The following is a 72,089-nucleotide window of genomic DNA, read 5'->3' as shown; positions in this document are numbered from 1 at the left end:
GTCCTGTACTTGTACACTCTTAGGTGAGTGTAATTGATTTGCTTCCTCACCAGGCAAAGATGAGGCCTGCCACTTCTATCATGATCCCTACACCTACGTCGAAGCTTCAAAATGTCAAGGATTTTAAGAAGCCAAGGTACAAGCGTAATTCCTCAACGGAGGTGAAACATGACTACAGATTTTGGATCTGCACTGGATTCTGCAATACTCGTCAGTGAGATAAGAACATAAGAACATAAGAACTAGGAGCAGGAGTAGGCCATCTGGCCCCTCGAGCCTGCTCCGCCATTCAATTAGATCATGGCTGATCTTTTGTGGACTCAGCTCCACTTTCCGGCCCGAACACCATAACCCTTAATCCCTTCATTCTTCAAAAAACTATCTATCTTTACCTTAAAAACATGTAATGAAGGAGCCTCAACTGCTTCACTGGGCAAGGAATTCCATAGATTCACAACCCTTTGGGTGAAGAAGTTCCTCCTAAACTCAGTTCTAAATCTACTTCCCCTTATTTCGAGGCTATGTCCCCTAGTTCTGCTGTCACCCACCAGTGGAAACAACCTGCCCGCATCTATCCTATCTATTCCCTTCATAATTTTAAATGTTTCTATAAGATCCCCCCTCATCCTTCTAAATTCCAACGAGTACAGTAAAGAGATAGTTAACATTAGCTTAGAGAAGGCTTGCATATAAGGCATTAAAATTTGTTGAAGCATTTGAAGTAATCACTGAGGCTTGTAAGGCTGAACATTGCATCAAGGAGACTCTTAACAACACAGCTTAAAATAAATTGCAAAATCCAAATGTACTTTAGCTCTGAATCAGCTGGGAGGATAGGCATGCTAACATTAGTGTCATTGAAGGAGTTAATAGCGCCATTATTGAGGCCATAATCATTCAAAACCAAATCCGCTGGGCGGCCCATATGCTTGGGATGTCAGAGCCCCGACAGCCAAAAAAAATCTTTCTCAACCAGCTCAAGGAAGGATCCCAAAGAAGAGGACAAATGAAGCTCTCAAAGACACCTTGAAGGCTAACTTCAAGAAATGGAACATAAGGGCAGTACGGTGGCGCAGTGGTTAGCACTGGGACTTGGTGCTGAGGACCCGGGTACAATCCCAGCCCTGGGTTACTGTCCGTGTGGAGTTTTCACATTCTCCCCGTGCCTGCATGGGTTTCACCCCCACAACCCAAAGATGTGCAGATTAGGTGGGTTGGCTATTATAAATTGCCCCTTAATTGGAAAAAATAATAATTGGGTACTCAAAATTTATTTTAAAAAAAGAAATGGAACATAGACATCACTGCCTAGGAGGCTCTTGCTCAGAAGACCTTGGAGGACCTCCTGATTGAAGGGACACAATTCTTTGAGAACGTCCAACTGCAAGTAGAGGCCTGGAAAAGAAACCTGACAAAGGAATACCCCTAGAGTCCAAGCATTGATGATCCCACCTTTTGGAAACTCCCGCCAAGTGAGTGATTGAAGATGTGGCTCCAAAATCGGGTGAATCAGCCACCCAAGTCCCCACAGAACTTGTGACCAGTAACACAGAGTATCTTCAGTGAACAATCATACTAGTTAGCAAGTGATTCCCCATTCTATCGATTATAGTTTCTTTAATAGAATTCACAGCCTTATGACAAGCAAAAGTTGAAAAAGAAAAAATATATATTTTTTCAATTTATTTGCATTTTAGACATATTTATAAATGCTGAACACAAAAATTTAAACATTAAACCACCAAAGTAATGGTTCCCGATGTCTCCTGCCTCTGCTCGATGACTGTGGAATAAAAGTGCAAATAAGTGTAAAACCTTACGTAACATCGGGGAAGCCAACCAAGTTAGTGCTGTCCAAGGAGTTTTAATACAGCAGGTTCAGCGCAGCGCATCGGGACAAGCAGGGCAAAAAAAGCAGGCAAGAAGTGTAAACACAATTCGCTTCCAGCACTGCCGGCTGGTCACGCTTCACATGGGTGGCAGACCATCAACTTTAGTCCGAGAACAGACAGGAAGTCACGGGCCATTGTGTGGCTCGTCGGTGGGGGGGGGGGGGGGGGGGGGGGGGGGGGAATGATATGATAATCGTGGAGGAGTGGGAATTTGGAGGATAATGGGGGTTGTGAACAGGAGAGGAAACAGTGGGTGCAGGGACTTTATGGGGGGGGGTGGGGGACGCAGAGTCAGGTGCGGGATATAGTGAAGGGTGGGTGGGAATGGTTGTGGGAGGACAAATGTGAGGGTAGTCAGGTGGGGTACAGTCGGGGGTAGTTGGGTAGTCAGGAGGGTGGTGGGATGGTTTTCATGGGATTTTAGCAGGGTTCCAGAGGGGTTCTAGGGTCAGCACTGCTATAACTTAGAAGTTAAAAGTGGGTTTAATTCTAACTTTTCCTGTGCAATTGCTATGCAATCTATTTGTGGGGATTGTGATGTTCTTGTCAGATGGCCTGATTTATATTACAAAAACACTTGTAACTAAAGATATAATCGATTTATTAACATTAACCACCGATCAAATATATACAAAACAACAGATGAATAACAGTGCGATCATGCACAAACCACTATCTCCCAGCTCCCAAGTCAGTATTAGGTCACCTGACTCGAACATTCACTTATATACTAATGAGGCTCCTGGTGGTCAGCCAGTGAACTGCAGCACAACCACACTATCACCACATCCCCTTTCCTTTGAAGGAATAAATTAATACATTATCATCAGTATATTTACATGTGCTATCATTAGCTTGTGAGTCTAACAGTATTAATCTTTTTCTTTAAAATTAAAAAAAAAACTGGTTTAACAAACATATATATTACATTTGGAGCGGAACTGCTGAACTATCTGACACTGCAGCCAACGTTGATTCTGACGTAGTTTTGTCATCCATCATGTTGCTGTGAAAGTCTTCTCTGGTTTTCAATAACGCACAACAATTTCTTCTTCAAACCAACCCTTTCTCTGTCGGTACATTTTAGGAACGAGGTGCTACTTCTTCAAGTACAATGGCTCTTCTCGACAAATTGCCTGAATCTTCTATTATCACAATGTCATCACTACTCAAAAGTGGTAAAGTTCCAGCCATTCTATGATATAACTGCTTTTGTTTTGCTTTAATGTTTTGCACTTCCTGCAGTACCACTGCATTCTGCTCCCTCTTTTCCACGTATGGAAGTGTTGTATGCAACCTTCTATTCATGAGTAACTCTGCTGGCGATCTACCATGTGGCAATGGTGATGCTCTGTAACTCAATATTGCGAGATATGGATCAGATTGGCTGTCCATTGCTTTCTTCAATAATTGCTTGACAATATGTACATCTTTTTCGGCTTTGCCATTGGCTTGTGAGGACAATGGACTTGACGTGATGTGATTAAAATCATACGTGACTGCGAAGTTTTGCCACACTTTACAGCTAAAACAAGGACCTTTGTCACTCACGATGACTTGAGGAATTCCATGTCTGGCAAAAAATTGACTTGTTATGCAATATTACACTGCTTGCCATTATGCGTGACAGTAAAGGCATTTTGGGATAGTTTGAAAAATAGTTATGATAATTGAATAATCTTTCCCTCGTAGGTGAAAGATTCATAGCTACTTTCTGCCATGGTGCCATAGGCAAATCAGATTTTGCATAGGTTATTTTGTTTGCTTGCAACGATGCGTCTGGTATGTGTCACAACAACTGACCATCTTGTCAATATCCAGGTTTATATTCATGTATCCTCTCAAGTACATCCTTGCGAAGAGATTGAGGTATGACTATAGTGTTCAAATGAAAAGTACCACTCCATTAATGATACTGAGTTCAGATCTTATATTGTAGAACTTCATACATTGGCCTCTGGGCCAGTGTGAGTTGATGTTCCTCATCACCTCTTGAAGAGTTTGATCATTCCTGGTCACTTCTTGGATCTCATGTAGTTTCTGATAGATAGTACTGTGGAAATAAAATTGACATGCAGATCTACATCTTCAGCAATTTCCCTACTAATATTTTGTATTGGCGGTCTCGATAATGCATCTGCCAAGAACAAATATTTGCCTGGTGTGTAGATGAGATTGCAGTCATAGCGCTGTAACTGCATCACGAACCTCCGAATGCAAGGGGACATCTGGTTGAGATTCTTCTTGACGATGTTAACCAAAGCACGATGATCGGTCTCAACTGTGAAAGCTGGAAGACCACACAGATAGCTGTGGAATTTCTTCAAAACCTACAACTAAACCTAGGCATTCCTTTTCGATTTGAGCGTATCTGCTCTGTGGTGGATCATATATATATAGAAAACAACAGATGAATAACAATATGAACACACGCAAACCACTACCTCTCTCCCAGCTCCCTAGTCAGTCTGAGGTCACCTGACTCTAACATGCGTTTATATACTAATGAGACTCCTAGTGGTCAGTCAATGAATTACAATACAACTATGATATCACGACAGGGACTTCGTTGGAAGGGCCTGGGGCATCTTTGTGGTACCTCTCAATTACCACACTCCAGGTATCGGAAGTTTTAGACCAGGAAGTGCATGCATTTATGCTCCAAATGAGCCTCCCTACTGTCCTATATTAGCATTACTTTCTGTTTTTTATTCCTTCAGATGCTCATCTAGCTTCACCTAATATTCCCCTCCAGTGTACACACTGGTTGAATACGTTTCTCTTGCATGTTAGATTTATTAATAACTGTTTTATATTTATGCACGCTCATTTATGTCTCCTGACAAGTAGCTATGTTTGTTTTACATCTACCCTATCAAACACATTAACAGCCACAATCGAGTCATCCTCAGCCTACTCAAAAGCCTCAGAACTGTTCAATGTCTTCCTGATTAATAAAACCTCTCAGTTCTTACTGTTTGGTGCAAGATCAAAAATAGCTTGCATAATCAATAATCAGAAAAATTGGGAAGTAACTTCAGTTGGTCGGAAGATAAATAACTATAATGGACTAAACCGAGGTGGGAGTGGCTCAGCCGGCAAAGGTATGCTGTCATCGGGCAGGTCGGTGGCCCATGTCGGAGCCATCACCGTTGTTGTCGGCTTCCCGATGTTTGCCAGGTGGCGGCGATGTCGAGCGGTGCTCTGGCCATGGCAGTGCCTCGGGGGTCTTCCTAGGCTGTAAAGGGAATAGCACCCTGGCCCTGGTCGGGGTACCCTAACTTAGCTCCAGTGGTTCTTGCATGCATCAGCGAATGTGGTCACGGTGGTGGTTGGCATAATTCCCTTGCATCTGGACTACATAGGAGACCAGACCAGTTGCTTGGAGGACCACGCCAGGGATCCATGTGGCTCCGGCACTGAACTTTCAGACTTGGACCGTGTCACCCAGCTTGAAAGTGTGTAGTGGGTGAGCACTAATGTGAGTCCGCTTTGGAGTAATCCTGCCGTTGGCAGATCCATGCACAGTGTTGGGGAATACGATGCTGAGCTGAGTTATGAGCCGTTGTCCCATGAGCAATTCTGTCAGTGCAACCCCAGTGGTGTCGTGCGGTGTCGTATGGTAGCTGAAGAGAAAACGGGCCAGCCGTACCTCGCAAGGTCTGGCAGTCATCTTCTTCATGGCTCACTTAAAGGTCTGGACTGCACGCTCGGCCAATCCATTGGAGGCCGGGTGGTACGGGGCAGTCCTCACATGCCGTATTCCATTCGTGGCCATGAACGATGCAAAGTCTTGGCTGGTGAACGCTGTCCCACAATCGATCACCAGGACATCAGGTATTTAGCGGATGCTAAAAATGTGTCGTAGCCTGTCTACAGTCGTCCGTGTAGTCACAGTTTCTACCGAGTGGACTTTGAGCCATTTGGAATGGGCATCTACCAGGTTAAGGAAAGTGGTCCCCAGTGGGGCTTTCTGGTGCTCCTGATAAGGGCCGTAATGTTGGGCCACTGTCTCAATCACTGAGTCTATCCCGGGCCACCAAATGTAGCTGCGAGCCAGCATCTTCGTTTTGGCCACCCCTGGATGCCCATTGTGGAGGGTCTTCAACAAGGACGTGCGACCCTGCTCGGGAATGACCACTTGTGTCCCCCACAAAAGGTCACAACCGCCTTCTCAACTCTGCTCTGGTAGCTTTGTGGTGTAGGCCCTCAGATCGTCTGACAGTGCTCTATGCTGGGCCCCATATTAAACCATGTGCCGGACCGTGACAATTGTGGGTCTGTCTGAGTCCACTCCTTGTTTTGAGCCGCTGTGACTGGCATGATGTCCATGAAGTGGAGGGAAGTGGAGCATGAAGCTGGCGCTGGTGGAGAGGGACAGGTGGCTCAATGCATCGGCATGTGGTATTTTGTGCCCAGGTGGTGCTCCAGAGTGCATTCATAGGTGGCGAGAAGCAAAGCCCATGGTTGGGCCCAGACAGGTGTAATTAGTGGGATCAAATTAACCCAATAGTTTCTTATGAAGGCGCGGCCGTAAACGCACTCATGGAACCTCCGTACTGCAAATATTTTTATTTTTTTATAAATTTAGATGACCCAATTATTCTTTCCAATTAAGGGGCAATTTAGCGTGGCCAACCCACCTACTCTGCACATTTTTGGGTTGTGGGGGCGAAACCCACGCAGGCACAGGGAGAATGTGCAAACTCCACACGGACAGTGACCCAGAGCCAGGATCGAACCTGGGACCTCAGCGCCGTGAGGCGGTTGTGCTAACCACTAGGCCACCGTGCTGCCATGTACTGCAAATATGACGGCCAAACCTTCGTTCTCAACCTGTGCATAGTTTTGCTCAGCTTTGACTATTGGCTATCCTAAGCCTTCGTGCATCCGGTGCACCAGGACTGCGCCGATGCGCTAAGATGAGGCGTCGCACGTGAGGAGCACCGGCTTCGATGGGTCGAAGTGTGTCAGTAGTATGTTTGATGATAGGCGCCGCTTGACCTCCTGGAAGGTCTTTTGATGCGAGGGACCCCAGTCTCATCACTGCCCTTTCTTTAAGAGCTGAAGGAGCGGGGTTGAACAACGTGGCCATTCTGGGTATACATTTTCTGTAGTACTTGACCAGTCCGAGAAAGGAGCGGAGTTCCATCAGGTCATGAGGGATGAGAGCCTATCAGATTGCCCATACCTTGTCCTCCACCAGGTGGAGGCCCCAACTGTCCACCCGGTAACTCAAGTAAGTGACCTCAGGGGAATGAAAAACACATTTCTCCCTTCGGAGGCAGATGCCGGCCTGTTCAAACTACTGAAAGACTTCAGCGAGATTCTCCACATGTTCCTTTTCGGAGGTGGCAGTAATTAGGATGTCGTCGAGGTATACGGTAACCCTTGGCAGATCCTGTAAGATGTTTGCCATGATCCGCTGGAAAATCGCGCAGGCTGAGGAAATCCCAAATGGCAACCGGGTATATTTGTATAGCCCCTCTGTGTGTTAATTGTTACAAATTACCAGGAGCCCGGATCCAGCACCAGCTGCAGGTATGAGTGGCTCAGATTGAGCTTCGTGAACATCTTGCCCCTGCTGAGCTTCGCGTATAGTTCCATAGGTCCTTGATATGTGGGACCAGGCAATTGTTAAGGCAGGATACCCAGTTCACTGTCATTTTGTAGTCGCCACAGAGTCGTACAGATCCGTCAGGCTTCAGTACCGGGATCACTGGTGCAGCCGCATCTGCGAAGTGGACAGGGCAGATGATGCCCAAATGCTCTAACCGGTCCAGCTCATGGTCGACCTTGGGGCGAAGTGCATAAGGTCTACACTGATCATGACCATTGCTCCCTTTATGGTATCAAAGCCCTCAGCGAAGATACCCGGGAGCTCTGCCAGCACTCCTTCCAGCCCGCAGAGGTACATCCGACATATGCGCAGCCAATCCAATCACAGGTGGCGTAGCCAATTGCCGTGGACCCCCACAATTCGCAAGCACGATGATTGGTCCCTGCATACTACGGGCACATGGGCAGTGACCTCAATCACCCGGGACTCCCCAGTGTAAGTGGCCAGCCTGGCTCCAGTATCTCGAAGTTCAAGGGTCCGCGGGCCAGTCTGGATTGTGGTGAATGTTTGATGTCTGAGCACTGAGACTGCTGCCACAGTGTCGATGGGGTGGGGTGGCCATTTTCTATAGCATGAACCGAATTGGTGTGGTCCTGGGGCACGTACAGTACAGCAGCATGGGAGAATTCTTTGCTTCTGGGTCATCCACGTAGTACATCTGGCTTCTTGGGGGGGTGCCACGGAGTGGGATAGCAACTGGTCTGTTGGCGGGAACAGAGTCCCCACGTAATCTCCAAGAGCATTTGCCCTGGTTGCAGCATCCTGCTCGATTTTGGTGGCTGCCATCCTGGAGAGTTGGGTTGAGGGAAATTCCAGTTTCTCCGGGGTGAGTTGCAGCAATGGGCGCGAAACCTGCAGTTGCATCCGCCTCACGAAAACTCCGACTGATCACTTCCGATCGCGGCCAGCCAGCGGTCCTGTTGATGGCCGATAGTTGTGTTGTTCCTCGTGTCTTAATAAAGCTCGTAGTCTCAAATGTGGAGAAGATGCTTTATTGTGAATTCATTCTCTCTTCAAAGCTTAACTTACGGCTACCTCAAATGCTGCCTGCTTGTGCTGTGTCCTGCTACCAGTTCTGCCTTCCGTGAAGTGTGTCCTCACTTCCTGTCCCGGTGTATTTATAGCTCCCCCATGCTCCCTCTAGTGCTTGCTCAGTTGTATTGCATCTAGTCAGATCTACGATCACCACAATAGTGAGGGCTTCTAGGCCTTGGAATTCCTGGAGGCCATGCTCAGCACTCTTCCTGGAGAGTGCGCTGTCTACGGCTCTCTTTGGGTCAGGAGAGTCTCCATCAGTAATTTACATTGTGTCGCTCGGTCCCGCAGGGATTCGGCTAAGGCGGCCCCAAATTCGCTGGGGACGGTGAGCATCCACAGGCATGCCAAAAACTCCCCATTGGATTTGGTTGGGGCCTGCAAGGCCGTGTGGAAATTATATCTCCGGATCATGATTGGGAGTTGTGGGTTTAAGTGTCTTTCGATCAAGTCGATCAAGTCTGCATTGCGAACGGTCGTGTGTCCGGCCTCTCCGGGAAGACGAGGTTTTTAAGAAAAGCATAGGTTGGACTGCTGACAGCGGTTAGAGGTGTGACTGTTTATCTTTCATCACCCACGATGGCATTTGTACAAAAAAAACAGTTGTACCCACTCAACATATTGGGCTCAATTGTTGGTATCGGCATCAATTATTAAAAATAAGTTGCGCTGCTCCTATCTAACCCAACTTGAGTGAGGAGGTTGGGTGATACAAGGGCTCAGGTCAGTCTGGCGAGTGACTAGAGAGGGTGCGGGGGGGGGGGGGCAAAATCCCCGGGAGGGCAAACCCCCCCCCCCCCCATCCATCCATCCATAAAAAGAACACAGCGGAAGCCGGCAGAGGGAGAAGAAAAGGGGGGGTGGAAGAAGGGGAAAGAGGAGCACCCTGCCACCCTCCCCCCTCCCCCCCCCCACCCCCCGCATCAACCAGGGAGGACATCAGGGGGGTGGACGGGGGAGGGGTTAGGGAAAGGGGGGCTGAGGGGAGGACACACCGAACTAGACGGCAACAATATGTAAATAAAGAAAAGTAAGACAAAGCCTTTTTTTAACATTGTATAATAAATGAAAACGAACGGCAAATGCCGTTTTTTGAAACTTTGAAAATGCCAATAAAAGGATTTTTTTTTTTAAAAAGTCTGGCAGGAGTGGCAATCCTCTGGAGATACCACTCTGTGGATGTTATGGGCCATTGTCAACTAATCTAGCAAATGCATCATTGCAAAGGAAGGGATTGCAACAAGCATCCTGGGTCAAGCAACTTATTTTTTCTGCAGCAAGGTTCGATGCAGAGAATCTATTGAGTTCCCAATCTGCATTCCAGAATAGTAGTTCCTTTTGCTTATATTTACTTCTATTGTCCACACCGGTCTTCTTTCCTGTTCTCGGAGTGTGACCATCAATTTCATATTAATAAAAGCCTAATACTGTATGTTGAACAAATTAGAGCAGTTCTGAATCATAGACTCAGAGAATCCCTACAGTGGAGATGGAGGCCATTTGGCCCAACCAGTCTGCACCGACCCTCCGAAAGAGCACCATATCAAAGCCCAATACCCAGTAACGCTACCTAACTCTTGGACACATGGGAGCAATTTAGCATGACCAATCCACCTACCCTGCACATCTTTGGACATCAAATATGTTTAAATTTAAATATATATTTGACAGGTCTTATAGATCTTATGTGCATTTTCTGAACACACGTTTGACACCGAACTGGAGTTACACCCAATTGTTTAACCAAGTCCAATGAGGCTGCTCCGCTTGGTGAAACTCACACCACTTCACTCCAAAGTCAAATCAGCACCAGACCCCACTGCAACCTTAGCAACAGTCTGAAGCTTCTCAGCAACTCTAAAGTCAATACGTAAATGCACCAGAAATGTTGAGTGTGCATGTAGTAAACTTTAAAGCTTTCACTGGAAAAAGCCTTCAGTTGTGAAGGCACCACTAACCTCCAAAGCAGGTCATGATGGGCAACACCATCTTTCCTAACTGCTGGTTTCCTGTCCAGCAACCAACTTTGTGTCCACGTTGTTAGATGTTGAAGCACAACTACATTATTTTGGGTCAAACACCTAATGTTTGTCCACAAGATTCTTTTGTAAGACAACTTATCAAATGGCTTCTGAAAATCCATACATATATCATATTGTATTTAATTAGCTATCTAGTCATCTCTGCAAAGTAAAATCCAATTAAGTTTGTTAAACATGACATTCCTTTCGTAATTAACCCACATATTTCTAAACTCTGCTTTTCAATTATACCTTGGATTATTATGCACTTTAAAATGTTGCTTGTTTATACAAAAGACCTTCACAGCACAATCATTGTTGCCTCAGCAACATAAATACCTCTCAGCAGCCTACCTCCGGGTAAAATTGCAGACTAGCAATAGGTCACCTGCCAACATTTCAACTGAGCACTCATACATACCAGAAATTCTGAGATAGAGAGAAAAAAAAGATAAACTTGAGGGAACGCCAACAGAAAAATACCCTCAAAAAAATCATAAGATTACATAATCAGGAAAGTAAACACATTAAAAGCATGGTGGCATATGGTTACTGTTCAATTCCGACCTCAGGTGACTGTGGAGTTGGCACATTCTCCCCATACCTGTGTGGGTTTCCTCCGGTTTCCTCCCACATTACAAAGATGTACAGGTTAGGTGGATTGGCCATGCTAAATTGCCCTTTAGGTGGGGCTGGAGGAATACAGGGGGCAGATTGGGTCTCGTTTGGGTGGTCTTTCAAAGGATCGGTGCAGACTCAATGGGCTGAATGGCCACCTTCTGCACTGTAAGGATTCCATAATTCGAAAAGGAGCATCAGTACACCTGCAATAGTCTTGCTGTCAAATTCAGTCTATGGAATATTTGACATTTAGAGCAGGATTTTTCAAACTCAGGGTCACGGTGGGTGTCTGGAGGATCGCGGAGCAATCGGACATGGCGTTCCGATCGCGGGAGAAGTGCCCAACAGACGCGACTGGGTATTCAGAATGCCGGCCGTGACTGGCTTTAAAATCAAGAATGCCGGTTGCACCTGGCCTTTAAATGCAAACGTTGGAGTCTTCCTGCTAGAAGTGGCGGCAGGGAGCAGTTCACACGCCCGGCACGCTATCTGACGTCACTGACTAGGTCCGTGCTTTGTGCGTGAAATCATGGAGGAGAGATTCCTCCATTTTGTAGCTGCCAGCAAGCAAGCAACAGGACTGTGTGAAGACCTGGAGATAGATTATTTTATGATAAGGGAGAGAGGGCCAGAGACATAAACAGGTCAGGTTTTCACCATTGAATCTACCAGAGAGTGCTTCTCAGGAGAGGCAGTGCTGATGTGAGCTGTATCCAGAGCTCCAGTACCTCTGGTGAACAAACAATTAACAAGAAACTGAAATCAGGAAAAAAGCAGGATAAAAATGTTTTCTTGAGGTATGGCATTGTTAATTTTGCCAATGCAAATCAGGATGCAAAGCCCATGCGTGTTTTATGCAAGAAAGTAAGTTTAAAACCCTCAAAACTTCAATGGCATGGCAAGTTCAAGGACAAACCTCTTGATTTTTTTCAAAGGATGCAGTGACAACTTGAATCGTCAGCTGAAGGCCTTAGCAGAAAGGTAACATTGAATGACAAAGCATGTGAGATCGTGAGGACCAAGGAGACTCACCTGTCACATTAAAGGTAAGTAATAATGGTGTGTTGCGATGGTCAGCTGGCGCGCATCATAAACGTCGGCCAGCATGGGTCGCAAAGGTTGGCATGGGTCACAAAGGTCAACTAGTTGGTAAAAGTGAGTCCCGGGGAAATAGTTTGAAAAACACTGATTTTGAGGGCATTACCAGGCAAAACGTATAGCATGCAAGCTGAAGACAGATGATTGTGAAGAGCGACCAAATACAAAGAGACAAGGAAAATTAAAGGTTTGATTCACAATTATTACAAAAATGTTTTTAATTTAAAAACATTTTGCCAAAAATATTTTAATTAGTATCACAGCAGAGTTCATGTCAATTACAAATTTAACACCAACCTCTCCCAAACCAAAAAGGTCCTTCTTCAAATGTACAAACATTTGGCAAAGCCAAAAGCAGCCCAGGCGAAGTGCAATAATGATCCAACTGTCACCATCGTATATCAGATCTTCGATGTGCACATACCACAAAAGCCTCTTTTATCTGTGAGAATACATCATTCAGCATTTTGATGATTTATCCCACATCAGATACAAAGATTTAGTTACGCAAGGCAGATGTGCTATCACTCATAATACACAAAGGAAAAGTCCCAGAACCCCTTTTTCTCATGTGTCTTCTTACACTGACTGATGCTTCGCTGGTTAATGTGTTTCACAAACTTCAGTGTTTCTTTATCTCGGTAGATCAAAGCTAAGGAGTTGTCTTCTGGGCAAAGAGTAAGTAACTGGAAAAAACACAAACCGTAAAAAATGTTTTCATTATAGTGAGTTAAACAGGTCTATTTTTCATTTCCTCAACTCCCTACATACACTTTACCTTCGGTCAAGTGGGAGGCACACATCTCCCAGACATTTTCTAAGAGTTAATAGTGAGGCCATCCGAGGTGATTCATTACAAATATTTTTCCTCTTTTCCCTCATTAGAATACTACATTTTCATTTAGTATTTCCTCAGGATGACATAGCTCCTTCTCAGTGAGTTGGCTGAAACTAGCAAGTCAATGTAAGGAATCTTTTTAATCTTTCCACACTACTGCAGACACCAGTTAGGGATTTGGTGCACTTAAGGGCACCACTCTTCCACCCTAAAAGGTATTGCACCATTAATATTGTAAATATTTTTCTTTCAGGATCTTCATGCAAGTCCAAATTCTCCACTTGGGAAGAATGGGTATGTTGCCAGTGGTCACTGTCAGTGCTATTCGCTGACTGGCTGCCTGACAGCCTCCCAACTCAAATGCAGAACTGTCCAGTGTCAATCTCCCAATATGCAGAATGGCATGGCTGCACATGAGTTGCTTTTGGAATGCCTGCAGTTATTGGAGGAGATTCTGGCTTGGGTCACTGTCTGTGCGGAGTCTGCACATCCTCCCCCTGTGTGCGTGGGTTTCCTCCAGGTGCTCCGGTTTCCTCCCACAGTCACAAAGATGTGCAGGTTAGATGGATTGGCCATGATAAATTGCCCTTAGTGTCTAAAATTGCCTTTAGTGTTGGGTGGGGTTACTGGGTTATGGGGATAGGGTGGAGGTGTTGACCTTGGGTAGGGTGCTCTTTCCAAGAGCCGGTGCAGACTCAATGGGCCGAATGGCCTCCTTCTGCAAGTAAATTCTATGAAAAAAAATTATTATTGAATAAATAATGTTGGGCATTTCTGCACATCAAATCACCCAATTGGGTGACCAGGCTGCTCGAGATTATTAATTTCCTGTCTATTACAATCGTAACACAAGTACAGAGAAAAGACCCATGGCCCTTACAGCTCATGCTTCTGGCCCTCCAAATCACCCGTTCTAGCATTCAACTATATTTTAAATGTTCTAAACTCTTTATAGCCATTGCATGGCAATACAATCTAAATATTCATCATTTTTTGATCAATACTTTTTCTTCCTACTTGCTTTAAATTAAAAATGTACCCATTTAAATTTACGCTGTTTGATCCTACTGCTCTGGCTGACAACTGATTTCTTTATCATTTGACACTTCAAATATCCTCATTGAGGTCACCATTTAATCTTCTTCAAGTCACACCTGAAACCAGAGTTACCCCAGGCAGACACATGTGTGCAATGCTGAGGGACTGCTGCATCATCAGATGAGCTCTCTTTCCACTGAGTCCATCTACCTTCTTAGGTGGGCATAAAAGCTCGCATTGCATGATTCTGAAAAATATCAACAAACTTTTCCCTGGTGCACTGGCCCATGTTTATCTCTCAACCAAAATAGCTAAATCTGATATCCGGCTATTATCCCTTCTGTTTGTAGGAGTTTTTGTGCCCAAAAGTTTCCTACATTACAATGGTGACTACTTGAAAAAGTCCTTGATGAATTGTAATTAAGTGCGTTAAGAGTGTCCTGAGATAATGAAAGGTGCTATATAAATGCAAGTTCTACATTTCTTTCTTCGCTGAACTGAGCTTTAATAAGCATACCTCTTCATCTTCCCCCTTTGCGATATATGAAGTAATGCCACCAAATTCATCATTCCAGTCTGAAACAGAGGAAAAGATAAATGTTGACTTTCCTAATCAGCTTCCTTTCTGATATCTTATTTTCCTCTTCAACCTGCAACAATGTTTTCAAACCATGGCATCCTATGATTATTAAACAGGACACTAGGGAGGCAAGGCAGGCCCATGAGAATTATTAATTTCTTCTTGTTCTCCACTACTAAGTGCAGCACATCATAGAACATAGAACGATACAGCGCAGTACAGGCCCTTCAGCCCTCAATGTTGCACCGACATGGAAAAACTAAAGGCCATCTAACCTACACTATGCCCTTATCATCCATATGCTTATATAATAAACTTTTAAATGCCCTCAATGTTGGCGAGTTCACTACTGTTGCAGGTAGGGCATTCCACGGCCTCACCACTCTTTGCGTAAAAAACCCACCTCTGACTTCTGTCCTATATCTATTACCCCTCAATTTAAGGCTATGTCCCCTCGTGCTAGCCACCTCCATCCGCGGGAGAAGGCTCTCGCTGTCCACCCTATCTAACCCTCTGATCATTTTGTATGCCTCTATTAGGTCACCTCTTAACCTTCTTCTCTCTAACGAAAACAACCTCAAGTCCATCAGCCTTTCCTCATAAGATTTTCCCTCCATACCAGGCAACATCCTGGTAAATCTCCTCTGCACCCGTTCCAAAGCTTCCACGTCCTTCCTATAATGAGGCGACCAGAACTGTACGCAATACTCCAAATGCGGCCGTACTAGAGTTTTGTACAACTGCAACATGACCTCATGGCTCCGGAACTCAATCCCTCTACCAATAAAGGCCAATACACCATAGGCCTCCTTCACAACCCTATCAACCTGGGTGGCAACTTTCAGGGATCTATGTACATGGACACCGAGATCCCTCTGCTCATCCACACTACCAAGAATTTTACCATTAGCCAAATATTCCGCATTCCTGTTATTCTTTCCAAAGTGAATCACCTCACACTTCGCCACATTAAACTCCATTTGCCACCTCTCAGCCCAGCTCTGCAGCTTATCTATGTCCCTCTGTAACCTGCAACATCCTTCCGCACTGTCTACAACTCCACCGACTTTAGTGTCGTCTGCAAATTTACTCACCCATCCTTCTGCGCCCTCCTCTAGGTCATTTATAAAAATGACAAACAGCAACGGCCCCAGAACAGATCCTTGTGGTACTCCACTCGTAACTGAACTCCATTCTGAACATTTCCCATCAACCACCACTCTGTCTTCTTTCAACTAGCCAATTTCTGATCCACATCTCTAAATCACCCTCAATCCCCAGCCTCCGTATTTTCTGCAATAGCCGACCGTGGGGAACCTTATCAAACGCTTTACTGAAATCCATATACACCACATCAACTGCTCTACCCTCGTCCACCTGTTCAGTCACCTTCTCAAAGAACTCGATAAGGTTTGTGAGGCATGACCTACCCTTCACAAAACCATGCTGACTATCCCTAATCATATTATTCCTATCTAGATGATTATAAATCATATCTTTTATAATCCTCTCCAAGACTTTACCCACCACAGACGTTAGGCTCACCGGCCTATAGTTACCGGGGTTATCTCTACTCCCCTTCTTGAACAAAGGGACCACATTTGCTATCCTCCAGTCCTCTGGCACTATTCCTGTAGCCAATGATGACCTAAAAATCAAAGCCAAAGGCTCAGCAATCTCTTCCCTGGCTTCCCAGAGAATCCTAGGATAAATCCCATCAGGCCCCGGGGACTTATCTATTTTCACCTTGTCCAGAATTGCCAACACTTCTTCCCTACGCACCTCAATGCCATCTATTCTAATAGCCTGGGTCTCAGCATTCTCCTCCACAATATTATCTTTTTCCTGAGTGAATACTGACGAAAAGTATTCATTTAGTATCTCGCTTATCTCCTCAGCCTCCACACACAACTTCCCACCACTGTCCTTGACTGGCCCATTCTTTTATTCCTGACATACCTATAGAAAGCTTTTGGCTTTTCCTTGATCCTACCTGCCAAAGACTTCTCATGTCCCCTCCTTGCTCGTCTTAGCTCTCTCTTTAGATCCTTCCTCGCTTCCCTGTAACTATCAAGCGCCCCAACTGAAACTTCACGCCTCATCTTCACATAGGCCTCCTTTTTCTTCTTAACAAGAGATTCCACTTCTTTGGTAAACCACGGTTCCCTCGCTCTACCCTATCAATGTAAACCATCCTCTGAATGCGGTGGCAGTCAATTTAATTTAGTTTCCCAGAACAATATATTGCAGTACCAAGTAGGGATAAAGTTATTTTAAACCTAGTATTGTGCAATAAGGCATGTTTAATCAGCAATCCCATAGCGAAAGATAATCTGGGAAAAAAGTGATCACAACAAAACTGAATTCCAGATTAAGTTTGAAAGTGACATTCTCCAGCCCCAAACAAAAATCTTAAATTTAAAGAAAATCAAATTCATAAAAATGCAGGGGAAGAAGTTGATTGAGTAAATAGATTAAAAGGTATGAGGATAAATAAAAGTGGGAAACATTCAAAGGATCAAATCTAAATGTTCAAAAAAAATATGTTCCATTAAAAGACAAAAACACATCAAGAAAGATCCATGCATAACATACAAGAAAGTGAAGGAACGTATCAGGTTAAAAGGTAATAACATTGCAAACAATAATAACAAGCACGAGGATTGATATTGTTTTATAAAACAGGAAACGCCGACCAGAATGTTGATAAGACGTGAAAAAATAAGAGAGTGAACTTGCCAGGAATATAAATGCACACTGCAAGAACTTTTACAAAGTATACAAAAAGGTAAGTAACAAAAGTAAATGTCGGTTCCTTGGAGGCAGAATCAGGAAAAATTATCATGGGAATGAGAAAATGGTTGGAGGTGTTGAAAAGATATTTTGGGCACGATTTTTCATCGGCAACCTGACATTGAAAACGTTTTTGAGTCCAGACGCACTCTGACATCGAAGCAGTCTTGAGTCCCACCATTCCCTGATGTTGGTTCTAATTGACTGGGAGATTAGTGCTGGAAGCCAGAAGGAGACCAGAATCCAAAATGGAGGCCCAAATTAAAGGCATAAAAGCCGCCATTACTGTAGCAACACAATGAAAAGAAAAAGTCAGCAGGTATCTGTGGCAAGGTCACCCCAAGGTTTTGCAATGACGCCCCAGAGATCTTGTAGGAGGTTGTGCATGAAAGGCGGGGAGTCGTCTTCCCTGAGGATATCTGGTGAAGGCCACTCAGCCAAACTAAGCATACCTGCTGGAACTGGCAGAAGATGCGAGAAGCTGTGGTGTCATCAGGAAGAGCTGGGTGCAGTGTCACAATAGGTTTAATGTCCTTCTTTGTTCTGGCCAGGTGAGTGTAGCACAATACCCAGACGACAGATCTCCAGGTTGGCAACCAGCAGCAAACATTCTGGCAGAGCATCCTAAGGAAATGTGCTGCTCCTGAACATGGGAGAAATGTACCCCCATGGTAATCTCCTACACCCGTTGTGGTTCCTTTTACTTAGCAGGTTTTGGTTTTACTCTAATGTTTCATTTGCTGATAGACAGCAACTGCTTTCAGCATTCTGCCACCCATACCTCCTCTAGACACATCTTTTGTTTACTTTTTTCTTTATAAATTTAGAGTACCAATTCATTTTTTTCGATTAAGGGCAATTTAGTCTGGCCAATCCACCTACTCTGAACATCTTTGGATTGTGGGGCAAAACCCACACAAACACGGGAAGAAATGTGCAAACTCTACACAGACAGTGACCCAGAGCTGGGATCGAACCTGGGACCTCGGCGTGTGAGGCAGCAGTGCTAACCACTGTGCTGCCCACATCGTTTTTTTACTTGACCCATTATCACTCTCTACAACTGGGTCGTTCTGACCACACCGTGGTCCCTCAAGTGGTCAGACACCTCCCACCAGGCCTGCTTGCTTTGGCCAAGTCGCCTTGCGCTACCAACTCTTTTGTTATCTAATCTCTTCCATCTCCCAGTCTTATCACAGACTTTCCCTTTTGCTATTTTTCTACCCTCTCCTCTTTCACTCATGTAAAACCCATTATATCAGCAATGCTTTCCAGTTCAGGTGATAGGTCTTTGAACTGAAACATTAACGTCATCTCTCTCCACAGATGTAACTGACTTGCTGAATATTTCTGCATCTTTTTTTTGGTTTCAGATCATCAGCCTCTGCAGTATTTAACTTTTGATGCTCTTTCTTAATGAGTTGTACTTCCACCAATTACAGAAATCATGCAGATGATGAAAGCCACTTGACCCATCTTAATTCATTGAACCCGTGATGTTACATTCCTCCCAGTTCAGCATTCAATGCTTTCTTAAAGATTCCAGAGTTTTCAATTCCACTTCTCTGTAACATACATTGATCACTTGTAAGAAGAAGCCGTTCCTGAAGTCAGTTCTAAATTGGTGTCATGTTTGTTGCTTTGACATTGAAAACATTGAGAAAATTTCCATTTTGGCTCCGGCCTTGAGTGACTGTGTGGAGTTTGCACGTTCTTGAGTGACTGTGTGTGGAGTTTGCACGTTCTCACTTTGTCAATATTGGTTTCCTCCCACGATTCAAAGATGTGCAGGTTAGGTGGAGTTACAGGGATAGGGCGGGGAGGTTGCTCTAGGTAGGGTGCTCGCAGACTTAATAGGCCGAATGACATCCTTCTGCACTGTGCAAATCTTATGATTTTTCTCAGATTATACCTCCATTAATTATATTGCAAGACTGAGTACTGTTCACTTTCTTCTTAATGGTAATATTTTAAAGCCTGAGCCACAATTTGCTACATTCTCCAACCCAGTAATCGATGAGCTCATGTGGCATGATTTATATGGAGTACATTTATGAGGGTTTTTGGTTCAGACTGGGTTTCACTATGTTCATTTACATATTGAAATTGTATAGACATATCTGATTCATAAGGATGGAAATTTTGCAAATGATAACTCCCAGTCACACTAAATCTAAGGCAAATAAATAAGCAGGTAAACCAAAATAAAATACAAATCTGAAGAATGGGTCCACTGAAATATAATAAAATCCATATGTATCAGCAATACCTCAAGTGAAGTGGAATGGATTATCAATTACTCTTTAAAATTAAATTTTTCTCCACTTTTGCCAATTTTATTCCACTGCTCACATAAAATAGCTTTCTTTGCAACTCCACAAGTGGGTTAAGAATTCACTTCTGTCAGAAAAAAGCCAAGAACTCCTACCTTCACATCCACAGCACAACAGCAGATCCAGAGCAAACTCAGAATTTTCCACATTGGTATCATGAATAAGTGTATAGTATCCATTTTTCCAGTGTCGCAACTCACCACGGCAGACAGGAACACTAGGATCTGAGATGAACAAACATAATGGAAGTATATTGATAATCTTTAACCTATTGCTTTTGAGTTTGAGAACCAAACATTGACTTGACCTGCTATTTTTAATTATATTATCTTGTCTCCTTTTTTATTTAGCTTCCCTGGAACATTCACCAATTGACACGCAGATGACTTGGTCTCAGTGGTACTCACACATAAATGTCTACAGCAACACATTCCTGATCTTTGGGGAAGCTCTGGGTTTCTTGACTCATTCCTCATCTGCATGAAACCCCCTAAGTGGAAATATGGGCATTGTTTATAAATTTTCCAACAATACATAACTACTTACCACCAGGACCAAATCACAAGATGCTACTGTGCTTGTCGAAGCAAGTCAGAGAGACATTTCCAGCAGCTCAACGTCAAGAGAGATGTTACCTTGTTCGGTTATTGCCGCAATCTGCCTACTTCTGACTGCATCAACCACCCTGGCTGCAAATTGAGACCAAACCCAGTGGTGCACAATCTCAGTGGGCTTTGTTCAATTTTAGCTCAGTTTTCCTCAATGTCCACAACAGTCTCACCAACTTCGCAAATATCACCCAATCAGGACTAACGTTAATGGCTCAGTAAAATACCGAGACGAGCCATTATTTGTTTAGGTTACTCAACAGCTGATCTACGTAATTGAAAATATCCATTGAAACTCAAAGTACTCAATACAGTGCGTGCAGGCATCTATGCGGATAATTACGTCCCCACCAGGGGACAGGTATCTGTCAGCCTGACTATTTTATAAAATGATACTTTTTGTGTTTCTGAAAATGGACAATTGCTGGGCTGATATAATAGCTACAGCTGATCGCCTGCTGGCTTCTGGATGTTTCTGAGCAGTTTGAAAGCAATCACGCCCAGGAATGTAACACTCCTTGCATCATAAAAGAATTCCAACCAAGCCAACACAATGGATTAGCAGACGAGATGTCTGCCCCAGCCAGCTATGGACAAAAGTAGCTGTTTGTGACTTTTAATCTCCAATGTTGTGTGGATGGTGCCAACATTGCCTGCTCCAAAGAACTATGAGTTTCAACCAGGGGCTTCATTAGCTAAATAACTCAACCTGAATCCACCGTGTCACATGACCAAAACTTGAGCTGTCTTAACTCCTTTAGTTATAGAGTTTTTGAATTTTATCTCGAGTAATTGTTTCACCTCAGAAGAGAAGCAGGACCCCAGGCAAGCAGCTTGTCTTGTCTACCGTTTACCATCTAACGAGTTGCAGCAGAAAGAGCTCTGTACAGATCTAAAATTACCTGCCCACATTTACACGGAGAACTACTGGAATGTTGGAACTTCTGTCCCTTCAAGACTATAATATAATCTTTATTATTGTCACAAGTAGGCTTACATTAACACTAATATTAAGTTACTGTGAAATTCCCCTAGTCGCCACATTCCAGCGCATGTTCGGGTACACAGAGGGAGAATTCTCCCAAAAATACAACCTTTTGGTTTCCTGGCAGGTATTGCGATGAGAAATCAGGACTGCTTAAATTAATTCCCCTCCTGTCTGTAATAATTAATATGATTATTTTACTGGTCTAATTTCCAAAGTAATTCAAATATCAGTTCTGAACTCCTAATAACAACAAACATTCACCTGAGAATTTTAAATGGTTAAAAGCTTACTTTGGGGACTCTCTCCTGGCATCTCAACTTTGTTTGGTCCAATGTTATCTCCCTTTTTTCTCTGGTCATCTTCTGTTGAATCAGATTTGTTTCCTTTTTCAGTGCTAGAACATGCATGCTCATGGCCATCGGACTCCTCCAATTCATCCTCCTGCTCATCCTCCTCATCATTATTATCTGAGGATGCGAGGAAATGGAGTTTTAAGCCAGTAAAATTGGATAGAAGTAGGAATAAGGCCTCAGAACAAAATAGTCCCATACACTTGGCAAGAATGTCAGGGAGGCCATCTTCCTCTGCTTGATCATAGCACCTATAAAACAAAGAAGTAATATTACAGTACCAGTCACATAACACTTATTAATAAAAATGGATCAGATACTGGTGCCTCAATACTAACAAGGATTGTCATTAATTTCAGTGGTACAGTGGGAACTTCAGGGCCGGGATTCTCCCCTACCCGGCAGGGCGGGGGGTCCCGGCGTGATGGAGTGGAGTGACACTCCGGCGTTGGGCCGCCCCAAAGGTGCGGAAGTCTCCGTACCTTTAGGGGCCAAGCCCTAACATTGAGGGGCTAGGCCCGTGCCGGAGTGGTTGGTGTCCTGCCGGCTGGCGGGAAAGGCTTTTGGTGCCACGCCAGCCGGGGCCGAAGGGTCTTCGCCGGCCGCCGGACGTCCGCGCATGCGCCGGAGCGTTAGCGGCTGCTGACGTCATCCCCGCGCATGCGCAGGGGAGGGGGTGACTTCCGCCTCCGGCATGGTGAAGACTATGGCGAAGGCGGAAGTAAAAGAGTGCCCCCACGGCACAGGCCCGCCCGCCGATCGGTGGGCCCCGATCGCGGGCCAGGCCACCGTGGGGCCAGATCGGCCCGCGCTCCCCCCCAGGACCTCGGAGCCCGCCCACGCTGCCTGGTCCCGCCGATAAGGTAGGTGGTTTGATCCACGCCGGCGGGAGAGGCATGATAGCGGCGGGACTTCAGCCCATCGCGGGCCGGAGAATCGCCGGGGGTGGGGCCCGGCACGGCGCGATTCCCGTCCCCGCCAAATCTCTGGTACCGGAGACTTCAGGACACGGCTGGGGCGGGATTGACGCCGGCCCCCGGCGATTCTCCGACCCGGCGGGGGGGTAGGAGAATCCCGCCCAAGATCTCTAAAATCTGCTACATACTTCAACATCAACTGGGTTTCTCACATATCTCAGTACTAAAAGAACCAGTTATATAACTCAACATGAGCAGGATATGTAAAGTAAACTGTGGCCGAGGATGCAGCGAGAGGCTGGACCTCCAATTGAGGTATAATCAGGGTATAAGGCACCAGTCAGACCAGGAGCATGGCAAATTATAGTATGGAGGAAGGCAGAATCAGGTTGGAGGGGAAGGCTGCCTGGAGATTTAGGGTGGAGCAGGGATGCTGGTGTAAGATCAAAAATGGGTTCATGGCTGTAAATGTGATTGGACCCTGTTAATCACATAACCTACAATACCACATGACTATCACAGGACAAATGAAAAGCCCAAAGGACTCTCAAACATGATCTGATGCAGCCACATGTCACAAAGTGAGAGGATTTAAAGTATAGATATAACCTTCCCCACCATAACACAACTGCTTTAAGTAGAGGCTTGAGCTTGCTTCCCACAGGATATGATAAAGGAACAAAATGTTTCTGGAGACAAGCAGTGTGCTGTAGCAAGAATACATGTTGCCACTGACCAAAAATAAAGATGCTCAACTGTACAGAGCTCCATCATCCATATTGTTTTGGGAATCAAAAAATAGAAAGAGACTAAGAGGCAGGCCCAACTTTAGAAACCTGCTGGCAGGGCCGGCAATGCCATCTACTTCGCATGTGGAAGAAAAGGTTTTTGATAGAGAAATTGGAAAAAAATTCAAAATTTTTGTATTTATATATTGTAGTGCAAATAATAGGTTTGTTTCCTTAAAACAAGGAGATATTCTGACATTGGCATCCTTTATTGTTCCAGATTTCCTGGATTTTTTTTAAGCATAATGTGTGGTTATTGAAATTCCCTGCCGCATCTCCTCTGCAGGTGCTGCTTCACAATGCATACTGCTGGTTAACTATATAGCTCTAATATCTATAGGTTCAAACTTCTAAGAGTTCTGGGATCCACCTACCTCTTGTTGGCAGGTCCTCTTCTCTTCCATTTAATCTCTGGGCTGCGTAAAGCCTCACAAACCAGTTCAAACTTTTCATTCTGCACAAGTGAAAGAAAATGTAGGTGTCAATGTTACACTCCAGCATGTGCATGTCGACAGAGCAAACGCATTTTTATTTGTATGGGAGAAAAAACAATTGATACCATCCAATTGTGCATGGCTCATATATTTGCTGCTACCAACTGAATACACATTGCATAGGTGTATGGCTCACGCACATCTTTTGATCCCTTGCATGTACAGTACACATGATGTAAAATAAGTGACTCCACTATGCTACGATGTAACATTTTCCTTGATGTTCAGTCTTCATCATTTATAATAATAATGGTCTTTATTGTCACAAATAGGCTTAAATTAACACTGCAATGAAGTTACTGTGAAAATCTCCTAGTCGCCACACTCCGGTGCCTGTTCGGTATGTAGATCAAAAATTTACAGTGCAGAAGGAGGCCATTCGGCCCATCGAGTCTGCACGGCCCTTGGAAAGAGCACCCCATTTAAGTCCACTATTCCAACCTATCCCCGTAACCCAGTAACCCCACCTAACCTTTTTGGACACTAAGGGCAATTTAACATGGCCAATCCACCTAACCTGCACATCTTTGGACTGTGAGAGAAAACCGGAGCACCCGGAGGATACCCACGCAGACACGGGAAGAGCGTGCAAACTCTGCACAGACAGTGACCCAAGCCAGGAATCGAGCCTGGGACCCTGGAGTTGTGAAGCAACTGTGCTAACTGCTGTGCTACCATGCTACCCTATGTAAAAGAGAATGATGTGCTTCAAATACAGTTCAGCTCATGTCTCAGAGATATGTGCTGTACAAGACTGATCTAAGCTGGTATATGAGAAGCCATAACAGCCCAGTCGCTAAAAGGTTTAATGTAACATGAGTAGGCACCACAAGGTGCAAGACAGGTTATTACATTTTTCAGAAGATCCAACCAAATTTTTCTAACATTTTAGAATGAAGTCAATGATAAAGTTTGGAGTTTTACCAGTACCTATTTCTCATGTTGCGTGGTCGGCCAAGGCATGGTTTTAGACAGAGTGAAGAATGGAGTGAAACAGACCTGTGCCCTAATTCTGTTTGGTCCCTTCTCCTACAAGCTCCTGACCTTCGTCTTCTCTCGAGATATAGGAGTCTACTTGCACACTAGATTAGATGACAATCTATAATCTATCAAGACTGAAAGCGAAGACAAAAACATATCGTGTCTGATCAGAAAACTCTTCTGCCCTGATCATGCTGCACTCGTCACCCACACAGAAACTCAGCTGCCAAGACTCATGGGCTGCCTCTCCTCACTTTAAATTGTTCTCCCTGATCTTAAGCATCAAGAAAACCACGGTCAACAGCTTGATGCGAAGCATTTGGGACAGAACCCCTGCCTCTCAAGGTTCGGGCTTCACAGCCATGAGCAAAGTGCACCAAATGAAGACACCCCACATAAATTGCTGGGAGTCCATCATATGTAGATGGAAGGATGCCAACATAAATTCCTCAGACAAGCTTTTCAGAAGTTTCCGCCAGCAGAAAACAAATGACAAACGAAAACCAGCCTCTTCTACATAGCCCAGGACCAAATGTTGACCAATGATCATGCTAAACTCTTCACTGAAGAATATCCACCTCTGTCAATACTCAAAAAATACTTTGCACAACTTAAGCTTGTGCTCAGAATTATTTAGTGTCAGCATTGGCTCACTCTTAGCATGCTCATCTGAGTCAGAAGGTTTCAAGACTTGAGCTCATAATCTACTCTGATAGTCCAGTACAGCACCAACAGAGCTTTGCAGTCTTTCGGACGAGGCATTAAATTAATGCCCCATCTTCCCAGGCAATTGGGTAGATGCAAGAACAGCAGAGCACTTCTCTTGGTACTGGCTATGACGGACTGGGAAACATTACTGAAAGGAGGGCGGCACGATGACGCAGTGGCTAGCACTGCTGGCTCACGGCACCGAGGACCTGGCTTTGATCCTGGCCCCAAAATCACTGTCCGTGTGGAGTTTGCACATTCTCCCAGTGTTTGCGTGGGTCTCATCCCTACAACCCAAAGAGCCAGTAGGTGGATTAGCCACGCTAAATACCCCTAAATTGGAAAAAAAGAATTGGATAGTCAAAAAAAAATTTTTTTTTAAATTACTGAAAGGAAAGAATAGATAATCTCCAAAAGTTGTTTATTCCTATTTGGCACAAGAGTAGAAAGGGAAATGTGGCCAAACCATGGCTTACAAGGGAAATTAGAGGTAGTATTAGATTCAAAGTAGAGGCATAGAAATTAGCAAGATAAAACAATAGACCTGAAGATTGGGAACAGTTTAAAATTCAGAAAACTCGGACCAAGGGATTGATTAAGGGGAAAATATAATTTGAAAGTAAACTAGTGGCGAACATAAAACCTGACTGTGAAGGTTTCTATAGGTATGTAAAGAGAAAAAGGTTGATAAAAACTAATGTAGTTCCCTTACACCAGCCTAAGGGGCTGGTTTAGCACAGGGCTAAATCGCTGGCTTTGAAAGCAGACTAATGCAGGCCAGCAGCTCGGTTCAATTCCCGTACCAGCCTCCCCGAACAGGCGCCTAGGGGCTTTACACAGTAACTTCATTTGAAGCCTACTTGTGACAATAAGCGATTTTAATTTTCATTTCATTTCATTACAGTCAGAAACTGTGGAATTCATAACAGAGAACAAAGAAATGGTTGAGGAACTAAATTCATACTTTGCTTCTGTCTTCACAAAGGAAGACATGAATAATGTACCGGATGTTCTGAGCAACACAAGTTTCAATGAGGAGCTGAAGGAAATTAGTATTAGTAAAGAAATGGTTTGGGGGAAATAAACGGGATTGAAGGCGGTCAAAACTCCAAAGCCTGACAATCTTCATCCCAGAATGCTTAAGGAAGTGACCCTAGAAATAGTAGATCCATTGGTGTCATTCTCCAAAATTGTTAGGACTCTGGAATGGTTCCTACAAATTGAAGGGTAGGGAATATAACTCCACTATTCAAAAAGGGAGGCAGAGAGAAAAAGGGAACCATAGACCAGTGAGTCGGATGTTGTTGGATTCCATTATCAAGGATTTCATAGCACAGCGTTTGGAAAGTAGTGGTATAATCAGACAAAGTCAGCATGGATTTACAAAAGGAAAATCATGCTTGAAAAATGTACAAGAATTCTTTGAAGATGTAACTGGTACAGGGGCATGCGGTTTATTTAGACTTTCAGAAGGCTTTCAACAATGTCTCACATGGCCGATTATTATGTAAAGTCAAAGCGCATGGGATTACCGGTAGTGTCTTGAGATGGATAGAAAGCTGGTTATCAAAAAGGAAGCAAAAGTTGGAATAAATGGGTATTTTTCTGATTGGCAGGTAGTGACTAATGGGGTACCACAGGAATCTGTGCTAGGACCCCAACTGTTCACATTATATATTAATTATTTGGACGAGGGAGCTAAATATATTATCTCCAAATTTTCAGATGATTCAAAGTTGAGTGGGAGGGTGAGCTGTGAGGAAGATGCAGAGATGCTTCAGTGGGATTTGGCCAGGCTGAGTGAGTGGGCATATTCATGGCAGATGCAGTATAATGTGGATAAATATGAGGTTATCCGCTTTGGTAGCAAAAACAGGAAGGCAAATTATTACTTGAATGGGTGTAAATTTAGAGAGGTGGGTACTCAGTGCATCAGTCACTGAATGTAAGCGCACACGTACAGCAAGCAGTAAAAATGGCAAATGGTATGTTGGACTTCATAGTAAGAGGATTTGAGTATTGGAATAGAGATCTTTTATAATAATCATCTTTTTATTGTCACAAGTAGGCTTACATTAACACTGCAATGAAGTGACTGTGAAAAGCGCCTAGTCGCCACATTCCGGCGCCTGTTCGGGTACACAGAGGGAGAATTCAGAATTCTCAGCTGGTACGGGAATTGAACCCGCGCTGCTGGCCTTCTTCTACATCACAAACCAGCTGTCTTCCCCACTGAGCTAAACCAGCCCCAATTGTATATTACTGCAATTGTATAGGGCATTGGTGAGGCCACACCTGGAGTATTGTGTGCAGTTTTGGAGTCCAAATCTGAGGAAGGATGTTCTTGCTATGGAGGGAGTGCAGTAAAAGTTTATATTTATTGGAGTTTAGAAGAGTGAGAAGAGAACTCATAGAAACTTATAAAATTCTAACAGGATTAGACAGGGTAGATTCAAAAAAATATTTCCAATGGTAGGGAGTCCAGAATTAGGGGTCATAGTTTGAGGATAAGGGGTAAACCTTTTAGGACAGAGGTGAGGAGAAATTTCTTTACCCAGAGAGTGGTGAATCTGTGGAATTCACTACCACAGAAATTAGTTGATGCCACAACAGTGTAATTTCAAGAAGGAATTATAATAATATTCTCTACTAGTGTTACAAGTAGGCTTACATTAACACTGCAATGAAGTTACTGTGAAAATCTCCAAGTCGCCACACTATGGGGTCTGTTTGGGTACACTGAGGGAGAATTGAGAATGTCCAATTCACCTAACAAGCATGTCTTTCAGGACTTGTGGGAGGAAACCAGAGCACCCAAACGAAACCCATGCAGACATGGGGAGAATGTGCAGACTCCAGATAGACAGTGACCCACGCCGGGAATCGAACCCAGGTCCTTGGCACTTTGAAGCAACAGTGCTAACTACTGTGCTATATAGCTCTTGGGGCTAAAGGGATCAAGGTGGGAAGGAGGGATCAGGGTACTGACCTTGATGATCAGCCATGATCATAATGTATGGCAGAGCAGGCTTGAAGGACCAAATGGCTTTCCCCTACTTGTATTTTCTATGTCTGTTTCTATGCATGTACCCTGGCTAAGATTTACCCATGGACCAGCATTATAACATCTATTATCTTGTTATTACCCCATTGTTGTTTCTTTGAGCTTGTGTGCAAATTAGCTGCCAAGCCTCATTACATAAAAACAAATACAATTTAAAGGTACATCACTGGTTGTAAAGCACTTTGGGACTTTCTTAAACAATGAAAGGCACTGTGTAAACACAAGTTCGTTCTAAATAACCTGATTCAACGAATCAGAAGAACAGGCAAAAAATCATAACCAAAATATTTAGTTGTTTGCTACACTTTAAAAAAAGATAACATTGTAAACAAGTTTTCAGCTCTTTGAACTTGTTATTGACTTGATTAGTGATGAGGCGAATTGTTGCCAGAAAATAACAGGAAGGGATACAACGTGTGAACACATTGCACCAAGGAATCATACAAGAGTAGGGAAATTTGGTGGCACAGTGGTGAGCACTGCTGTCTCATAGTGCCAGGGACCTGGGTTTGATACCCACCTTGGGTGACTGTCTGTGTGGAGCTTCCACATTCTCCCTGTGTCTGCGTGGGTTTCTTCCAGGTGCTCCGGTTTCCTCCCACAGGCCAAAGATGTGCCAGTTAGGTGGACTGGCCATGCTAATTTGCCCCTTATGGTGGGGTTATAGGAATAGGGCCTAGGTAGGGTGGTCTTTCAAACAACGATGTCAACCCGATGGGCCGAATGGCCTCCTTCTGCACTTTAGAGATTCAATGGATTATGGAACAAACTTAAAGGTTTTATATCTGAATGCACAAAGCACTGGAACATAATCAGTGAGTTAACAGCGCAAATAGTGTCAAATGGGTATGATTTGGTAGTGATTCCTGAGACATGGCTACAAGGAAATCAGGTCTGGATATTGAATATCTAAGGGTACTCAGTATTTCAGGAGGATTACAGAGAGGAAAAGGAGGTGGTGTAGCTTTGCTAGTAAAATAAGTTAAAGTTGTCAGTTCTGACTGAGAAACAAGCTGCCAATTATCATAGAATTTACGGTGCAGAAGGAGGCCATTCGGCCCATCGAGTCTGCACCGGCTCTTGGAAAGAGCACCCTACCCAAGGTCAACACCCTATCCCCATAACCCGGTAACCCCACCCAACACTAAGGGCAATTTTGGACACTAAGGGCAATTTATCATGGCCAATCCACCTAACCTGCACATCTTTGGACCGTGGGAGGAAACCGGAGCACCCGGAGAAAACCCACACACACGGGGAGGACGTGCAGACTCCGCACAGACAGTGACCCAAGCCGGAATCGAACCTGGGACCCTGGAGCTGTGAAGCCATTGTGTTATCCACAATGCTACCGTGCTGCCATTGTACAAAGATATCACAAAGGCACAAACTGTAGGGCCAGCCCAAGCGGAAACTCCACAGGTAATAAAACTCAAGGTCTGTATGACAATGTGGGACAGTCTACCATTTGCTCTGGCTCCGCTCCAGATATTGGACCACTGGGCCACTAATTGCAAGACCAAAAGACACAGGAGCAGAATTCAGCCATTCGGCCCATCTAATCTGCTCCGCCAATCAATCATGGCAGTTATGTTTCTCATCCTCACTCTCCTCCCTTCTGCCCCCAACCCCTGATCCCCTTATTAATCAAGAACCATCTATCTCTGTCTAAAAGACACTCAGCGACGTGGGCTCTACAGCCTTCTGTGGCAAAGAGTTTCACAGATTCATCACTCTCTGGCTGAAGAAATTCCTCATCATCCCAGTTTTAAAGGATTGTCCCTTCAGTCTGAGGCTGTGCCCTCGAGTTCTAGTTTCTCCTATTAGTGAAAACATCCTCTCCACATTCACTCTATCTAGGCCTCTCAGTATTCTGTAAGTTTCAATGAGATCCCCCTCTCATCCTTCTAAACTCCATCGAAGACAGACCCAGAGTCCTCAACTGCTCCGCATTTGACAAGTCCTTCATTCTGGGGATGATTCTTGTGAACCTTCTCTGGACCCGCTCCAAGGCCAGCACATCCTTCCTTAGATACGGGGCCCAAAACCGCTCAACATACATGCCTCCGTAGTGATCAGATAGTTCAATTAAGCATGTGGGCCGTTGTTGTGAGTGGTTAATTATTCACATCTGCTATGCATGATGGATCATAGAATTTACAGTGCAGAAGGAGGCCATTCGGCCCATCGAGTCTGCGCCGGCTCTTGGAAAGAGCACTCTACCTAAGGTCAACACCTCCATCCTATCCCCATAACCAAGTAACCCCACCCAACACTAAGGGAAATTATGGACACTAAGGGCAATTTATCATGGCTAATCCACCTAACCTGCACATCTTTGGACTGTGGGAGGAATCCGGAGCACCCGGAGGAAACACACGCACACATGGGGAGGATGTGCAGACTCCGCATAGACAGTGACCCAAGCCGGAATCGAACCTGAGACTCTGGAGCTGTGAAGCAATTGTGCTATCCACAATGCTACCGTGCTGCCCATCCTTAATCAATAGTCATGACTGGACATAGATAACTAGTTGCAAATGTTTGGTATCTGCTAATTTCTTGTAACCAAATTTCAAAGTATGTCTGTCTGTACCACTCTTGAATCTGTGCCCTCTGGTATCCCAATTTGTAATGCCAATAGCCCCTGCTTTAGCTTGTAATAAAGGCCAAGTTTTAACTCTAAGAGTTTCTTGAGAGTAGAAGAGTGAAGCACACTAGAATCGAGTATCTGTACTTTCCTCTGAATAATCCTATTGGAATTGTGATCATATCATGATGGAATTTCAAACTTAGTTTGAGGGAAGAAACTGGAGTCACACTCTCGTGTTCTGGAGTTAAATAAAGATAATTATACAAGCATGAGAAAAGATTTGGCCCTAGTGGCCTGGGCAGGAAGACTAAAAGGCTGATGAGCAGTGGCAGTTGTTTAAGGAGATATTCAATTTCTCCCAACTAAAATATATTCAAGAGAGGAAGAAAGATTGTAAGAGGGGGAGAAAACATCTGTGGCTGAGTATGGAAGCTAAAGATAACATAAGACAAAAACTAAGGCATACCGTATTGCAAAGGTCAGTGGCAGGTTGGAAGATTGGGAAACGTTTAAAGATCAACAAAGATCAAAGTTATGAAAAGAACAAAAGTAAATTATGAAAGAAAACTAGGGCAAAATATAAAAAAGGATGGCAAAAGCTTCTATAAGTATATAAAAAGGAAGAGAGTATATAAAGTGAATGTTGATCCCTTGGAGGATCAGACCGGGGAGTTCATGGTGGGGACACAGAAATGGCAGAGACGCTAAATCAATATTTTACCTCAATTTTCACGGTGGAGGACACTAGTATAATCCCAATAGTAACAGATAATGCAGAGGTAATAGAAAGCGAGGAACTTAGAACAATAATCGGAAGAGAAAAAGTAATGAACAAACTATTGGATTGAAGGCCGACAAGTCCCCAGGGCCTGATGGGCCACATCCTGGGATCTTAAAGGACGTGGCAGCGGAGATACTGGATCCATTGGTTATAATATTCTAAAATTTCCTGAATGCAGGAAAGGTTCCAGTGGATTAAAAAAACGCTAATGTCAAAAATGCCCTTCGTCAAAAAGGGAGGGAGGAAGAAAGTAAGAAACTATAGACCAGTTAGTTTAACATCTGCAGTTGGGAAATTGTTAGAATCTATTATTAAAGAACAGGACATTTGGACAGTCAAAATGTGATCCATTAGACTCAGCATGGTTTAAGAAGGGCAAATTGTGTGACTACTTTTCTAGAGTTCTTCGAACATGTAACAAGCCATGTGGATAATGGGGATCCTGGAGATGTAGTACATCTGGACTTCCATAAGGTTAATTCACAAGGTACGGTCACATAAGGTTTGAGGTAATTTATTAGATTGGATAGAACACTGGCTAACCGACAGAAGGCCGAGAGTTGAGAAAAATGGTTCTTATTCTGGGTGTCAAGATGTAACTAGTGGGATGCCGTAGCTTTTAGTTCTCGGGCCGCAACTATTTACAATATATATTAATGACTTGGATGCAGGGATAGAAGGTACTATAGCCAAATTTGCAGATTACATTAAAGTAGGAGGGACAGTAAGTTGCAATGAGGAAATAAGACTTTACAAATTGATATAAATAGGTGAGGTGAATGGGTCAAAATTTGGCAGATGGAGTTGAACGTGGATAAGTGTGAGGTTGTCCATTTTGGTCGGAAAGATGGAAAGGCAACTTATTATCTAAATGTAGAGAAGCTGCAGAGTGCTTTGGAGCAGCGGAAGCTGGGTGTCTTTATACATGAATTTCAGAAAACTAGTATGCAGGTACAGCAGGTAAAAAGGAAGGCATATGGAATTTTGGCATTTATAGCAAAAGGAACAGAGTATAAAATTCGAGAAGTGTTGCTGCAACTGTACAAGGTATTGGTGAGACCGCAATACTGCTTTGGTCCCTTTATTTTAGGACGGATGTAGTTGAATTAGGGGCAGTTCTGAGGAGGCTCATTCAATTGATTCCAGATATATGGGATTTCTCCTATGAAGGGAGATTGTGCAGTTTAGGCCTATACTTTCTTGAGTTTAGAAGAATGAGAGGAGATTTAATTGAGGTATATAAGATGATAAAATGTATCGACAAAGTAGACGCAGAGTGGATGCTTTCTCTTTTAGGCAATCTAGAACGAGAGATCATAGTTTTAGGATAAGGGGTAGCAGATTTAAAACAGAGATGAGGAGAAATTACTTCTCTCAAAGGGTTGTGAATCTGTGGAATTTACTACCTCAGAGTGCAGTGGATGCCGGGACATTGAGTAAATTTGTGGTAATAGATAGATTTTTAATTAGTAATGGGTTGAAGGGTTATGGGGAATGCGCAGGAAAGTGGAGTTGAGGCCAAGATGAGATCAGCCAAGATTGTATTGAATGGTGGAGCAGGCTCGAGGGGATGAATTCCCTAATCCTGCTCCTCGTCCTTATGTCCCTGATACTGTTGTATGCATCTTGTCGGGTGCAGTAGTGTCAATCACGCGTACAAGTTGTCTAATTAGCTTATTTTTCGGGGAGTTGACTCACTATTCGATATCCATTTGTATGGTAGCAAGATTTCTAAGAATAAAACTCCCTGTGTCTTTTGCATTTTTACTTCTTCAATCTTTTTGAAGGTGGACCAAGTTAAAAAAAAGGTGAGGCAAAGATTGCTTTGAATTCCTAGTCTTTCTTGCACAATTTAGGAAAGTGGATTGTGTGAAGCAATTGGTTGCTAACATTAAATCATACTTAATGTAATGATATTAAAGAAGTTAACCTATTCTACCTTGGGTTTTAGCTTAATCTAAACAGAATAAACCTTGTATAATCCTGGGACAGGATTATAATCCCTTCCCTTAAGTATCATGTCCATCACAGCCTACCTGCCTTTATAGTTGGGTTCCAAGTACCAAACTAGCTTTCAGTGTCTATGTTTCTCTTCTTTTAATAACATCTGACTCCTGTGGCAATCTTTAACCAAAGAAATAACAGCCCACTCCTCTCCCACAACAGCTGAATCCACCACCATGTATTACATCTGAATATGATAATCATCATAAACAAACCAGCAGTGAACAAAAGAGGACACCTCATACCAACGCTCAAATAAAGACATTGATTAATTCCACGGGCCTTTCCATGGCTGTTGTCAATGAATCATATCCATTTTCTTGTTCATGTTCCACAAGCATTTTTTTTTTTTTTAAAGGGCTGTTGCCTGTCCGCTGAACGAATCCGCAATTGAGCTTTCACCTTGAAGAAGTTCTTTAGAAGTATCTCAGATTTCTCCTCAAACTCATCTTGGATGCGAACTTGAGTTGAAACATCCAGGTAAATTGGATTGATCCAGTCATATAGAATTTCCTCCTGAAACATAATAAAAGGAAGCAAACATATTTCATCCGATTGAGATAATCTTAACATTGCAGTGACACCAAAGTGTCAGGTTCCTGCTGTGTTCGAGGTATGGCACTGGCTCTGTGCTTTAAATTCGATCTTTACCCTAAGCTTTGGAATTCTACCTGTTCCTCTTCATTTAAGATGCTTCTTAAAATATATCCGTTTGTCTGAGCTCTTGTTCGCCTGCCCTAATATCTCATTATACAGCTTACACTCTAATTTTGCTGCGCAATGTTTCTATGAAACACCTTGGACCATTTTATAATGTTAAAGGTGTTACATAAATGGAAGTCCTTGTTACTGGATATACTTTCAGCAACTACACAACAGCCTACTCCTGGTAACTTTGGAAAATTTTCACTTAAAAAATACAAAATAACACAGCAAACCAAGAACGTGGTACTAAAAATGGTTTAAGATCTGATAATTAGGCCATATCCTGCTACGAAAATAATGGGCTCGATTTAATGGAGTTTACTGGGGTCTCTCCTACCAGCTGGTAAGCCAGCAAGAGCTCAGTGTCACCTCTTAAGAGAACCAAGTTCGCGCTTTGCTGTGCGATTTAGATTTTTTAAGATGAAAAAAATTTCTTATCAGAAGTAGGCGATGCAGTGGCAGTAAGAAAAAGCAGCAACAGGATGAGGCCCTTGAGTGGCCTCCAGGGCAGCAATGCCAGCGACAAGCCTTCCTTCTGCAGACTTACTCTGGGTGGAGGTAGGAAGAAAGCAGGGTCTCCACCCACCCTCCACCCTTCTATCACAAGCTCAAAAATTGGAACTTGCTTTGTAATTCACCACAAAATCATTAGCTTTATAAGATTAAATGCGGAGGACAGGTTGCATAGATATGTCTTGTGCTCCCTGGAGTATAGAGGATTGAAGGGTGATCTGATGATGATGCTTGAAATGTTAAAGAAGCTGAATAGGATAGAGCAAGTATTTCCTCTGGTGAGGGAAATCAAGAAGCGGGGTGGTGGGGGTGTGTTGGGACATAAAATTAGAGCTGGTCTACGTAGAAGCAAAAACAGGAAGCAGTTTTCACACAAATGAAAAATGAAAATCGCTTATTGTCACGAGTAGGCTTCAATGAAGTTACTGTGAAAAGCCCTAGTCACCACATTCCGGCGCCTGTCCGGGGAGGCTGGTACGGGAATCGAACCGTGCTGCTGGCCTGCTTGGTCTGCTTTAAAATCCAGCGATTTAGCTCAGCGAGCTAAACCAGCCCCTAATGGTCATAGCATTCTGGAACTCTCTCCATCAAAAGGATATGTTGATGGGTAAATTGGAATTCTAAAGACAAAAGATATATTTTTGTTCGGTAAGGATTACAAATAATATGGAGCCATGATAGGCATCATTGAGACATTTCATTACATTAAAGATGCCATAAAAATACATGTTGTTCTTGTTACTGTTATGAGTTATTGGAATGGCAGACCTATTCTTGTTCTAATTTTTAAAATATATTTTTGGTGAATGAAGCAGTTGGAGTTTTAACCATCATTGCTATCAAAAACTCACAGATGTGGTATAACACGGGTTTGACACAGAGCACAACTTCTCATACTCAGGCCGACAACATACCTCCACCCCAGAAGATCAATCCCTACTGCATCAATTATCATCTTTTCCATTTTCAATGTCAGCCATTTTTGTGACCTTTCTGGCCAATGCCAATTGTGCCAAATGTTTGTAAAATTCATATCATAGTTTACAACCTAAGCTCATTTCAAATATTAAACAGCTGTAAAGAAGAGGAACCCTCTTTCATCACATCTGTCTTGTACTGGATAGAAACCCAAGTCTTGGAGGAAAAATGGTAACGTGAGACCCCACAACAGCATTCAGCTCCCATATCCAAAAGCTAGTGGTTAACTATCTTAATCAGAACAACACTTTAGTGCTAATTGTGGCCAAGATGATAGAATCTGTACTTACATCACTTGCAATATGTGGATTTCGAGAGGAAAGAGATTCGATGTAGCGTGGTGGCCTTGCCAATGATGGTCCGTGGAACCAACCGCTAACAGAAAGACGGCACTTTTCCTCTGACAGGATTTCAGACACCTGAACAGGAAAGGTATGCAGAGTAGCATTAAGCACTGAATTCAGTCAGATATGTCATGCACTGCACTGAGACAAGCTATCTTTTGCTTATTAAATCACTTTTCAACAATGAATATCGTTTTACGTAGCAAACTCTCCCTCAATGAAGAAAACAATAGCAATACCTAACATGCTCTGCTACGTAGCACATAAACCAAACTAGTGCATAAGGTGCAGATACCACTGAATTTTTCAGCACCATTTACAGAATGTTCTGAATTTCTGTACCTGATGGTGAGACACAGGGGAAACCTCAAAGAAAATTAATGTGTTCCATGATGGAGTTAGAGACTTGGCAATCTGCTGAGGTTGATCATGTTCTGTAAAAGACAATCAGTTTAGGTACATAATGATAAGTCTCAGAGTCGTGCATGTAGAATAAATTTATTTAATTGCCATTTATAAACTGTAATATTAATTTGTGTCAATTCCACACGAGAATCATCAAATTAAAACTTCTACCCTCCCCACCTCCAAATCTGCCTTAACTTTGAAGTGAAAGAAAATAATCCAACCACATTTTTCAGTCACATTGCAGAACTGACATTCAAGTTGGACAGAGTTCTGATCTAGTTTTTCACCCATCCTATATTCAAAAATGCAGACCTTAATCTTTGAAACCATGGCTGGGTTAACAGTAGAAGGCCAGAACAAAAAAGAAGAGACTTCTGACACAATTTCTTGCATAACAGACAGAGGAATTCTAATTTCCTACATGAGATTACCTTACATTCAACAACCAATTTGTGTTTCTTCATTTTGTTTTGGTCTGCCACACGAGCAACTTTAATTCCGAGTTCCACCATTAGAAATTGGCCAAACCCTCAAGATCCACTTACCCTGCTGCAGCTTCATTGTTTGTAAACACCCAAATCCTACGAATAGCTTTAATTTGCAGTGTTAGCATGTACACGGATGCATTATGATAACACAATATGTCGTGGGACTGTCCCTTTAAGAAAGGTTTTTGTCTTATCACATGACTTCAGTGGTCATTTTTGTGGGTGGAGCTGAGCTGTAGGTATGAGTTTTATATTCGCTTTCAGATTTGACTGCTGTGGACTCAGGGAAAAAGAAGTGTTTTGTTCCCGTCTTTCTATTTTCATTTCAAAGAGTTATTCCAGGAACAAAAAAAAACATTGATTATACCAACCTGCTTTAGTCACTCAAAAAATATAGTCTGCTTTCAGAAAGGGCTTAAACCCGCTGGTGAGTCGGGGTCAGACTCTCAGGGAAAGTCAGTCTTTTTCAAGTGAGAATGTAGAGTGCAGGGCCACGCCCTTGAAAAGGTTTTTTTTTGTTTATGCGATTTTGTTTTTGAATTGGAACAGTAAAAGGGTTACTGCAGCTGTGGGGTATCGTTATGTTAGTAATTGATAAAAATTCTTGCTGTTTGTTTATATATAAATGTTAACTAAGTTCTTAGAGTAAAGCTTATTTTGATTGAAATATCTAGGCAGACAACTGAATCACACCTCAAGTGAAGGCTCTTGTACTCATCCTAGTCAGTTTCAACAAAAAGTTATAGGTCAGGTGAACTCCATAATACACTTCGGATTTTTTAAATCCTGGCCCATAACAAATGGGTATGTCCAGTATCCAGTAGTGTATCAGGATATTCATAATGTTAATTGACAAGAATTGGAGCTTCAAATTCAATACAAAGCTAATGCCCACAACTATGCTGAGTATCAGATCAACGCATCCCAGGGTGGAGGCACCAAGTCAGGGCTAAAGCTGGAATATGCAGTTATATGTGGCTAATCCTACTCACCATCTGAATCATAAAGGTCCAAAGTGCCACCATCACCGGCTCCCCATTCAGGAACGAGATACAGGATGAATGCTATTCTCCGCCCTTCTAACTCATCATCGTGACAGAGCAACACATCTGCAATATCATTGGTTTAGGTTTTAGCACAGCTTTAGTATTTCAGTTTCAGTTTAGCAATTTTGACTGATGTATTTATGGATTTTTTAAAAATGTATTCTTCTGGGGCTTTGCTGATGGTTAGCTGGTCCTAGCAATCGTTGCCAAATTGGCCTTGCATCCAATTCAATAGCCCATGCTGCCAGCAGAGTGGACATGCAACAGCATTTTCAGCTGTGATGGCCGATGATCAAAAACTCTGTTAATACTGCATATCCCATCTCATGTGAGAAAGGACTTTTTGTTCAGAACATTGCACAAATGTCAGCACCTGTGGAAGAATACTTCTTGATCAGCCTTCATATGATTTCCCTGAAGAAGCACAGGTTTCCTCACCCAAATCAGCATAAGCTCACTTTACCTGGCAGCACTTTTACCTCAGATATACATTATAAGAACAAGTCTCACTCTTAACATAATTCATGTTGACATTCAAGTGTAGCTTTGCAATGATGCTGCATTGCTAAAAGTATATTTATCTGACAAAACCTCAAATGGAGGTCCTATTCTGGATTTAGCGGACAACAAAACAGGGAGTACCCACAATGCCCTGTTCAGCTATCTCCACTCAACCAACACCAAAAACAAACTAATTAGTCATTCACCTCACTGACATATTTAAAATTGGTATTGTATTTACATATATGGATAATCACTACACTTTATTATGTGCAAATCACGTCGTGCCATTTGTGAGGGACATGATGGGGTGCTGTATAAATCAATCCTCTTGAAAGTTCTTTCAGTCTTCTGAAATTCAGTTCTTTATGGCCATCAGGAACAGGTTAAAATTGCGAAAGGTAAGACTGTGCTTTTCTTTATACACATCCAGTACATTAAACATGGCATTCAAAATAAATTTGAAACGAGCAAAATATTGCAATATTAAAGACCATCCTTACCACTGAGACAAATTAATTCATTGTCTGCAATATTTTCAGGGCTTTGCATACGACTCATCTATTATCTCTAGTGTATACCAAAGTCTTCATACACCGGGGGGGGCGATTTCCAATATGGAGCCCAAGTGTTCGCGCCATCGTGAACAGGTACGACAGATTCTGGCCCCCATAGGGGCCCAGCACGGTGCTGGAGCGGTTAACGCCACTCCAGCCACCTTTCACGGCGCCAGATCCCATTAGAGCCCTCCTCCCCAGGCCGCCGTTCTCGCAGAGTTCCCGCCGACCAGGGGTGAATGGCGCCGGCGGGATTCTGTTGTATCGGCGCAGCCGCTCTGCCCATTCGGGCCAGAGAATCGGCGGCCGGCGACGCGCCAAACACGCTGGCGCCATCGCAGTTGCGGCGATTCTCTGGCCCAAGCGCGGGGCTTGGAGAATCGCCCCCCTAGATGTACAGTATTCCCATTGCAAGTATGATTTTATGTAATATTGCCACCTCTGGCGACTACAATGCTTGTGAAATGTCACAAAGGTAATCGCTCCAGTGTAAAACAAGTGCCAATGTGATACCACATGTGCAATAACACCAGTATATCGCATACAGTACCCCAATAAAGTGGTATGCGTGCAATATATCCAATGCCTAAATATAATTTATTTAATGTTTTATACCTGTGTATTCATATTTAGCACAGGACAAATCCACCGTGCTCTCCAGTTTTACACCAAGAATATCTGACAACCATGTACGGAAATCTTCAAAGAGAACCTTCCTAGAGAGAGAAAAACAACTGAATAAGTGAATCTTGGTTAAACCAAAATTAAATCACGAATTCCACAAATGTTTAAGAGGCTGGGGAGGGGGGGTGGGGGTAATAGTGAAACATTCTACAGGAAAACTGTAGATAGCATCTAGAATTAAAGGGCGTGATTCTCCGCCCTCGCTGCGCTCTCACTCAAGTGGAACAAGACCGGCGAAAAGCGGGAGAGGCCAAAAACAAGATCCACGCCAGGCACCAAACACTCTGCAATACAACTGGCCCGCTCCCGTGGGCAAAATAGGGATCTCACCATTGTGTGGCGAGAAACCAATTATCACCACTTAAGCCCCATTTCCATACAATTAATGGGATCGACCCCATATCCAACGGCCTCCTGTCATTCAGCACCCTCCCCAGCAAGTGTTCACGCTGGTGCTGATTAGTACTCCTTTAGAAAACCGTTAACCTGGCGGAAGGGCTTCTGTGGGGAGCCGAGGGAGTGAGTAACCATCTTTGCTCACAGGCTTGCTGCCCCAGTGGCCGAAGGGGGGGGTTCCAGAGCGATCTACCAGGAGACATCATTCTCATTGTGTTATAACCTGCATGGAGGTCAAGGAATAAGGATGATCTGATTCCATGTGACCGCCACAGAATATGAACTTCCCCGGTAACGGTGACAGGGCTGCCCCTTAACAAGGGGAGCCCTCACTGGTATAAAAACCCTGACCTGGGTGTAGGTCAGGGAGGAAGACCCTTTGGGGAGTGGAGAATTCAACTGTATTACTGAAAAACCTTGTTCATCGCTTTCTACCTGTTGTTTCATGCATCCTGCTTCGACGGATTCCACACATTGTCTGCGAGTCCCTACAGGCAAGCAGGATCCTGAGGCTACAGGCCCAATCAGAGAGCCTTTAGCTTTGGACAGCCATTGGGAAAGGTGAATGATGCTCAGGCAGAAAGGAGAATATGAGGATATCCCAAAATAGAGGCATCCTTGGAAACACTACCAGGTGGGTAGATGCTGCCTATGTTCACCCGCCTCCACCGGAACATGTTGGCCTGTCGTCTTGTGTCCTAATTTCCAAGTTTCCTCCCGGTCCCACCTTCAAATCTTCATGCACGGTACCACCACAATTTTGTCCAATGTGTCAGAGAATGAGCTGGGGGAAAGTCATTTATGAATACTTTCTTATGTTCTTGTAACGTGCCAGGCAATGGCAGCGAGATGCAAATTTTATAGTCATTAAAACACTGGTTATGTTCATAGACTAAGTGAAAGGATTTTCTCTTGTACTACCTTATATTGTGGACAGTTTGCTAATTGAAAGCATTGGAAGGAACAATACAACATGGTGGTGAGAAACATTAGGTGACTGTTTAAAAAATATATATGATTCAGGGTCTGTGAGCGTAGATCACAGTAAAGTTTATGGGACTAAACCAGGATCACAATCACTAACAGTAGAGAGAACAGTGGCAAAGTGGTAATGTCACTGGACTAATAATCTAGAGACCCAGTGTTATGGGCCAGGGTTTAGAGAACCCCAAAGTGTATCATGGAGTTCACCTGACCCACAACTTTTAATAGATTGTGGTTATGGGGAGTAAATGGGCTTACCTTACAGGTGTAGTGAAGAGAGACTTAAAGTACTTTTAAATTAAAACAATGTTCATTTATGAGTCCAGTTAGCACTTTATAAACCACAGTAAACATCTTAACAACTATCAACACCAATAAATCCCCCAAAGAATACAGTACGCTATTAGTAACTCTTAATCTTTCCTTGCAACATCTATAAGACAAAAAGAACCCTTTGTACAGAAATACATCAGGTTTAACTTCACTACTGAGAACAGTTACCACATTGAAATCACCAAATGGACATGCATAAGCTTTCAGAGATTCATACACATCTTGCTGTGATTGCAGCGTCTCCAAAACTAAAAATAAACACACCCTGCAGCTGCAAGCCCAAAGCAAAAGTAAAAGCTGAGAGACAGCCTAGCTCCACCCACACTCTGACATCACTGCAGTAATAAACACCCATTTCTTAAAGGTACACCCACTACAGCTATTCTATAAAAAACACCCATTTCTTAAAGGTACTCTCACATGACACCAGGCTAATGCTTTGAGGACATGACTTCAAATTTCACCACACCAGCTGATGGAATTTAAATTCAATAAATAAATCTGGAATAGAAAGTGAGTTGGTGACCATTGATTGGTGCAAATTGTTCACAAATGCCCATTAGCAGAATAAAATCTGCCTTCATTAACTGGTCTGGCCTACATGTGGCTCTGGGTCCACAGGAATGTGTAAACTCATAAATATCCTCTGGGTTAGCAAGCCAGTCAGTTCAAGGGTAATTCTGGCATGGGCAATAAATTATTGGCAATAAATGGCCAGCCAAACACACATCCAATGAAAAAACTTTTTAAAAACAGCAATAAGGGCAAGAGTTAAACAAACCATGATGGAGAAGAACTGAATTAATCAGTCTGAGGCACAGGAAGTACTAGTACATAAGAGCAAACAAAAGGAGAAAACCTTTTCTTTAAAAAAGCTGCAACAAAATATTTACGTGCGATTCCTGGAGTTTGCACTAGAAGTCAATGCCAGCCCGCAGAAGTCACAAACTTAATAAAAACAAGAATAAATATGCTCCTGCACAGCTAGATGGCTTGGTGGTGTTCACAGAATAATCACACACTCACAGACCAATGCAGTACAGTACTATGGTCCATTGAGTCTGCTCAATTTGCTTCTTAAAAGTTTTACTCAAAATAGTTTCTTTTTTGCCAGTATTTCCAACTCGCTTACTTCTACTACATTTCACCAAATTGTGCAACAGCTTGATCTCAGAGATGTTAAATTCACCTGTTCACTAGCTCACACAATATACACAAAGCTCACAGGAAACCACTCAACTGAAAATTAGTGTTGCAATAAGGGAAACATACAGAAAACATTAACATATTTCAGTCTAATAATCCAGTTCCAATTATGCCCGGAACAGGTTCAGAGGAGATGGGTTCAAGTAATTCACCTCAATGATGATATATGATATCCTTTTTTCTTCCGCAGATCATCAGACTGTCAAGAGAGAAAAAAAATACATTTATATCTAGAACCTCAGCATATTAGTTCTGCCTAGAAATGTACATCTAGAACATTACCCTCATGAGCTCTATTTGAATACCGATATCCAGAAACTCAATTACTTTTGAATATTCATATCTAGAACTTCACTCTGTCAGCTCAGTGCAAATATTTACATTCATAATCACATAAACCTTTTTGACTGGCATTTCATGCATCACAACATGGAAGTTGTTGTTTTTATTTTGCACCCAGTCTCTGTTGAATATATCAGTAAATACTCAGACAGTAAAAAATGCCCACAACTTATTCCTGTCCTAAGAGACTATAATTGATAACTGTGATTGTAAGTGGATAAACTGAACAATGAATTTGCTCATCCTACATCATTCTGGAACGGCTCATTCACACCGGACCACTCATCCGATGGCGTTCCAATATGTTCGCTCACAAGAATCACCTTACACAACATTGCTTTAGTGACGGTGAAATGAAAATTACTTATTATCACAAGTAGGCTTCAAATGAAGTTACTGTGAAAAGAAATGCTTCAGGATTTTCTGGGGTTGTGAAAAGGCGTTACATAAATGCATTTCACTCCAGTGTATCCATTCCTCTCTGCTGCAGTGATTCTCTTGCCCTCCATTTCTTCAGGATATCTGGTCTATCCACTGCACAGAAATCCCCTCAGTCTACATCACTGAAAGGTATCACGGTAGCACAGTGGTTAGCACTGTTGCTTCACAGCAACAGGGACCCAGGTCTGATTCCTGGCTTGGGTCACTGTCTGTGAGGAGTCTGCACGTTCTCCTCGTGTCCACGTGAATTTCCTCCGGGCGCTCCGGTTTCCTCCCACAAGTCCCAAAAGATGTGCTGTTACGTGAACTGGGCATTCTGAATTCTCCCTCTGTGTACCCGAACAGGCACAGGAGTGTGGTGACAAGGGGCTTTTCACATTACCTTCATTGCAGTGTTACTGAATGCCTACTTGTGACACTAATAAAGATTATAATTAACAGTTGCAACATGATATGAGGTCCTTTCATTCAAAACAGTCTACAATGGAACCACCAATTTTGTTGATGTTCAACCAGCAAAAAAGCCTGCCACTTTGTTATCTCTCCCCACTCAAACCTTTCCTTTGCACGATCAGTTTCTCACCTGCTTGAATTTGTACAGATCATTTGATTTTTCGTGAAAGTTCAGCTGCAGAAGTTCATTCTGAAGCCCTTCCAGGAATGTTTGACTCTGGATAAAATTTGATATCACACAGTGTGTAAACGGCTGAATGTCCACCAGCAAACCCTTCTCTGTAAAGGGAGGAGGAAAGGGACTGTTAATATCTTGGAACACTTTTGCTACAACAAATTACAGGCATGAAATATTTTGCTTTCCACACCACATTTGTGAAAGTAAAAGGAAGTTGAATTGTCAGGTTCCTAAAAACTACAAACAAGAATTATCTGTACATTGTTACACTTATTACAGCCAAAGCAGGTATTGAGAGAGTGGAGCAGAGGCTCGAGTCCCAGGGTCGGGCAATCCAGAAAGTGGAGGAGGTGGTGGGTGAGCATAAGGAGCAGTTGGCCTCATTGGTGGCCAAGGTGGGGTGATGCAGGAGACCCAGAAGAGGCTGAAGGAGAAGGTGGAGGACATGCAAACCGCTTCAGAAGGCACAATTTGAGGGTTGTGGGGATGCCCGAAAGCATTGAAGGTGCAGAGGTGGCACATGTGTGGCCGAAATGTTGGAGCAGTTGATGGGGAGGGGGCCTTCGACTAGCTCCTGGAGCTCAACCGAGCGCACATGGTGCTGATGCGGATGCCGCAAGCGGGTGAGCCACCAAGGGCGATAGTGGTGCAGTTGCACGGCTTTCTGTATAAAGAGAAGAATCTTCGGTGTGCGAGGCAGACGAGGTAATGTCCCTGGGAAGGGAATAAGCTGCAGGTGTAACATGACCTGGGTGCAGAACTGACAAAGAAGAAGGCCGGATTTAATCGGGTTAAGGCTGCCCTCTTCAAGCAGGGGATGAGGTTTGGGCCCGCCTCTGGGTGGCTTTTTAGAAGCATGAATATTATTTTGGCACCCCAGAGGAGGCAATGGAGTTCATGAAGGACACTGGACTGACAGGAGAAGGAGGACATTGCACTTTGGGAGGGTTTGTGAGGAGGTTTCTTTGCTCACGGGAAACATTTCCCCTTGAAATATTCTTTTGGTTTTGATGGCAGGGTGTTTGGAGGGCAGGTCCCTCCGTGGGGGAAATATCAATGGTGAGTGCATCTTTTCTGCTTTATGGGGGGGGGGGGGGGGGGGGTGGACAGGAGGGTGGGCTGGCCATGTGTAAGTGAGGGAGGTGAATGGGCTGGTCAAACGGTCATGTGTATTTGCTGAAGAGTCTGAAGGTGGACGTGGCTTTTTTGCAGGAATCAGACAAGGTTGAGGAAAGGATGGAGAGGGCAGATGTTCCACTCGGCACTGGACATGAAGGCGAGGGGGGGTGGCTGTGCTGGTGAATAAGCGGGTTTTTGAGGTGGGGAGCATTGTGGCATATCCTGGGGTGGTTTGGGGGGGGGGGGGGTTGGAGGTTTGTGATGTGAGTGGGAGGTTGGAGGGGATGACGATGGTCCTGGTAAACGTTTATGCCCCAAGTTGGAATTATGTAGATTTCATGAGGCGGGTTCCAGGGGTGGGGGGGGGGGTTGAGCCCGAGATCGGGGAATCTATTGGCAGTGAGAAGGAGCTGTAAAGGTTTATAGAGCGTGTGTGTGTCCGGGGGGGGGGGGGGGGGGGGGGGGGGGGGGGGGGGCGGTTAGACCCGTGGCGTTTGGGACGCAGAGAGTGAAGGAATTCTCACATTTTTCCCAGGTGCACCGGGTGTACTCCGGGATTGACTTTTTCATGCTGAACAGGGTGTTGTTGGCGGGTGGTCAACTCGGATGCTCGGCGATCGTGGTGTCTGACCACGTGCTGCATGAGAGAGATTTGCGAGTGGAGTGGGGGGTGGGGGGCAGTGGAGGCTGGATGTGGGGTTGTTGGCGGATGAGGAGGTATGCGATCAGGTGAGGGCTGCCATCTGGGGGGTATGTAGAACTGAATGACATGGGGGAGTTCAAGGCTGCCATGCTGTGGAAGGCACTCAAGGCGATGATTCGGGGGGAATTTATTTTAATTCGGGCGCATAGGGAGAAGGCGGAACAGACAGAGATGGCAAGGCTGGTGGAAGAGATTCTGAAGATGGATAGAAGGTAAACAGAGCCCTGAGGCGGCGATTTTGAAGGAGAGGCAGAGGCTCCAGATGGAGTTCAGGTAGTGTCCACGGTGAAGGCAGAGAGGCAGCTGCGGAGGGTCAGAGGGGCAGTATAGGAGTATGGTGAGAAGGCCAGTAGCATGCTGGCCCACCAGCTGAGGAAGCAGGAGGCGGTGTGGGAGACTGGCAGAGTAAAGGACAAGACGGAAAGGGTGGTGTTGGTCCCAGAAGGAGTTAATGGAACCCCTATCGGTTTGAGGGAGGTGATGCAGAGTATGGGGGTGATGCAAGCAGAGAAGGCCCGGGCCCTTCCTGGTGTATTTTTATAAAAAGGTTGGGGGGACCTGGGGCCACTGCTAATGAGGCTAAGGAGGGGGGGGGGGGGGGGGGGGGGGGGGGGGGGGTCCTCCCCCCTACACTATCGCAGGCATACCTTTGATATTGAAAAAGGACAAGGGTCCGGAACAGTGTAGATCGTATGTCCAATATTGCTGTTGAATGTGGTCGTCAAGTTGCTGGCGAAGGTGTTGGCTTCACAAATGGAGGACTGCATCTCAGGGATGGTAGGCAACGACAAATGGGTTTTGTGAAAGGGAGACGGTTGTCAGTGAATGTGAGGAGGCTGCTTAATGTAATTATGATTACAGAGCAGCACGGTAGCACAGTGGTTAGCATAGTTGCTTCACACCTCCAGGGTCCCAGGTTCGATTCCCGGCTTGTGTCACTGTCTGTGTGGAGTCTGCACGGGTTTCCTCCGAGTGCTCGGTTTTCTCTCACAGTCCAAAGATGTGCAGGTTAGGTGGATTGGCCATGCTAAATTGCCTTTCGTATCCAAAAAAGGTTAGGTGGCGTTACTGAGTTACGGGTGTGGTCTTAAGTGAGGTGGTAATTAAAGGGCCGGTGCAGACTCGATGGGCCGAATGGCCTCCTTCTGCACTGTAGATTCTATGATGATGCCTCCGGAGGGACAAAAGGTGGATGTGGTGGCGGCAATGGACGCAGAGAAGGCTTCCGACCAGGTGGAGTGGGAATATTTGTGGGAGATGCTGGGGTGGTTCGGGTTTGACAGAGGTTTGCTGACTTGGTCCGGCTGCTGTACAAGGCACCGGTCACAAGGGTGTGGATGAACCAGGTGAGTTAGGGATATTTTGCGCTGCATTGCGGGAGAAGGGAGGGGTGCCTGCTCCCCCTGTTGCTCTTTGCCTTGGCTATAGAGCCATTGTCAATAATGCTTAGAGGGTTGAGGGATTGGAAAGAGAGGTGGTGTGTTGATTACATGGTTTTGTTGCACACGGACGACATGCTGTTATATATCTCAAACACATTGGGTGGTATTGGGGTAATTGTGGGGATTTTGGAGGACTATGGCTGATTCTTGGGAAAGAGGTTGAGCATGGGAAAGGGCAAGGTGTTCCTGATTGAGGCTAGAGGGCAGGAGAGGAGTTTATGGGAGTTGCCGTTCAAGATAGTGGGGGTGGGGTTAGACACCGGGGCATCCAAGTGACGCGGGATTGGGTGCAGCTGCACAAGCTAAATTTGACTCGGCTGGTGGAGCAGATGAAGGGAGAATTCAAGAAGTAGGATGTGCTGCCACTGTCGCTGGCGGGTCGGGTGCAGACAGTAAAGATGACTGTGCTGCCAAGGTCCCTGTTCATATTTCAGAACCTGCCGATCTTTATCGCGAAGTTGTTCTTTAAAACGGTTAACACGCTGATCTCTGGGTTTGTGAACAACTACTGGGCAGTGAACATGGCCATGGTTAGGAAATGGGCAGTGGGAGAGGGGTCAGCATAAGGGCGGTTGTAGGGGAATGATCTTAAGGGCACTGGTAACAGTGCCTCTGCCATTCTCGTCAGCCAGGTGCTCCATGGGCCCAGAGGTAGTGTCAGCCTTGAGGGTGTGGGGGCAATGGAGGCAGCATGTGGGAGTGGAGGGCGCCTCGGTGTCGGCACCGATTTGTTATAATCACAGGTTTGCACTGGTGGAGGGCTGGAACTGAGGTTTCAGGGGTGGCGGAAGGCATGGATTGAGCGATTTGGTGATCTGTTTGTAGAGGCAGTTTCAGGAAATTGGAGGACCTAGAGTATGAGCTGCCCTTTTCCTGGATTTCCACCCTTAGGGTTGTAAGAAAAGGTGCTGTCGAAGGAGGAGATAGGGGAATGGAAGGTATCTGAAGTCTATAAATGTTGATGGATTGGGAGGGGGCCCCGGTGGGGTATATAAAGCAGAAGTGGGAGGAGGAGCTGGGTGGGGTGGTGGAGGCGGAGGGTGAATGCGGCCTCGCCGTGTACAAGGCTAAGCCTCATTCAGTTTAAAGTATTTCATAAGAAACATATAACGGTAGCGCGGATGAGTAGGGGGTAGAAGATAGTTGTGGGCAGTGTGCAGGGAGGCCCGTGAATCACGTCCACATGTGCTGGGCATGTCCAAAGATAAAGGGGTTCTGATTGGGGCTTGTGGAGTAATGTCCGAGGTGCGGGGGTAAAGGTGGTCCGAGTCCAGTGGTTGTGATATTCGGGTGTCGGAAGACCCGGGAGTCCAGGATGTGAGAGAGGCTGATATTTTGGCCTTTGCCTCCCTGATGGCCGGAATTCAAGTTCATCCTGAGTGGGTCAGTCGATGCATTCGCTCGGAGGTGGAAGCCGTTCATTGGCTTCTTTGAGGAGGATTGAGGAGTCAGCAAAAGGGGAGGAGGGAGGGGGTGCAAGGGTGGTAAGGGGGTTAAAATGGGGAAGACAGGACGGGAGGAGGGGTGATGTGTGGAGTGGGTGTTGGTTATTTATCATATGTCATTTTGCCTCTGCTTCGGTTTGTTTTTTATTTTATTTTTAATAAATTTAGAGTACCCAATTCATTTTTCCAATTAAGGGGCAATTTAACCCCGGTTTGTTTTTATGAATTTGATTGAATAAACTATATTTTTAAAAACCCAGTTACACATCATTCAACAAGACATAGTAACTTTTTAAAAGATTTTTACAGCAAGATGAATCACTTAAAACTGCCAATCTGTCAATTCAGTGATTTCTAATTGATTACAGTCGAAAACACATCCATGGGGCAGCATGGAATCACTGAGTTTCCACCTCTAACTGCACACATACGGACTTCAAAAATTGCCATTAATTTCAGAGGTGTATAATTTGCTAATGCTGACAGTTTAGTGGCCACTGAACTCAGTGCATTCCCACTGATCTCAACTGGCACTGGAATAATTTCTCCGGCCTTGGATTATCGGACTGGCCGCTTCCCAATCTTCTGAGAGCTTCTCCCAGCCCCATATCTCTGACTGGCCCTCACCATGTGAGTACTCGAGCCCCCGGCTCCAGGCTTCGCTCACTCGCTCCTTCACTTCCAGCAGCAGCGGGTTGAGTTCCGCAAGCTCCTGATGCTTTAGCTGTCTCTTCCCACCAACCCGACTCTCCGGATCACTCCGTAACCTCTTGGAGCTCATCGCGACCCGGGAGCAACTGCTTCAAATCCAGTGTCACCGCCAGCTGCTGCCTCACCAGGGACTACGTCTCCCGGCAACAGCCTGCCCACCAACGGAATCATCGCCTCCCGCAACAGCGCCACCTAACAGCCGGGAAAACTCAGCAGGTCCGGCAGCATCCGGAGGGAAAGAAAACAGTGAATGGGCGGAATCATAGCAGAGAATCCCTACTGTGCAGAAGGAGGCCATTTGGTCTATCCAGTCTGCACCGACCCTCTGAAAAAGCACCCTTCCTCAGACCCTTCCCCCACCCTATCCAAGTGACCACACCATTTTGGACACTGATGGGCAATTTAGCATGTCCAATCCACATAACCTGCACATCTTTGGACTCTGGGAGGAAACCAGAGCACCTGAGGAAACCTACGCGGACACACCGAGAAAGAGCAAACTCCACACATGATGTGGAGATGCCAGCATTGGACTGGGGTGGGCACAGGAAGAAGTTTTACAACACCAGGTTAAAGTCCAACAGGTTTCTTTCAAATCACTCTTGGAGCACAGCTCCTTCAGTGAATTACAGAAAGACATATAAAGGAAAAGTCAATGATGCAAGATGATACTTTCAATGCGAGTCTGTGCAGGTAATTAAGTCTTTACAGGTCCAGACGGAGCAGAAACTGATAGCAAAGTTCCGCACACATGAGTACGGCCTCAACTGGGGCCTTGGATTTATGTCGCGTTACATTCTCCCCCCACCATCTGGCCTGAGCTTGCAAAATCCTACCAACTGTCCTGGCTTGAGACAATACACACCTCTTTAACCTGTGATTATCCTTCTCTCCAGTCGCTCCATCTGGACCGGTAAAGACTTAATAAACTCATTAGGTGGGTGAACCTAGGCTTTAATAGAGAGATAGTCACTATGGGGCTGATTTAGCTCACTGGGCTAAATCGCTGGCTTTTAAAGCAAACCAAGCAGGCCAGCAGCACGGTTCGATTCCCGTATCAGCCTCCCCGGACAGGTGCCAGAATGTGGCGACTAGGGGCTTTTCACAGTAACTTCATTGAAGCCTACTCGTGACAATAAGCGATTTTCATTTCATTTCATTTTCATTATTGTAATATCACTCTTGTATTAAACATCACTTTGTTCACCCCATACAGATCCTCCATGCTGTAATGTTATTTTTCTTGAAGCTGTTTTATTTCAAACATAAACAATAACAACAAAACAACATCCCAACAAAGCAAAGTTAACAGTGTGTACATTTTTCCCCTTTTAATCCCTTCTCTCCTCCCCTAGAGAAACCTGTACTAGTCTACCAGCCAAGCCACAACCCCGATGGCGTATCTGACCTCCAGTTCAAAACAATCCGTTGCTGGGTAATCAGAGAGGTGAAGGTCATGACATTGGTCCCCTACCCCCCAGCAGCTCCTGCACCTCCAAAACCCCAAACATCGCCACCATGGGGTCTAGCTTCACCTCGGCCCCCACTACCATCGATAGGATCCCAAACCCACCTCCCAATAGCTCTCCAACCTCTCGCATCCTCAAAACTTGTGAACATGATTCACCAGCCCCCGTCCACACTTCTCGCATCCATCGGTTACCCCGGAAAGAACCGACTCACCCGAGCCCGAGTCATGTGTACCCTGTGCACCACTTTAAACTGAATCAAGCGCATTCTAGCACAGTAGGAGGTTGAGTTCAGTTGCTGCATCGCCTTATACCAGAGTCCCCATCCTATCTCCCTCCCCAATTCCTCCTCCCACGTCCGCTTAATCCTTTCCACTAACGCCTTGCCCCGCTCTCCCAACCACCCATATATGTCCCCGATCCTGCCCTCATCTGGCAGCAACATTTTCTCCAGTTGTGTGTACTCCTGTAGTTGGGGGAACATAAGTAGCCCCTTTCGCGCAAAGTCCCAGACCTGCCAGTACAAAAGCTCACTCCCCCTCTTGCCTCTACCACAGTTCATCAAACCCAGCAAACTTCCCCTCTGAGAACAATCCTTGACCCGCTCCAATCCCTCCTCCCTCCACCACCTGTACATCCAATCCATCCTCCATGGGCGTAAACATATGGGACGGGTTTATCCGTCCCACCGCGTCAGATTTCTGGGGTTCAGCACGCCGGCGGGATGCTCCGTTTCGCTGGCTGGTCAATGGGGTTTCCCATTGTGGAGCAGCCGCATGCTGTCGGGAAACCCCCGGGTTACCAGCAAAACGGAGCAGTCTGCCAGCAGGGAATCCAGCCCATGATTCAAACACAGTAGCGTCAACGCCAACATTTGACCCTATTTAAAGTGCCTCCTCAGCTGATTCCAAATCTTAATAGTCGTCTTCACCACTGGACTCACCGTATACTTCCTCGGAGTCAACGGTAACGGTGCCATCACCAGGGCCCTCAAACATGAGCCCTTACAGGACTCCTCCTCCAACCCGATCCACTCTGCCCCTTCCCACCATCAATGCCTCATCTTCTCCACATTCGTTGCCCAATGGTAGCGCATCATGTTTGGGAGTGCCAATCCCCTTTCCTGTCTCTGCCTTTGCATGCTTTCATGTCATGGCTCCAAGCTCTGAAAACCCCTTGCACACACTCAGCGCTTCATATCTGTAGACTATGAGAAACACAGTGGTATGTCCCTTCCATCTACACCAAAGACGCAGTAAAGACAACCCTCCCATTCATGGAAGGTACGACTCTCCTGCATCCTGACAACATCATACCTTTCATCACTGCCACACTTCTTCAGTGATGAGGCTGACAAAGTGTTGAGAGAGTGTCTACCTTGTATGTAAGGTGGAGAAAAACACCAGGACCCCTGACCTCAGAGGAAATAGTAGTAGCTAAGACTTGCCATGTAGCTTTTCTGATCACCCATTCATTGGCAGGATGCATTCAACTCTGTCAGGCAGGAGTCAGGCATATCGCTGAGGATGAGAGGAACATCACTCAATGCAAGTCATCATCCTTCTCTTGCAGCATGCAGACAATGGCATTGGTGTCCTGCACATGAATGTCGCAACCATCACAAGACCTCCCGCAAGCACCATATTAGTGAGTTGGTGGCAGACCCCCATGGTGGGAGAGTTCTTGACTCCCTAGTTCTGGTCATCCACAAACCAAGATACTATGTGGGCATCCCTAGTCCTTTGCCCCATGTGGGCCCTAATCATCATTAGAGGCCTTTCTCCCTCCTCTGCATGTTGACCCTCACTACCCTCCTCAACCTCCTTCCCACCCGAGGAGATGTGGTGCTCCTCCATCTCCTCCTGGTCCAGTTGCTCTCCCCTCTGCAGTACCAAGTTGTGCAGAACACAGCAGGGCACAATGATGCGGAATGCCCTCTGGGGGCTGGATTGGAGGGCTTCCCCGCACTGGTCAAGGCACTGGAAGGAACCACATCTTGAGCAATCCAATCGCCTGCTCGACCAGCATGCGCATTGACGCATGAGCCTCATTGCAGGCAGTCTCAATCAGCCACTTCCAAAAGGATAGGTACCCTTGTCCTCAAGAAGCCATCCCTCCAGCCGCTGCTCTCCTGCAAAGATGGCTCGGATCTGCGAGCACTCCAACATGTAACTATCATGGACACTCCCTGGGAAATAGTCACACACCTGCATGATGACAAGCTGGACATTGAGGGAATCGCTTGAGGTGCATAAATGACACCCCATGTTCTGTGGAGACTACAGGCCATGTGGATGCAGTGGGTGATACCCTGCGCCTGGGCCATGCCTGCTATGAGGGCGAAGTCCATGACCTGGGCCATACCTGCTAAGAGGGCGAAGCCCATTACCTGAGCCATGCCTGCTATGAGGGCAAAGCCCATGACCCTGGCATCCTGGTCCACGTGGTCCTGGTCCACGTTTATGACATGTGGGCCCACCCTAATAGTGCATATATGAACTCCATTATGCACTTGTTCTCGGTTGACTGGATTATGGCGCACAGGTCACACGTGCTGTCCTGAAAGGAGCAACTGGCATAGATGTTCAGAGTGGGAGTACCCCAGGGCGGCATGTGGCACAGTGGTTAGTACTGGGACTGCAGCGATGAGGACCCGGATTCAAATCCCAGCCCTGGGTCACTATCCGTGTGGGGTTTGCACATTATCCCCATGTCTGCATGGGTTTCACCCCCACAAACCAAAGATGTGCAGGTTAGGTGGATTGGCCATGCTAAATTGCCCCTTAATTGGAAAAAAAAATAATTGGGTACTCTAAATTTTATTAAAAAGAGTGGGAGTACCTTTAAGGGCACAGGCAAAGGGTGACCTCCCAGTTGATATGGTACCAACTTTTGCATCATCTGTCACAGGTGGCCTACCATCCCCAGGAACAGATGTAGTCTTCTCCTGCACTGGAACTCTGACATCAGGAGGGAGGAAGTTTGGCATCGGAATACCCTTGGCCAGTAGTGTCTTCTCTGAGACTCTGCCATCTGTGGCCCTGATCCCGGAGGAACAATGGGCCCAACTTTAGACTGTGACCTTTCTCCTCCATCTTAATCCACTTTTTTGTCTCCATCATTTTATGTCTCAATACAAATAGCCTTCCTCACCCCTACCTCCCCAACCCCACCAAGCCCCCTCTGGGCCATCTGTCTCTTGTTCTTAAGTTTGCTACATCTGTTACAAATTCTCCCAGCTCCCACGAATCACTGTTCCAGGAGTTACAGCCCTCTTATATAGTATAATATCCAACATATTTTCCCTCTCGTTTAGTCCTGAAGAAGAGTCAAATGCACTCCGAATGTTAGTTCTGTTTTCTCTCCCTATGGATGCTGCAGAACCTGCTGAGATTTTCAGGAATTCTCTGTTTTTCTTTCCGATTCCAGCATCTACAGTCTTCTGCTTTGATTTTAGTGCCACCTAAAGGCCCTACTGGGGCAGTGCAGGCAGAGTTGGCGATCACTAATAACCAGGCCAATGGCAACTGCCCCATTCCTTATTCAGACACCGAGCGATGAGATGGTGCATTCCCAGTGGTAGAAACGGGACTACAGATACCTGCATTGATATTTGTCCTTTGCTTTTTTAAAAATATTTTTATTGAAATTTTAATGATTTTTCCTTTGCTACTGCTCTTAACAATAGCATCAGAAAATTGCAGAAGTGAGATATGTTGCAAAAATGTTTGATCTTGCCTTCAGGGCAAACACATGAATACCAAATTTCAACAGAAGAAAAGGGTGCTAATTGATTAGCACTTTGATCCTGATTGGTGGAGGCATTGCCAGGAAAAAAGCAAGAAGGTGTGATTCTGTGATTGGGCATCACTTGCTTAATAATCATGAATGCACTAATAGCTACACTTACAACCAATTTAAGATAATCACTCAAGTTCATAACATGGCTTATTTATTATGGCCGCTAGAAGCAAAATACATTCACATGCAGGAAGTCATTAGCTGCAAGCAAAAGGGATATGCTCAAGCTTTGCACCTTTTTTGAATAACCCAGGAACTAGGAGAGTAAATTGCTTAGGGAAGTGGGGGTGCATATTCAGAAATCTATTATGGTGACAAGCCAAGTTGATATGGTGATTAAGAACACATATGGGATATTTAGTTTGTATATAAGAGCGTTAAATTTAAAAAAGGACAAGGAAATCATACAACGCCTTTATGAATCATTGATTAGGCAATGGCTTGATTAATGAGTAAAATTTTGGGACCACATTTTAGGCAGGAGAGGGTGTAGAGGAGGTTTGCTAGGATGATACAGGGGATGAGAGGCCTTAGGAGAGATTACAGAAACAGGAAATATAGAACCTTAGTGTAGAGAAAATTAAAAAGAGACCTATATCATATCATGGGTGTGATATAGGCAGAATTGTGGAGACATAGCTGTAGGGTAACCAGGGATGGGAACTGAACATCCAAGGCTCTTCAGTATTTAGGATGGACAGACAAAAAAGAAAAGGTGGTGGAGTTGCATTGCTGCTCAAAGAGGAAATTAACATAATAATGAGGAAGGGTATCAGCTCCAATGATATGGAATCGACATGAATAGAGCTGAAAAATGCTCAGGGCCAAGAAACATTTTTTTTTGGAAATGTCTTTTATTGAGTTTTCATATTTTATATCCAACAAATTACAAATTATTAGAAAAAAACGCGCAAAAATTAACATGTATATTTACAGGCAAGCATCTTCATAATAACAACTGTGGCCACCCCCTTTAACCGGCATACATATTTTACATTCCCCAATATGGCCGAGGCACATGTTTCTCGGTATTTATTTACAATTTGGTTTTGGGCCTTAGCTTGCCATCAGACTGGCGCTTGCGGCTTTGTCCTTCCTTTTTTTTTGGAATAATTTTTTTTCAAGTTTTCAACAACAATTTTATCACAACAGAGAAAAACAGTAACCCCTCCACTCGAATACAAAAACAATAAATTAACAAGAAAAATAAATAAGCATAAAACCATGAGAACAAACCCCCATAACGAACCCGTAGCCCCCCCCCCCCCCCCCCCTCCCCCCCCCCCCCCCCCCCCGGCTACCTTCCCCCGATTCCCATCCATTTTTCCCTGATTCTTGGCCGCCCGACTATTTCTTCCTCTTGTTCGTTGGCCACAAACAGGTCCCAGAACAATTGCATGAATGGCTCCCATGTTCTGTGGAAGCCGTCGTCTGACCCTCGGATGGCGAATTTGATTTTCTCCACTTGGAGAGATTCCGAGAGGTCGGCCAGCCAGTCTGCAGCTCTGGGCGGTGCTGCTGACCGCCAGCCAAACAGGATTCTACGGCAGGCGATCAGGGAGCCAAAGGCAAGGGTGTCCGTCCTCCTCCCCAGGAATAGATCTGGCTGGTCTGAAACCCCGAAGACCGCCACTATTGGGCATGGCTCCACCCTCACCCCCACCACTTTGGACATAGCCTCGAAGAAGGCTATCCAGTACTCCACAAGTCTGGGGCAAGACCAGAACATGTGGGCGTGGTTGGCCGGGCCTCTTTGGCACCGTTCACATCTGTCCTCCACCTCCGGGAAGAACCTACTCATACAGTTTCTTGTTAAGTGGGCTCTATGTACCACTTTTAGTTGCGTCAGGCTGAGCCTTGCGCACGTGGAGGTGGAGTTGACCCTATGCAGTGCTTCGCTCCAGAGTCCCCACCCTATCTCAATCCCCAGGTCATCCTCCCATTTCTTTCTTGTTGCGTCCAGTACGGTGTCGGCCCTATCTACCAGTCGGTCATACATGTCGCTACAGTTCCCTTTATCTAGGATACCTGCATCCAGTAGGTCTTCCAGTAGTGTCTGTCGTGGTGGTTGTGGGTACGTCCTTGTCTCCTTTCGTAAGAATTTTTTGAGCTGCAGATACCGTAGCTCGTTCCCCTGGCTAGCCGAAATTTCTCTGTCAGTTCGTCCAGTGTTGCGATCCTGCCGTCCGTGTATAGGTCCCTGACTGTCAGTGTCCCTCCGTCCTGCCTCCACCTTTTGAAGGTGGCGTCAGTCAGTGCTGGTGTGAACCTATGGGTGTTGCAGATAGGGCCAAGAAACATTAGTGGGGATTGCATATAGACCCCCAAACTGTAGTGGTGATGTTGGGAATGTCATTAAACAGGAAATTAAAGATGCATGTAATAAAGTAACATCTGTAATTATGGGTGACTTTAATCTGCATATAGATTGGGCAAATCAAATTAGTAGCAATACTATAGAGGAGAAATTCATGGAATGTATACAGGATGGTTTTCAATGGATTTGTTTATTGTCACGTGTACCAAGGTACAGTGAAAAGTATTTTTCTGCAAGCAGCTCAAACAGATCATCTAGTACATGAGAAAAAATAAAATAAAAAGAAAATACATAACAGGGCAACACTCGGTTTACAATGTAAATACATAGACACTGGCTTCGGGTGAAGTTTTCCTGGGCCAATACACAATACATTGAGGAACCAACTATAGAACAGGCCATCCTAGCTGGATATTGTCTAATGTGAAAAGAATAATCAACAATCTAGTTGTGTGAGACCTCTTGGGTATGAGCAAACATAATATGATAACATTCTTCATCAAGATGGAGAGTGGCGTAGTTGATTCTGAGACTAGGGTCCTGAATCTTAAGAAAAGAAACTATGATGGCATGAGATGTGAGTTGGCTATGATGGATTGGGAAAGGTTGCTTAAAGGGATGATGGTGTATAGGTAATGGCAAACATTCAAAGAGCACATGGGCGAACTGCAATAATTATTTATTCCTGTCTGGCATAAAAGGAAAACGGGAAAGGTGGTTAAACCATGGCATTCAAGGGAAATTGGAGTTAGTATTAGGCCAAGAAAGAGGCATACACACTGGCCAGAAAAACACAGACCTGAGGATTGGAGGTAGTTTAGAATTCAGCAATGGAGAACCATGGGATTTATTAAGAAGGGGAAAAGAGCATGAGAGTAAGCATGTGGGGAACATAAAAACTGACTATAAAAGTTTTTATAGGTACATGAAGATAAAAAGATTGGTGAAGACAAATGTAGGTAGGTACCTTTTGGTAAGAAACAGGAAATTTGTAATGGAGAACAAAAAAATGACAGATCAACTTAATACATACTTTGGCCCTGTTTTCGCAATGGAAGACACAAATAACATACCAGAAATGAAGGGGAAACCAGGATTTAGTAAGAGGGGGAGGATCTGAGAGAAATCAGTGTTTGTAGAGAAATGATGCTGGGGAAATTAATGAGATTAAAGGCTGATAAATCCCCAGGGCCCAATAGTCTACATCGCAGAGCACTTATGGAAGTGGCCCTAGAAATAGTGGATGCTTTAGTGGTCATCTTCCAAGATTCCATAGATTCTGGGAACAGCTCCTACAGATTGGAGGGTAGCTAATGTAACACCACTATTTAAAAGGGAGGTAGAGGTGACAAGACATTATAGAGCAGTCAGATTGACTTCGGTAGTGAGAAATTTCTAGAGTACATTATAAAAGATTTCATAACAGAGCACTTGGAAAACACTGTCAGAATCGGACAGAGTCAGCATGGATATATGAAAGGAAAATCATGCTTGCCAAATCTACTCAAATTCTTTGAGGATCTAACTAGTAGAGTTGATGAAGAGGAGCCAGTGGTGTGGTTTATTTGGACTTTAAGAAGGCTTTTGACAAAATCCCACGTAAGAGATTAGTGTGCAAAATTCAAGTGCTTAGGATGGTGGTAGTGTCTTGAAATGGATAGAAAACTGGTTGGCAGACAAGAAACAAAGATTAGGAATAAATGGGTGTTTTTCCAAATGGCAGGCAGTGACTAGTGGGGTACCGCAGGGATCGGTGGTGAAACCCCAGCTATTCACAATACATGTTAATGATTTAGACGAGAGAACTAAATGTAATATATCCAAATTTGCAGATGACATGAAGCTGGGTGGGAAGGTGAGCTGTAAGGAGGATGCAGCAATGTTTCAATGCAATTTGGACAATCTGAGAGAGTGGGCAAATGCATGGCAGATGCAATATAATGTTGATAACGGTGACATTATCAACTTCATTACCAAAAACAGGAAGGCAGGTTACTTTCTGAATGGCTATAAATTGAGAGAGAGGAATGTGCAACAAGACATGATTGTCCTTGTACATCAGTCACTGAATATAAGCATGCAGGTGCGACAGGCAGTAAAGAAGGCAAATGGTTGCCATGGATCTGCCCAGCAACAGGATGTGGAAATGGATGTGATGGCATGGATACCCCTGTGCACCGTGCTCTGAGAGATTCCCAGACAGTTCCCCACTCAACGCCTGGAAGGAGCCCTTGTCTTAAAGGTTCAGGGCGACCATCACCTTGAAGGCCACCAGTAGCAGGTGCCCTCCCCTATTCCCCCACAGTGCCGGGTGCACCGTGATCTGGCAGATATGTCACTGTTTCTCTGCTCAGCCAGAGTCTGCAACACCATGCCCGGTCCAGAAGTTCCTCGGACGACAGGCGCTGCTGGGACATGCAGGCATCATGGGGCGCCTCCTTGGATCCTCCTTCTCCTTGGCCTGTTTGGCGGCCGGCTTTCCATCCTGATCGGTTGCCTCCTGTCCTGCTGCTGCATGCTCCACTGCTGTGCCCTTCATTGCTTTCTTCTCCTCGAGTTGCTTCAGCTTGTACAGCAGCAGTGCATCCCCCAGGGCTGCAGTGACTAGCAGGAAGGCCACCATTGCTGTTGAATGCCAATATCCATTGTGTGCAGGGGGGGAAAGGCCTACATATTAGCATGGTGTTGACTCCCATGCCCAGCCAGGTCCAGTGAGCCGCACAGTGGCCCTGGTTGGCACGCAGACCCTGCCCACGCATGTCCGCCCATTCCCTCACCCATGGCACTATCGGTGCCCAGCACCATGGGGGGCGTCTGGCACTGGTGCCCATCTGAGTTGTCAGGGGTACCATTGGCTGGTGCTGCCTTTGCCAGCAGTACACTCTGCGGCCCCTGCCCACCATCTCTGTAGGGGCTAATGTGGGCATTGTACTCGGTTGGGCTATGTGATGCCCCACCAGCAGGTGGCAGCCGGGGGGGTTGTGATATGGCAGAGGCTAGTGTAGAGGGGGGGTGGGGGGCTGGGGTCACCCATATGGCCAGTGTCACTTTGCAGAACCAGTGTCTAAGGTGGGTAGTCAGTGGGGTGCGCAGCAAGATGGCTGCGGCAATGGCGGTCTGTGCCTGGACACTGCCCCAGTGTCCCATGGGGGCTATCTTGGTCTGTTCCCCTGTCACCCTCCCCCACTCCTGGCAGGGACCCCCCACCCCAGCAAGCCAGGCCAGTGTCCGGCCAGCAGCCCATGGGCATGCTTCTGTGTCCTATATCCTCTCCCTCCCTCATCAGCCACGACACTAGTTTCATGATTTTTAAAAGCACAAGTGAACCTCACTGTCGGGAATTTGGCCCATTGGAGACGGAGAATTGCGGAGGCCCTGGAGAATCCCGGGTCGGGCCTGCTAATGATATTCCAACGGTGTTTACTTTATGTGCAATCTAGAACGCATTGACACTACTGTTGAGGCAATGGAGAATTGTGATTTGGTGTGAAATCGGCAGCCGCCACGATTTCGGCATGAGAACCGATTCTCCACCCAATCGAGTTTCCCAATCCAGTCGTGAACTGACAGAAAATCCAGCCAATGGTATTGGGGCAGGAAAGTGGAACTGATGTAGAAAGATAACCGTCATATTGTTGAGTGGCAAAGCAGATTCCAAGGACCCGAAGGCCTATTCCTATATCTAGTGTTCTTATTATGTTGACAAAGAGTAAAAATGTTTAATGATTCTGCCCTTCCTTGTGCAGGATAATGACTTCCTACTTTCTGACAAATGTAAAAGTATTAAGAGGATCCATCATGCACTCGACATAAAAGAGATACAAAACAGCTAAAGAAAAAGTGATGAAAGTCAACTTAGCGAGGTGCAAAAGAGGTGGCAGTTCAACATCTACCGACGCTACATCCCATCTGATTTACCAGCCGGTGTGGACAAGTGGTTGATCTTCTCTCAGCCGGTTTACACCCGCCCTGAAGTGGAATATCAAACTAGAATTACAGGAGCACAATGATCACAGAGGCTTGCAGGAATGGAGGAGGTTGCAAAGATGGAGTTTGAATGTGGACTGGCATGATGATTGTTTTAAATTTATGGCATTGTCAGAACAGTGAAACATATCAATGAAAAGTACCAAGCTCTGAAACAATTGTTGCCTCCCCCACCCCCCCCAACCAAGCACCTTATCTCCAATCCGAGAAGTGCACCTCATTTAATGGGAATAGAGTATTTCCCCAACCCGAATACTCAGCTGCAGCATAACGCATTCTCAAATAAGGTACAAAAATCAAGCAAAGAAACTCCTTCCAAAAGGACTCACGACCACTTGTAGGTCATGGGTATCACGGGTTAGTAAGTAGCAAAGTAAAACAACCTCAAACCTCACCAATATCCCAATCTTCATAGAACATTTCCCACTCCCCTCAGAGTCAATCCTGGAACATTTCTGAATAAAAATGGCACAAACTACTTTCACGAGACAAAGGAGAATTTTAACCTGCAATTAAAAGTAGCCAATTGCCAACAATAAATGGACAGTTTTCTAACTCATTCTGTTCCCCTCTGGACAACAATTTGGTATTTGATTTCAAATTCATATTTTCAGTTTGACTGACTCCTGAGGCTTAGCTGTGAGCAGAATGGCAACTTAACCAGAGTTTGAAAGTACGAACTGAGACTACCGTTGCCATTTAGAAATAGAATTAAGCAATGGTGAGATAAATGGAACAAGATACCAAGAACCACTATGAGACCAAGAACAGCAATTGGTAGCCAATACTGTCTGTGCGGAGTCTGCACGTTCTCCCCGTGTCTGCGTGGGTTTCCAATGGGTGCTCCGGTTTCCTCCCACAAGTCCCAAAAGACGTGCTGTTAGGTCATTTGGACAGTCTGAATTCTCCCTCTATGTACCCGAACAGGTGCCGGAATGTGGCGACTAGGAGCTTTTCACAGTAACTTCATTGCAGTGTTAATGTAAGCCTACTTGTGACAATAAAGATTATTATTATTATCTGGACTATCACTAACCAGCAATTCACATGGGAGAATAGGCATTTCAGAGCAAAATGCGTTCGACTTCCATTGTCCGACATGCTGTCATGTGTATTGATCCTGGCAATTGCACACACAGGTATCTTAATATTTACTGGTTAGAAATAAGAACAATTTTTGTATAGTCATATTATTTGATCAGTGGATTTCTATCAGCAGTTCTTATAAATTATAAATTTTTAAAATCCCATTTGTATCTTTATTTACTTGAGCAATTAGATCTGTATTTTTGTATTTATATTGGCTTTCTGATAGTTCTTGGGGATTCCACCATTGTCCAAATCCCTCCATTCAAGTTTGCACTCAGCGGAACGAACATTACTCTCTATTGCACATTCCCAGTCTTTCCAGAGGATTCAGAGGTCGTGGTTCACTGGTGGCGACATGGTGACAGTGAGTTCTTGGCCGACGAAGAAGCGAACAAGAGACAGTATAGGCTTTGGAAAAGAGGGGCAGCCGTCCTCCAATTTCTGAATGTAAGCCTCCAAGATTCTGGCCGCTGTTATTGCTCTGTGTACTGCGGGGGAAGATTGTTTGGGAATGGAACCGACTCAGGGCTCCAGAGGGCTGTTTAGTACAGGGCTAAATCGCTGACTTTGAAAGCAGACCAAGCAGGCCAGCAGCACAGTTCAATTCCCATAACAGCCTCCCCGAAGAGGCGTCGGCATGTGGCGACTAGGGCCTTTTCACAGTGACTTCATTTGAAGCCTGCTTGTGACAATAAGCGATTTTCATTTCATTTGATTTTCCATGTGTCCGCGAGTCCCCGATGCTGACGGGACAGGCGTGAGGTGTGCAATGGTTATTTGCTAAAATACCAAAGAGGTGGAAAAGTTTGCTTTAATGGTGCCTTCGATTTATATATCCAGTGTCAGCATCAAGACACTGACACTCCAGGGGTGAAATCTTGCAGAATACAGGGGGGGAAAAATCAGCCCCCCCCCCCAGGAAGTCGAACGCATTTTGCTCAGAAATGCCTATTCTCCCATGTGACCTGGCTTTGCGCAGGATGAGCAGAATAGTTGACAGGAAGTTGATTCCAACTTAAATGGCAATATAAACCAGAGGGGGTGTAACAGAGGCTCTGGTCTGGTTTCCATTATCGCACAAAGTCCATGTGTGCTGGATATGGCCTGATATCTGGATGGAATGTTTCCTCTGTTTGTTTGTGTTCAAACGTTTGCTTAGAAAGTTCCTACAATTTTGCATGGAACATCAAACGTAGCCATTTTCCGCCGCGGAGAAGCGTTGGTGGCTCCAATGAAGTAAAAACTGGCATGAAATTTTGTTCTCCTTTTGGAGCAACTTTAGGATTTCAAAACCACAAGGCCATTTCTAAGTAGATTTACAATGCCACCGCACAGGACGGCCACATGGAACTTCATTAAGGTTCATCTCAACACTACACGAGTGAATTCTTCCTTACAACTCCTGCAACTTCGGCTTCGCGGGTCTCAGGTCTCTCTCGGGTCTCCGCGGCTCTTCCAACGAAATTCCGGCAGGTCAAGGGAGATCAGGATGTTTGGAAACGAATGAAATCTATTAAAATATTGGAAAGTAATTATTAGGGAAATTTGTGATATTAGTGTTAGTGGCACAGTGGTTAGCACTGCTGCCTCACAGCTCCAGGGTCCGGTTTCAATTCTGGTTTCGGGTTACAGTGTGGAGTCTGCACGTCCTCCCCTTGTCTGCGTGAGTTTCCTCCGGGTGCTCGGGTTTCCTCCCCCAGTCCAAAGATGCGCAGGTTAGGTGGATTGGCCATTCTAAATTGCCCCTCAGTGGCCAAAAAGATTAGGTGGGGTTACTGGGTTGCAGGGATGGGGTGGAGATGTGGGCTTAAATCGGGTGCTCTTCCCAAAGGCCGGTGCAGAATCGATGGGCCGAATGGCCTCCTTCTGCATTGTAAATTCTATGGTTCCAACTGATCTGACAGGGCTGGAGGGAGCGTAGAATTGTTACCACGTGGGATGTATTTTCAGAAACAGTGGAGAATCTATATGGTTTTAAAGGGATCTACCTCAGTATGTCAATGTGACTACGTGGATTGCTCTGCCTGAGAGGAGATCAGAATACTGAGCTAAATGGATTCCTGCAGCATGATAAAGCGGTGTGACTCGATAAACAGACAAACGTTAGTCCCGAACCAGAGGGTGCACATTTCAGCTAAGTTGCAAAAGAGTGGGGGGCGGGGGGGAATTGTCTTGCGCGACACGTTCTGTCGTTCGGAAGTCACTACCTTGAAGTAATGGGAATAAACAGAAATTCCCACGGGAGATTGCGTTCATATTTAAAATGGAATGTTGGTCAGGCTATGGAGAATGGGAATGGGACTAACTGCGTAGCTCTCTCGTGGAACCAGCATACACACGGTGGGCCGAATAGTCTCCATCTGCCCTCCGTGACTCTCTGATTCTACCAAATGCATTACATATCTTTCTCCGTTAAGGGCGCCATGTAATGTCTAACTACATGTTTAATAATATTTGAACATGAAAATTTTTTAAACGTTCCAATGAATAGACAGCCTGGTCCTAAATTCGTGTTCTGAACAAATAGAACAATAAACAATTTACATTTCAGTCAATAAACCAGATTCTTTTCCCATCCAAGTTCGGCCCACTCCTCTGACAATCGGCTTGGTTGAATCCAAATGTCGTCTATCTACTTTCCCGCCTCTGCTGCGTAAAACAGCTGAGTTTTCCCCCGAAGATCTCAACGTGACTTGGTATAAGGACGACGCGGAAGTTGTAACTGGGATAAATACGATGAAGCAGCGAACCGCAGTGGGAACGTATGAAGTTTGCAGCACTTTGAAAGATACGAGGCCATTCCGCAGCAGAGCTACCTACAGCTGTCAAGTGTCTCATATTTCTCTCCAGACACCAGCCAAAGTCAATTTCAACTTTCAAGGTACCCTGTTCATTCATCCCGTTCAAAATGGTTTGCGCGCTTACTATTAACACGCCGAAGACACGTGTTAACATTTGATCCGTTCGTTTATTACATTGGGGATTCATTATTCAGATTGCGAATTGTTTCATTTGTTGGCATTTTATTTTGAATATTAAAAAAATATATTTACACAATTTTCCGGTCCCATCTGTGGCTGGGTTTTCTTGCTGCTGGCATTGATATTGACGTCCTTTGACCTTTTATCTCCGATACTCTGTTGCAGGTGCTGCTAACGTATCCTGTTGCTGTCTCGACATTTAGCGAGTTTGTTGGTAATAATGGTGCTGGCAGTCATCGTTGGGAATTATTTTAAACCGAGGTACAGTCAAAGGTGAGGCACACCATTATCACCACGGCGCATCGTCACTTTGCAAATCAAATCGCTTGTAAGTAAACGAGAATCTGGAACTCAGTGCCTGAAATAGTAGTGGAGGCTTGAACACTTAACATTTAAGAAGCATTTAGATAACCACTTGAAATATCAAAACATACAAGGCTACTGTCAAAACAAAATCGATGGGCTGAAGGGCTTCTTTTTGTGCTGTAAAAACACGATGACTATGAGGGGGAATTTCTTCTCTCTGAGGGGCCTTCGTTTTTGTAATTTCTGCCCCAGAAACAAGCAGAGGCTGGGTCATTGAGTATATTTAAGGCTGAGTTAGTCAGATTTTTGATCCCGATAGGGTGGGGTGGGGGCCTGGGTAGGGCACTCTTTCCGAGCGTCGTGCGGACTCTGTGGATAAATGGTCTCATAGAATCATAGAATTTACAGTCTCCTTCTGCACAGCAGGGATTTTATTATTCTAAGTGCTCTATAATAAAGCATTTATGATTTCACCACGCACAACAAACAGAGGGAAATTATCCCAGTAGTTAAAGGAGCAAAAATATATCGCTGGTTAGAGAGCCAATTATTTAATAGAATGATAGAATCCCCACAGTACAGAAGGAGGCCATTTGGCCCATCGATGCTGCACCGACTGTTTGAAAGACTACCCTACTTAGGCCCTATCACCTGCTCTGTAACCTCACCCTAAGGGACAATTTAGCATGTCCAATCCACCTAACCTGCACATCTTTGGACTGTGGGAGGAAACCTACGCTGACACGGGGAGGAAGTGTAAACTCCACAGTCACCCAAGGGTGGAGTCGAACCCAGGACCCTGGCGCTATGAAGCAGCAGTGCTAACCACTGTGCCACTAACACTAATTTCACTAATAATCACTTTCCAATATTCTGATAGACTTCATTCGTTTCCAAACATCCTGATTTCCCTTGACCCCCTGGAACTTCGCTAGAAGAGCCACGGAGGCCCAAGAGCCCACACTGTCACCCAAGGTGGAAATCGAACCCGAGTCCCTGGCGCTGTGAGGCAGCAGTGCTAACAGCCATTTGTTTCAAATCATTTTTTAAACATATTTACACAAAGAAGATGGGCTGCAGGGCCTCGTTTTGTGCTGTAAAAACTCTATGACTAATTAATTTTGCGTTAATCAGAGAGCCCTGAACACAGCCCAGTCCATCACATGAGCCTGCCTCCCATCCATTGACTCCATCTACACCTCCCACTGCCCCCACCTGGTTTACTCACTCTTCCAACTTCTTCCATCGGGAAGGAGATACCAGCTAAAATCTCAAAGCATTTTACAACCAATGAAGTAGTTTTGAAGACTAATCGCTATTTTCATGTGGGAAACACGCAGCCAACTTGCCCAGTGCCAATTGACAACAAAAGCAAGGTGATAATGGCCAGAGGATGTGTTTCCCTGATTTGCATTGAGGGATAAATATTAATAATTATAATAATATTAGCCAGGACACCACAGAGATTAATCTCATGCTCTTCTAAATCATGCTGTGGCTTCTTTTACTTCCACCTGAGAAAGTTGTTCAAGGCCTGGAGTGGGAGTCAAGGGGAGTCTAGAACTAAAAGGCATAGGTTTAAGGTGAGAGGGGAGAGATACAAAAGGGTCCAGAGGGGCAATTTTTTCAGACACAGGGTGGTGAGTGTCTGGAATGGGTTGCCAGAGGTAGTTGTAGATGCGGGTAAAATTTAGTCTTTTGAAAAGCATTTAGACAATTTTTGGGGAAAGCTGGATATCAAGGGGCATGGGCCAAGTGCGGGCAATTTAGCAATGGCTTAGTTTTAAAAACTGGGCAATATGAACAAGTTGGGCCGAAGGGAATGTTTTCATGCTGTAAACCGCTCTGACTCTATGACAACCCCCTGAATCAGAGGTAAGAGTGCCATACAATGAGCCAGGGCTAACACTCTGTTGGAAAGGAGAACGATTACTTTCACCCTAATGCCTGTTAAGATTATTGTAAGTGCGTTTTTTTGTTAAATAGTGTTTAGGATTTGGCTGGAGTGAGAGCAAACACTTCCCTACTCATAATGTCGCCATTCTCGGTTGCGGGTCTGCATCGCTACCACTGCTAGCGAGGATGGAAAATTTGGCTCTCAGTCAAATCTTCCATTCACTCGAGTGGAACCGGAGTATCCTATTGTCTTCTGCTGTTTTGTTTTTCCGGGGGGGGGGGGGGGGGGGGGTCCTGCAAATTGAGGAACTCAATAAGTTTTTCAGAACCAGATTCCACGTTTAGGACGGAGTAACTAAAAATGGCCTCAAAGGTCCATATAATCAATCTCCCAGATGTTTGTAGGTAAAGTTCGCTGATCAACCTGCTATTATTGCAGGCTGTGAATAACCTGAGAAACTCCAAAGTTGAAACAAAGGCATTTCTCAATCTGTCTCTTGTTTTTAAAAAAAATAGTAGCCACGTTGTCAAAGGCGGTCTGTAGTAGTGGTCTGTAGTAGTGGTTAGCACTATTGCTTCACGGCACCAGGATCCCAGGTTCGATTCCCGACTTGGGTCACTATGTTAATAATATAGTGGGGAAATCTCCGACTCCAATACTGGCACTATGTTTTCTGCACGTGGGCAACAGGATTCCATTATGTTGTTCTTGTCTTGGGGGGGGGGGGGGGGGGGGGGGGTTAAAATCAGCCTGGTCAAACTCCTGATGTTAGTGATTCGTTCAGAAATGTGTGGAGTTCAGGGTAGTGTAAGGTGGTGATGTTCCCTCCGCCCGAGAGCAAAATCCGGCTCACACTCAGAGATAGAAATGAGTTCTGTAGGGTATCAGCTTTCATTCCAAAAACAAATCCGTTTTAAGCTCTTACCGATTTGCTATTGTTCATTGAAAGCAAATGGAAAAGTAATTCAGGTGGAATTCTGTAGTAATCCAGGGGAGGCAGGAGTTCCCTCACCACACCAATATTTATTTACAATAACGATATTACAGGAGCAGCTACAAACAGTGCTGCTAGCAGTCCAGTCAACTTAAGACTGGCTCACAAAGCCTACACAGGTGCTTATATGGGCCCTATCATTGAGGGAGCTCATACTCCAATTGGCCAACCAATAAAGCCAATTGCAGTTCATTACAAATTCAAAAACAATTCCCAATCGCCAGCGTTGTATTGTAGCCCAGGATAAATGTATGCTCCTCCCCGTTTAGAAGTATCCTTCAAAGTTGCTCAGCCGGGTGAGATATCAGAAGGTATATTGCGGATATGAAAGGGAAGCTTATCCAGGGCATTTGAAAGAGGACGGGTAAAATTGGTGGGGTTTGGAAGTTTGTAATAATTAATCAAAGTAATCGATACTTCAATCCATGGCCAGTATTGAATGTTGTGCTTCTTTAGCAGGTCACGCGGAAACAACTGTCCAGAACCTGACCAACTGTGAGCAAAACTTTCACCCATAAAATTGTGAAACCGGGTTTTTCCAGAGGATATGAACTCAAACCTTGATGTGCGATGCGGATAGATTTTGACTTTGTGAAATAGCGGGACAGAGAACATACAAGCACCTTTTACAGCTCTCCCAAGTATTTCAGTGCGATTGGGCTGAAAAGTCAATGGCAATAATAGTTTAGGAGAAATATAAAACGAGCTGCCGTCTTACACTGTCGGACAAAGGCAAGGTCAAACCCTATATTTTCTGAAGTATCAGATAGCCGGAGATACTAGTTATAATGCCACCGTCCACTGACTAGATCACAACTATTATAATTGTGTATTTATCGATATACGGTCGTTTCTTGGTGCAGAAATCTGTAGCCGAACTTCTGATTAAAACCGCGGCAGAAGTACAGGTTTATTGATGAAAACATGAAAACAGAACGTCCATCGTACTTGAATTGATTTTTTTAAAGCATAAGGCGTCGAGCCTGTCAAACGATGATGGTGAGTTGTCAGTCTGCTCCATATCCCTCCTCAGTGTAGTCAGTCCGGTATGCTGTAGATCGGCGTGTTATCCATCTTGTTTCTCCCTCTGTGTACCCGAACTAGCGCCGGAATGTGGCGACTAGGGGCTTGTTCACAGTAACTTCATTGCAGCGTTAATGTAAGCCTACTTGTGACAATAAAGATTATTATTAATGTATTACATTCCACAGTTAGGAAAAGTAAGAGGTTGGGATGTTGTTAGCCGGGTTGCAATGTAGTAAAAGGTCAATATCTTCCTCATTTTCTCCCCATAGGAAAACAGTAAAAACAGTTTACTGTGTACAAATGTTGGCCAGTTTTTAAAAAAAATAACTTCCAATTATGCAATTGGAGATACCAGAAAATTGAAGCCCAGTTGTGTTTGAATTACGATCTGTGATGTAGAATATTACCTTCATCATGGAGGATAGATTTTCAATTTGCTGCCCAGGGGGAAAACGGACTTTGCAAATTTGTTATATGAACCATTAGGGCAGCATGTGAAAAATCTAACCCTTGTCGCTTCCTGCCAGCTTTCTATTAGAATCTCAGATTTCTGTTTGTACCATCATAGAATCTATTTAATAAAGGATTGTCGGGCAACCTATCTAAAACAAAGTGATAATTTCTTTTATTTTTAATAAACATTTTATTGAGGTATTTTTGGTTTTACAACAACAAAATAAACAATGTACATGAATGTATAAACATAGTACAAAAGCCATCTCCCTCCCTTACAGGTCCCACCTTTATTAACCCCCTACTGTAAGCTAAACTAACCCCCCCCCCCCCCCCCCCCCCCCCACTTCTGCTGACGATTAATTTTCCACAAAGAAGTCGATGAACGGTTGCCACCTCCGGGAGAACCCTAACATTGACCCTCTCAGGGCGAACTTAATTTTCTCCAGTCAGAGAAAGCTAGCCATGTCCAATAGCCAGGTCTCCGACTTCGGGGGCTTTCAAGCTAATAGTACCCATCACTGGGCTACCAGGGAAGCAAAGGCCAGAACGTCTGCCTTTTTCTCCTCCTGGATTCCCGGATCTTCCGACACCCCGAAAATCGCCACCTCCAGACTCGGTGCCACCCTTGTTTTTAACACCGTGGACATGACATCTGCAAACCCCTGCCAAAATCCCCTAAGCTTTGGACATGCCCAGAACATGTGGATATGGTTCACTGGCCCTCCCGCACGCTTTGCACACCGGTATTCCACCCCAAAGAATCTGCTTATCCGGGACACTATCACGTGTGCCCGATGAACAACCTTGAATTGTATCAGGCTGAGCCTGGCAAATGTTGTGGACACGTTGGCTCTACCATAGACCATCATCTATCTCTCCTCCCAGCTCCTCCTCCCACTTGCGCTTCAGCTCCTCATTCTGCGTCTCCTCTGACTCCATAAGTTCCTTGTAAATGTCAGAGATGCTCCCTTCTCCCACCCACCCTCTGGAAACTACCCTGTCCTGAATCCCCCTTAGTGGTAGGAGCGGGAAGGTTGAAACCTGTCTACGTAGGAAGTCCCGCACCTGCAGGTACCTGAATTTGTTTCCCCTCGCCAATCCAAACTTCTCCTCCAATGCCCTCAAACGATGAAAGGTCCCCTTTATAAACATATCCCCCATCCTCTCAATCCCTGCTCTCCGCCATCTCTGGAAACTCACTCCAGCCTTCCCGGGGCAAACTGGCGATTATTACAGATTGGAGACCAAACCGATGCTCCATCTGCTCCCACATGTCTCCTCCATTGCCCCCAGACTCTCAGGGCTGCCACCACCATGGGTCTGGTGGAGTACCATGCCGACGGGAATGACAGAGGCGCAGTTACCAATGACCCCAAACTGGTGCCCTTGCATTAAGCCAACTCTATACGCTCCAATGCCAACCCTTCCCCCACCCACTTCCTAATCATGGCTATATTTACCGCCCAGTAATAGTTACTAAAATTTGGCAATACCAGCCCGCCCTCTCCCCGACTCCGCTTAAGCATTACCTTCCTTACTCGCGGGGTCTTTCCCGCCCAAATAAAGCCAGTGATCACTTTGTTGACCCATTTAAAAAAGGATCTCGGGATAAAGATGGGGAGAGACTGTAATACAAACAGGAAT

The 72,089-nt window shown here is 44.9% G+C and overlaps 1 protein-coding gene across 2 annotated transcripts; it reads right to left on the bottom strand.

Annotated features, from left to right (window-relative positions):
• Positions 1 to 12,475: 12,475 nt before the first annotated feature.
• On the bottom strand, positions 12,476 to 50,285 carry ogfod1 (2-oxoglutarate and iron-dependent oxygenase domain containing 1). 2 transcript variants are annotated; one of them, XM_038807036.1, is made up of 13 exons: positions 50,039 to 50,284; positions 44,655 to 44,803; positions 43,441 to 43,487; positions 40,301 to 40,401; positions 38,574 to 38,690; positions 37,028 to 37,119; positions 36,632 to 36,760; positions 34,548 to 34,661; positions 23,895 to 23,974; positions 21,756 to 22,066; positions 19,965 to 20,093; positions 14,681 to 14,739; positions 12,476 to 12,973 (listed from the first exon to the last, which is right to left on the bottom strand). In XM_038807036.1, exons 1-13 carry the CDS (start codon positions 50,190 to 50,192, stop codon positions 12,812 to 12,814), a joined length of 1,644 nt encoding a protein of 547 aa, XP_038662964.1. In that variant the 5' UTR covers positions 50,193 to 50,284; the 3' UTR covers positions 12,476 to 12,811. The 2 variants fall into 2 exon arrangements, with proteins under 2 accessions (XP_038662964.1, XP_038662965.1); XM_038807037.1 differs by lacking the exon at positions 38,574 to 38,690 and having other exon boundaries at positions 50,039 to 50,285.
• Between the last annotated feature and the right edge of the window lie 21,804 nt (positions 50,286 to 72,089).

The sequence above is a fragment of the Scyliorhinus canicula genome, chromosome 9 (genome assembly GCF_902713615.1).
Source record: "Scyliorhinus canicula chromosome 9, sScyCan1.1, whole genome shotgun sequence".
In the NCBI taxonomy this organism is placed as follows: Eukaryota; Metazoa; Chordata; class Chondrichthyes; order Carcharhiniformes; family Scyliorhinidae; genus Scyliorhinus; species Scyliorhinus canicula.
Note: the sequence above shows the minus strand (reverse complement) of the source record. Positions and strands in the feature narration are given on the sequence as shown.

Bases quoted from the DNA above. Each gene is read 5' to 3' on its own strand.
- ogfod1 (XM_038807036.1), bottom strand. From the start codon at position 50,192: ATGAGCTCCAAGAGGTTACGGAGTGATCCGGAGAGTCGGGTTGGTGGG. The intron at 22,067-23,894 runs GTAGGTGGATCC...TTTGTTTTATAG, and splicing joins AGAGGACCTGCCAACAAGAG to GTGCTATGATCAAGCAGAGG. The intron at 14,740-19,964 runs GTAGGAGTTCTT...CCTCTGTTTCAG, and splicing joins GTTGTGCTGTGGATGTGAAG to ACTGGAATGATGAATTTGGT.